Raw genomic sequence first — 72089 nt, 5'->3', positions numbered from 1 at the left:
TGGAAATAAAAGAACCCCTCCTTCCCATATCTTTTGTGAATTCTTATCTTTGTTTTCTACTCATTTACTCATACACTAATGAATGAATGTTGTCTAATTAGTTATTGTTTTTCTTTATTATTGTTTTGTAACCATTTATCTGGTTCTTGTATGATCTAGGACAATCCATTGATCCAATTGCACATGTGTTCAAAGTGTCATCATCAGTATTTATGAGTGTCGTTCAGTGTCGTCGTCGCTTCAGTTCAGATTCGACAGATCAATAGTGTTGATTATGATCAGGATGTTCAGGTAATGTTCGAAGTTATGGTTTCATGGCATTTAGTTAATTGTGTACAAGGATTCAAGTTAAAGTACCTGGTCGAAAACATAGTCTTGTCATCGTCACCACTAGTCAGTTTCAAAGATGTGATGGTTGTCGTTGTGAAATGTTGACAAATGTCACACGGAAACCACAAGGATGTACCAGGGTCGATCGTCTGGTAAAGGCTTCAGTTTCGCCGATGTCGCTATGCAGAGCTGACATAGGTCTTGAACAGTTAAAAGAAATGTCAATCCTAAGCCTAAACCTAAACCCTAACACCTAAGCTATATTTTCATCATTTGTTTACCCTAAAGAATCCTATGCTCATAAATCCTAAATACTAAAGCTATGCATCAAATCCTATACCTAAGTTCCAACCCTAATCTATGCTTTAATCACTAGCCTTTCTAATCCATGTATTAATACATTACATCTATGTATTAAAAATGCATTGAAAAGCATTAAAATCTAAATTCCTAAGCCTAAAATCCCCTCGGCCTATTCAAATGTTTAAACATTACATATTAAACAAATATATATGTTATATAGTCCCTTACCGTTATCCTAGACCATAGCGGGATTGTAAGGGCATGTGACCGCATGTTATCAAACCATTGGAGGTTAACGGACGGTCGGGTGCCTAACCTCGGGCCTTAACCGCGCGGGGTAACCATTATATGTGAGCAGAGCCATCAGTCAAGGGTTAGCCGCGATGGAACCATCAGCCAACTGTCAGCCAACTGTGGCCATGTGAACGTCGGGTTAGCCGCAACTACCAGCCGTCACAAAAAGCGATCAACAGAACTGCCGGTATTCAAATCGTGGATTAAGTTCACCACTCACATGCGCTGTCATCAAGCCTCCGCTAGGTTAAGAAATTGTTAGTGGTTTTTAGGATTTTCTAAAGCTATTTTGGGGTTTTGTTTGTAAAATTGATTTTTAATTAATTCAACGACCATGATAAACCCTAAGGTGGCCAAAACAAACCTATTCAACCCTACATATCAGCTCATACATTCTGAAGATGGGAAATAGAGGTTAGGATGCATTTGCAGGCCTTTAAAAGGCAAATTTGTTCTTTGAAGATAGGAGGAGTGCTTTTCAGATTTTGTATGAAGGTTCTGGAGGGATAGAGGCGATTTTGTTTTTAGTGTTTCGGGAGCATCCAGAGTCGGATTTGGAAACCGTAAGTAGCATTGAAAAGCTAGTTCAGAAAGCTATCTGATGATGGAGGTAAGAATTTCCTGTGTGCTAGTCCAGTTAGACTAAATCACTGTGTAATCGACTTCTTCTTCTCATTCCTAATAAAAATGGTCGCCCAACTTGAAAGCGAACCCGGAGACGTAGTCCATCAGGGACGAACTCCGTAATAAATATTTTTGTCTGGTATATCTGTGTTTTAGACGTTTATACTTCTGTTTTTCATCTTAATCATGGTTTATCAATTGTCGTAAAGTGTTATGTTCAAGCAGTTTTCCTCGATTTCCACACTTTTAGTTAACATTCAAACTCATTAATGGCTAATCAATTCTACATAATTTTTTAGTATATGATCATATTAGATCATATAATTTGGTATCAGAGAAGGTTTTTGTTTGTAGAGTTGCCATTGAATGTTAACTAGGTCTAAGTCGCAACAAGGAGAAGGTATCCTTGAGCAGATCGATCCAGAGATTGGAAAGCGACGAGTCGTTCATAAATCGACCATGTTAGGACTTGATGCAAGTGAAAACACTGAGACTAAGATGAGTGAAGATCAGTTTTAGCAGGCGTTCTTAACTTTGTAGCAGATGTTGGGAGAATTGTACGAAAACAAGAAGACAAGAGATGCAGCTTCTTCTTCAAAGGCATCAAAGAAGGACAATGGTAAAGGGAAGAATGATAAACCTCCTTCACCTCCATCATCTCCATCATCCTCTTCTTCTTCTCCTTCTTCCAGTGCAGAATCTGAAACGGATAAGAAACCTAAGAAATCATCTCCTTTGAAACTTGATGTTAAATTTGAGTTACCTATTTATGATGGTGAAATGAATCCTGAAAAGTTAGATAACTGGATAAAGCAGTTAGAAGTGTATTGTCGCATTCAGAACATTTCTAAAGATAAAACTAAAATTCAATTAGCTACACTTAGAATGGGGGGAAAAACTTTAATCTGGTGGGAAAGAAAAACTCAGCTAGATGTAAAGCATAAAGGAAAAGTCATCTCTTCATGGTCTAAGTTTTTGAAAGCTCTTAGGAAACAATTCTATCCTTTAGAATACATGCAGCAAGTTGTTATTGATTGGAAACATTTGAGGCAAGGTAAAGGGCAAAGTGTTCAGGATTTTACTCAGGAATTCAGAAAAAAAGAATTGGCACTTGGTATTTCATTGGATACACGTGAAACTTTATTAAAATGCATCGACAGTTTACATTCATATTTGCAGCATACTTTATTGATGTTTAATCCTGATGATTTTGACGAGGTGTGTGTTCAGGCCATACATATTGAATCAGGTGGCAGACCATTCAAGTTGTCATCTCAGTCATCCAAAGAGTTGGAAACCAGAGAATCCAGTGATAGTAAGGGGAAGAACATTTTGAAGAGAAAGAAATCAAAAATCGTTCAAAAGGAAAGACCTACTTGTTCTCATTGCCAGAGAAGCGGTCATGATGAATCGAACTGGAAACTTCATCCAGAACTTAAGCCCAAAAAGTTCCTTAAGGTGAAGGATGAAAAGAAGGCCATTGCAGCAGTCCGACAAGATCTAGGTTCATATTCAGGTGATGAAAGGGGGATAATTGCCATGGCTACGAAAGGTAAAACTTCTTATACAAGTTCAAGTTCGAAATCTAATGTATCTTCTTCAAACATAAATCCTTCACATGAGGATAAACGAGTTGAACTCTTCCACATAAGGATAACTTCTAAGCATAAAAATATTGACATAATGTTTGACAGTGGATCGCAAGCAAATTTAATATCTGAACATATAGTTAATCAATGGGGATTGGAGACACAAAATCATCCAAGACCATACCCATTAGGTTGGATTAATAAATAAACTCAGATACATGTCACAAAGTAGTGTCAGTTAACATTTTCAGTTACATCTAAGTACATTGATGAAGTGGATTTAGATGTGGTCCCAGTAGACATATGTGGAGTTGTCTTAGGAAGTCCTTATCTTTATGATAGAGATGCAATGTCTTATAGAAGAGAACATAAATATCACCTGAAGGAGAAGGGGTGGAGTTTATTGTTAGGGCACATAAAGTCAAATCAAACTTGGATTTAATTGTTACAAATCAAGTTAAGCAATTTATTAGTTCAAGTAAATATGTACTCATGGTTATTAATGAACAACATAAGGTTGATTGTTCGAGATGTGAGATTCAGTTTATAGATCAATTGGTCAAGGTGGTTAATTCTTTTTCCAAGAAATCTTATTCATGAACAGGATAAGCAACATGAGATACATTTAATGTCCTATGAACATATTCTTAAAGACAGAATGAATCTCAATTCATTCATTCAACTGAATTCTAGAAACTACATCATCAACAGTGTATTGCAGGGAATGGCACATGTGAGTCTAATCAGAGACTTGTTTCAGATAGTATGTTTATTTTCAGTTTCAGGGGTGCAGGTCAGTATTGGGAAAAGTTAGTTTCGCATTTCTTTAGTATTGCATCATCATTTCATGCTTTAAAAAGTAATGAAGCCTCTTTGCAAGTGGAGAGGAAGTCTATAAGTTTTCATGACAAAGTATTTTCAAAAGCAGATCTAAAGTTTCTTTACCAAGGTTTGAAAACTAATGCATTAACTGAAAGTGTTAGTCAATGGAAATATCAGTTAATAGACATAGTGATTCAATTAAATCAACAATTACTTAGATACTTTCAAAATCAAACTAAGTTGCAGCAGTCTTTACATCATAGCTAGATGAGTTATGGGCAACAAATTCACTTAGTAATCAGTCAACAGGAAAGTAAATCAAGTCAAGTAATTGATACAAAATCAAAATCAAAGGAGTCTTTGAATATTTCCGTTATTCCGGAAAGTAGATTGTTAATACCCATCAAATGTATTGAACAAATTTCTACAAATATTGTTTTCAAAGATGTTTCTAAATCACTAACTCATGGTTCTTCTTGGAAAGAATTCAATTGCCATGTTGATAACAGGTTGTTTGCTCATCGTCGTAAGTTGTTCATACTGCAGATGGAAGAAACAGGTCACCGAATCAAAATGTATCATGGTCAGCATCATCAGGGTCATCATCTACAGGTGATTGATCGAATGCATTGGTACATCGTCAGGTCAATATGGAAAGAGAGGGAGTTATACCCTCATCGACTAATTGTTTAGTCAAAATTTTGTGGTCCAAAAGCTTTCAAGTGGAGAGGAATGATCCAGGAGGATCCATTGATCCAATTGCACAAGTGTTCAAAGTGTCGTCATCAGTATTCATGAGTGTCGTTCAGTGTCATCGTCGCTTCAGTTCAGCTTCGACAGATCGACAGTGTTGGTTATGATCAGGATGTTCAGGTAATGTTCGAAGTTATGGTTTCATGGAATTCAGTTGATTGTGTACAAGGATTCAAGTTAAAGTACCTGGTCGACGACATAGTCTTGTCATCATCACCACCAGTGTCAGTTTCAAATATGTGATGTTCGTTGTCATAAAATGTTGACGAATGTTGCATGGAGACCACAAGGATGTACCAGGTTCGATCGTCTGGTAAAGGCTTTAGTTTTGCCAATGTTGCTATGCAGAGCCGACATGGGTCTTGAACAGTTAAAATAAACGTCAATCATAAGCCTAGACCTAAACCCTAATGGCTAAGCTATCTTTTCATCATTTGTTTACCCTAAAGAATCCTATGCTCATAAATCCTAAATACTAAAGCTATGCATCAAATCCTATACCTAAGTTCCAACCCTAATCTATGCTTTAATCACTAGCCTTTCTAATCCATGTATTAATACATTACATCTATGTATTAAAAATACATTGAAAAGCATTAAAATCTAAAGTTCTAAGCCTAAAATCTCCTTTCGGCCTATTCAAATGTTTAAACATTACATATTAAACAAATATAGATGTTATACAGTCCCTAACCGCTATCCTAGACCACAACGGGACTGTAAGGGCATGTGCCACATGTTATCAAACCGTCGGAGGTTAACGGACAATCAGGCGCCTAACCTCGGGCCTTAACCGTGTGGGGTAACCATTACATGTGAGCAGAGCCAGCAGTCAAGGGTTAGTTGCGGCAGAACCATAAGCCAACTGTCAGCCCACTGTGGCCATGTGAACGTCGGGTTAGCTGCAACCACTAACCGTCACGAAAAGCGGTCAGCAGAACCACCGACATTCAAATCGCGGATTAAGTTCACTGCTCACATGCGTTGTCATCAAGCCTCCACCTAGTTAAGAAACTGTTAGCGGTTTTTTGGGTTTTCTAAAGTTATTTTTGGGTTTTGTTTGTGAAATTGATTTTTAATTAATTCGAAGACCATGATAAACCCTAAGGTGTCCCCTAAGGTGGCCAAAACAAACCTATTCAACCGTACACATCAGCTCATACATTCTGAAGATGGGAAACAGAGGTTAGGATGCATTTGCAAGCCTTTAGAAGGCAGATTTGTTCTTTGAAGACAAGACGAGTGCTTTTCAGCTTCTGTATGCAGGTTTTGGAGGGATAGAGGCGATTTTGTTTTTACTGTTTCAGGAGAATCTGGAGTCGGATTTGGAAACCGTAAGCGGTGTTGGAAAGATGGTTCAGAAAGATATCTGTTGGCGGAGGTCAGAATTTCCTGTGTGCCAGTTCAGTTTGACTAAATCACTGTGTAATTGACTTCTTCTTCTCATTCCTAGTAAAAACGGTCGCCCATCTTGAAAGCAGACCCAAAGACGTAGTCCATAAGGGACGAACTCTGTAATCAATATTGTTGTCCGGTATATCTATGTTTTCATTGTTTATACTTCTATTTTGCATCTTAATCATGGTTTATCAGCTATCGTAAAGTGTTCTGTTCAAGCAGTTTTCCTTGATTTCCGTACTTTCAATTAACATTCAAACTCATTAATGGCTAATCAATTCTACATCAGTTTTTAGTATATGATCATATTAGATCAAGTCACAAGAGACTTGCAAACTAGTGGAATATGTTCACTTTCTTAGCAAAATCCACCATACAGGTTAACAAATCCACTTTTGTTTTCACCTTTCTTGAATTACAAGTTATTTCTCTCTACCAATTTCCATCCTAGAACCCCTTAGAGGCATCTACCAATTCTCAATGGGCTTCAAGTTGATTTATGGGCAAGGAATTAAAGTTTTATAATCATGTAGGAAAATCATGCAAATGTCAAAGAAACATTTGTGTTGGTTATTTAATTCACATTTGCAAAATAGTTGGAACCACAAGACTATCCAAGACTTTCATATGCATATATTTAATTTGTACATTTTTCAATATTTTCCCTTCGATTCATGAGTTGGGTAGTACCTAATAATAATCTACCCCCACTCCTAATATTTTGCAAGTTAGTGTAGAATGATTAGATTAGATTTAATGACTAGTAAAAGAGCCAAATTTCGTTTTGCCACATGGATGACATTTATAACTTTCTAATACATTTTCAATTATTAGCTTAAGACTTAAAGTATTAATCCTATTTTCCAATTATGCCATTTGATTTGCACCCTTGGTGATCTTGGGGGATCATAAAATATTTTAGAACCATTTTCATGTCCCTTAGGATTACAAAAAAAAATCACATAGTTTAATTGGGAGAACCAAATTGTCTCAATATACACATGCTTTCTATTTTACAATGAACAATACCACATAGATTAATTAGTTGGTCAATACAAGGATCATAGGGCATCCACCTATTTAAAATTTCTTAATAATTATGATTGACACACCTATCACCTTGCACACACATCACTTCACACATCAAACTTCTTTTAGGCATTCCTTCCACGGATATGATCTTCCCCTTGCACTCTTTGTTATCTAAGGGAACCAAAAAGTTATGTGGATCCTTAATAGGTTTTCCATCATTCCACACCCTAGGAAAATGAGTTTGGGCCATCTTCCCATCTCATAGCCACTTAAAATTCACTCAAACTTAACACATTAATTTCCCCCATTGTCGGGTTAGAAAATAAATTTTGTACTCTAAGTTAGGACTTTGGGGGTAGGCATCCAAATAATCCACCTAGTCATTTTTCATTAAAACATAGAAGTTGTCCTTATAGGGAACTTTAAATACTCCGTAACTCAATGTAAAAAACCTGATAGTGAGAAGAAAACCGTGATGGCAGTCAGGCCTAGGCCTATGATCTTGCAAACCTCCTTGAATCAAACTCTTGATAGGGGTTTTAGATATGTGGCTAATTCCTAGAAGTTGATATTCTCTATCTTGCATTAGAAAGAGCTATGTTAGTGGTTGCCCATATGGAATCCACCTAATGTGGAAATTGTGGGTAGTAATTGCACCTTGAGGTAATTTTGAATGGTTGCTAAAAGCATTTCCAATCACTTGAGGATGTTCCCAATACCTCTAATTATAATCTCCCTTTCAATGTTGCTAGTTTTCTTTTAGTGGATTCATCTCTACTATTGAAAATTTTGGAAGACTCAATTACTCTATGAGTGGAAGTACATTAGTTCTTTTAGGTGTTGACACATTCTCATATATTTTTACTATTTTTGAAAATTTGATTTATAAAAACAATAGAACTATTAAAGTAAAATAAAAAATAAAAAATTATTTTGTTTTGGTGTATTCTATGATTCACCAATTCAAATACATTTGAAACCCTTCCTCACATCTCATACACATTATTCTAAACTATTAAAACATTCATAACTCATTCTCATTAATTATAAATATAAAACAATAATTAAACCAACATAAATTAAATTAACAATAATAATAAGCATTAACCATACTATAAATGAAATAATAACATAATAATAATAAGCATTAACTATACTAGAAATGAAATAATAACATAATAAATACATGATAAAATAAACATATAATAATAAATAATTTATTCTAAATATATTTTATTTATATCAACATTATTTAAACATTTAAAAAATTTGTATTCATTTCATTTTTATTTAATAAAAAATATCCGAATAATTTTATTTTTAACATATTTAATATTAAAATTCATTCCACACCAAAATATTTTTATAATTATAATTTAGTATATTTGTATGTTAATTAAATATTTCATATATAAAAATATGAAGGAAAATATTGTAGATCTGATGATAAAAGCATAATAACCCCAGGATTACAAATCTTATGATAAAAGCATAACAACCTCCTTTTTGCATGCCAACACAACTCTTTAACGAACATTCCCGATAAAATTATGCATCCCCATCGTTAAAGTTGATTCTTAGGTACCCCAATGTGTATATATATATGAGAATTAGACGTTGATCATTTGAAATACAAATTTCAAATCCTTATAATATCATAAACGAAATGGAATGAACATTCTTTTATAAAAAATATAATCGAGAGAAGTGTTTTAAAGGTTCAAGGCGTGCAATGCTATTCTAACAATGTTTTTCATATAACTGAAAAATATTATTTATGTTAGAATAAGTTTTTCAATTTTTTTTCATAAAAAATGGTATATTTATCTATGGATATTTAGAATATAATATTTTTAAATTTTTGTATTCAAGTTTCTGTGATCCATAATAAATTAAGCAAAGTTTTTTAGTAGAGTTTTTTTTATAGTTTGTCTTTTCATTTAATGGTGATGATGACCACACTTGTTTCGAACCAACAAGTGTGGATCATCATCAGACCAGATGAAAGGCTAGATGAAAAGACAAACCATAGCAAAGACTTAAATAGAAAGCAATGTAGAGACTTGTGTATATTTCTTTTGACTTGTGTATACTTTTGTTTTATTTTGTTTTTTTTCCATTAATTATCTTTAATTTAGTTTATTTTATTTCCATTAATTATTTTTATTTATTAAATGATCTTATCTTGATTAGGTTTTTGTCTTTCTTTTTATAATTTTTGACTTCCCTCTTTCTTTGAAGTTTGACTTTGATTTTTTACTTTGTTAGTTAGTTATTTTTTATTTTTATTTTTTATTATAAATTAATTTAAATATTATCTTTCCAAAAACTAGACATTTAATATAGCCATTACTTATTAATATTTGTTTTAATAAATTAATATCGTAATTTAAATATTATTTCTCAAAAACCATTACTTAATAATATTTGTGTTTAATATATTATTAAATTAATATAATAATTTAAATATTATTGTTCAAATATAGTCATTACTTGAAATTTTGGTCTCTACATTGCTCTCTATTTAAGCCTTTGTTATGATTTGCCTTGTTTTTAATATATTAATAAATTAATATCATAATTTAAATATTATTGTTGAAATATAGCCATTACTTGAAATTTTGGTGTCTACATTGCTCTTTATTTAAGCCTTTGTTATGATCGGCTTCTTTATCTGGTGGTCCTGATAATAAACCACACTTATTGATTCGAAACACATCACCAAAAATATATCTTATATGACTTTTACTGAAAAACATTGTTTAATATTTTTAAATTGTTTATATAATTATAATCTATAATTAAAATTAAAAATGTAAATATAGATATAGATATAAATATAAATAAATTATTTAATATTCATATTTTCAATTATAGTTTATAATGTTTTATTTTTAAATAAAAATCACGCCGGTTATAAAATTTCCACTCATTTAAAACTATAATGTTAGATGAAAGTGTATCAATATATCGAATTATGCAATATAAAATACATTAAACAAAATATATATTCTATTTAAAATATAATTTGTCACCCTTTCTGTAAGGTCTCTGGGTGATTGTGCGACGGGCACCGGGCACGGGCGCACGACGGGCGCACGATGGGCGCGCGACAACCAAGTTTGCGACGAGCTGCGGGAGAGGCGCGACACGATTGCGACCATATGGAGCAGGCGGAAAAATGGCTAAGTGTCATCACGCCTTGAACACATATGTTATGAGGGCGTGTAAAGAGTTTATACGCATGGAACAATGGACAACAACGCATGCACCAAGCCGACATGTTAAACAAAACTTGGGGGCGTTTCATAATCAAAATTAAGTGGTCGGCCTAAGGCTTTACGCATGGATGATATGCGTATAAGTAAGAGGTGGCTGCAACGCATTTCAACCAACTCATCTTCGCTCATCTCATACGCACAGAGGTAAAAGGCTTGCGCAGTTTTGGAGGAGGATACGCATACCTCATGCGTAGGCCAGCCTAAGTGCAAGGTGGAAGTACCTTGGGGTTTGAGGTGCGAAGGTTCAAGTTGCAAGTGCAATTTTATGCAGGATTCGGTAGGAAGGACGAATGACCCAGGTGAGCACTCCTTCTTATGCAAAGGTGCATAAAATGATGTAAAAGGTTGTTCTATGCCTTGTTGTAAAATTATTCTAAGTATTGGCTTGGAGTTTGCCAAGCATTACTTGTGTTGTAATATTGAAGAAGCTATTATAATATATTGTTGGGCAGACTTTCTGGGAGTTGCCCCTCCCTTTGTACTTGCTTATTGTTGATGTTCTCGGTTTATTGTTCATGGTTAATAATTGAGAATGGTCTTCACTAAAGTATAAAGGATAATGCTTTATTCAGTTGCAAAACATAAGCTAAGTATGTTCATGTTGAAGTAGGCGTAGTCCACGGGTGTTAGTATTGTTAAAAAGAAAGCGCTTGGTGGTGCCGCACCTCGCTACAAGCGGTTGGAAGATCACCGCAGGTGTAGGGGCGTGACAGTTGGTATCAGAGCTCGGTTGGAGCTGGTGAAGCAAGTGTGAGAACACTTGGAAGATTGACAATAAGGCATGGCAAGCTTGGAAGCAGGAAGAAGGAAGCTCTTGGTTACCTTGGACAGGTTGAAGAGGTTGAAGCAAGAGAGGCCCCGAATCCGTGAAGAGCTTGAAGCCTTGGAGAAGGATGTTGAGGAAGAGCTTCTTCAACTCGGTTGGACAATGGAGCAAGATGAAGTTGCAGGTTGTGACAACAAGGAAGAGGAAGCCGTGATAATTGAAGATGTTGCAGACATGACTACGATGGAGGATGAACTTGAGGATGATCAAGTTAAGCTAGGATCGTGCAGTTTGCCAAGGCAAGAGGACATCTTACCATGGATGACTATGATGGAACCTTGTATGGAGAAGCAAGGATTGTCGATTGTTGCAGGGCTTGTTGGGGTTACTTGTGACCTTATGATGAGAGGTGCAATGACCCGTGACAACGGTGGAACGTGATGATCGTTGTGGAGGATTGGGTCATGCTTTAGCCACATGGAGAATTGGCTAAGTGCCCGGCATGACTCATGGACAGATTAGAGGGCACACTCTTGGGGTTGGTGATGTTTTGGGTGGACTTCTCATGGCCGAGACCAAGAGATAGTCTTGATGGACACTTTGATGGAGGAGCTGTGATGAAGAGACTCATAACATGATGATGATGAGATGGTTGAGTGACCGAGTTCACTAAACCGAAGATTGAAGACTTGGGTGTGATGGCCGATTGTTGTGATGAGTCTACTTGGTTGGACTACATGGGCAGCTTAGTCATGGACATCAGGTTGGAGACTTGAAGACATGGAGCATGGCAGACCTATGCAAGGACATTGTGTGGAAGCACTTGTAGAGATGTCAAGGGACATCCAAAGAGGAGTGCTAGGGCAGGAATGTTATGCAGGAGGACTTGCCAGTGTGACATGGGGACTTGAGGATGGCACATTGCAGATGATGAAGAGGACTTCATGGACCTGAATGGGGCACATCAAGAGTTGATAAGATTGGAGACTTGAGGATGGCACATTGCAGATGATGAAGAGGACTTCATGGACCTGAATGGGGCACATCAAGAGTTGATAAGATTGGAGACTTGAGGATGGCACATTGCAGATGATGAAGAGGACTTCATGGACCTGAATGGGGCACATCGAGAGTTGATTGAAGACTTGGATGGACTTGTGAGAAGCTATGGAGCATTCCTACTACATGGGGATGAGTTATGGAGCTCATGAGGACATGAGATTGTTGTGACTTTTAGGGACTTCATGTATGGTGGACTTAAAGATCTAATACATTGAGGAGCTGAGGTCAGGTGACTTTGATGCAGTATGGGATGCATACTTTCAAAGTGCATGTATGGGCATGGCTTGGAAGAGTGACTTGATGTAGAGGATCGATAAGAGGCACTTTGAGGTAATGAAGTTACAATGATGATGATGATGCTTTGGTGATACACTTGAGCATGGGTTGAGCCGAGACTCAACGACTTTCTATACATGAGAGCTGATTTGATCGAGGATCATGGGCAGCACATGGATAGGTGAGACAAGTGCATACTTGTTTCTATGAAGACTTGAGGATGGCACATTGCAGATGATGGAGAGGGCTTCATGGACCTGAATGGGGCACATCGAGAGTCGGCTTGATGAGATGATCTCTTCACTTTGGAGGAGACACACACATGGACAACATATTGTAGATGACAGTGGTTCTACATATGTTGCGGTGATGTTTGCCTTATGTGGAGGAGAAAACATCATGGATGATGGTATGTTGTCGAGGACGACAACGATTTCAGGTGGAGGAGAATGTTAGGTCTCCGGGTGATTGTGCGACGGGCACCGGGCATGGGCGCATGACGGGCGCACGATGGGCGCGCGACAACCAAGTTTGCGACGAGCTGCAGGAGAGGCGCGACACGATTGCGACGATATGGAGCAGGCGGAAAAATGGTGAATTGTCATCACGCCTTGAACGCATATGTTATGAGGGCGTGTAAAGAGTTTATACGCATGGAACAATGGACAACAATGCAGGCACCAAGCCGACATGTTAAACAAAACTTGGGGGCGTTTCATAATCAAAATTAAGTGGTCGGCCTAAGGCTTTACGCATGGATGATATGCGTATAAGTAAGAGGTGGCTACAACGCATTTCAACCAACTCATCTTCGCTCATCTCATACGCACAGAGGTAAAAGGCTTGCGCAGTTTTGGAGGAGGATACGCATACCTCATGCGTAGGCCAGCCTAAGTGCGAGGTGGAAGTACCTTGGGGTTTGAGGTGCGAAGGTTCAAGTTGCAAGTGAAATTTTATGCAGGATTCGGTAGGAAGGACGAGCGATGCGGGTGAGCACTCCTTCTTATGCAAAGGTGCATAAAATGATGTAAAAGGCTGTTCTATGCCTTGTTGTAAAATTATTCTAAGTATTGGCTTGGAGTTTGCCAAGCATTACTTGTGTTGTAATATTGAAGAAGCTGTTATAATATATTGTTGGGCAGACTTTCTGGGAGTTGCCCCTCCCTTTGTACTTGCTTATTGTTGATGTTCTCGGTTTATTGTTCATGGTTAATAATTGAGAATGGTCTTCATTAAAGTATAAAGGATAATTCTTTATTCACTTTCAAAACATAAGCTAAGTATGTTCATGTTGAAGTAGGCGTAGTCCACGGGTGTTAGTATTGTTAAAAAGAAAGCGCTCGGTGGTGCCGCACCTCGCTACAAGCGGTTGGAAGATCACCGCAGGTGTAGGGGCGTGACACTTTCTCCATCACCTCTTTTTCTTGATTTCTATAAATGCATTATCAATTCTAAAGTTATTATAATAGAGATGCCACCATTCCTTACATACGATGACACTCATCTCTTTTTAAAGTTGGTTTTTTTTTTAAAGCATCGCATGAATAAACAGATAAATGAATGTTTTGTGTGGCACTGATGAGAATCCTAAGAATTCGTAATTGTCACGCTAATCAATCTTTTCGACATAATTTGTTTTCGCAATGATTAAAGAGAATATAAAATATTTCAATGGATAGAATCATCTCTTTGTATGGGAACCGTCTTCCACTGGTTTTCTTTGGTTGTTTAAATTTAATTATTTAAGGTGTTAATTTTTTATATTAAATTTAATTTTATAAAAGTTAAATTTTTTATTAATGTAAAAGTTTAATTGAAGTTAATATAGAATTATGTTAAATTTTAAGTATGAAATTAAGATGGATTTTTTTATTATATATTGTCTACTTATTATATTTATATTTTAGTTTTTATTGGTTTTAAATTATATTAAAGGTTTAATCTGTATATTGTTCTTAAGTTTTATTATTTTCATATTAAGGTTTAATGTAATCAGGTTTGAAAATATTAACATAGATGAAAATGATATGAACATAACATGAACAAAGATGAAAATTTTACCTTACTAGTGAAATAATGGTCTTTCGTAGTAAATGACACAAAACATAAGCTATAAAATTAATTTGGACCTTGGCAAGCTCCATAGAAGATGCTCCATGTTTACATCTTGTTCATAATCACCTCTCCTATCCCACAACTAGGTTTTGGCTTTATAATAAGCTTATAAGAAGAAATGAAAGATCTTGTAATGAAACTTTAAAACTGGGAACTTGATCTTCCCCAAAATCCTAACATACCTCTGCAACATTTGTCCCTGAGTAATCAAATATGGAAGTGTTCTACATCCATTTAGTTCTCTTCTAATAAAATACCCTGAAAGCATTCTTTGATTGTTGATTTATCCCATAAATGTTAAAATAAGTTAGATGTTTAATCATTTTCCGCGGTTTCCTTGAGAAGTGAACTTTAAAAATAACAATAAAGAAGTTTCTTCATTACTTCTACACGAGATGCAAATTCTTGGATCTACTTTATTTCTGTTTTAAATTCTATCCCAATTTAAAACCTTCTTATTGATAAAATTCCCAAGGAATTGATTGCACTTTGGAGGTTCATTAACTTTCCATAATTATTTTCCGCTAACAATAAAGTTCTTGTATCTCATGTGTTTGTGAAAGAATGTTTCCAATTTTGGTATTATAGAAACCTTTAGTTTTATTATAAACCCTAGAAATTTTGTTATCTTCATCCATGAGTCATGCACGTGCCTTCCTAATATTAGCTAAAAATCCATCCCAATACTAAGCCTTTACCTTAACCTTAACCTTAAGGCTTGAGCTTCAGCTTGTAGCCAACCCTAGCTCCAAACTAAGGTAGGTAGGGCAATATGAAATTTGTTCAATATGCTCCTTTCGTATTTTTTCATTTGAGGAAAATGTGTTCACCACATCCTAGAATCACATTAACACCTACTCTAACTTGAACCACTAAACCAACTTTCCAAATAAGGCCAAGGTAGTGCCAAGAATAATATATTTTCTAATTAAAATATTTCTCCAAAAACTACTAGAACTTTACCAAATAGAATGATGTTCTTAATAGCACAACGAGCATAGTAATTCTTGTATGAACCATACAGATAGAGAGCCACAAATCACACTATCATTATTATAAACATAAGTTCCAATCATTGTATTTTATAAGAAAAAATCATATAATATAACTGTTATCACCCCAAGAAACTCTCCTAGGTTGTAGCTTAGAGATGCTTTAGAACATTACAAATTCAACTTATTGTTGCAAATGGATGAATGGAAGGAAAGATGCTTGTTCAAGCCAGATAACCACTTCTACTATGCTTAACTCCATACATGCGTGAACACCCCCAGAATACAAGGCTTTAGACCACCAATTACTCACAGTTCAAAGATTGGGTGAATATGGAGAATACTGATCACACCAGCAGATGCACAAAAGCTTGGGATGGCTGGCTACAACCAGTAAAGAGGTCTGCAAATCTAATTCCCTAATGTACAGACAGGATGACAGCTCTCTGTCACTAAGTGAAAAGAAACCTGAATAACACATTCATTGATACATGCAAGATTTTAACACAGAGGTAGGATGACAGCTCCTCTAATGCTAAACATCAAGAGTTCAGGAAAACTACATATCAGGCACAACTTAGAACAAAATAGAAATGAAAAGTGAGCAATTAACAGCAAAAGAAGCTTGTATTAGCTGAAAATGAAGACGAAATGCTGCAAGTATCAAAGTAGTTATAGGCTCCAGAAGTTGAACTTTACATCAACTATCAACCCTAATTACATCCTGTTTCTAGGTATATATAGAGTTTCATTACAAAGGCACTTGGCCACTCTAAGTATGGAGGGGTCATAATTGACCACCAACCGCTTTAACTGCCTGATGGAGTCTAAGTGCGATTTCTTGCTGTAGTGGATGAATTTGATCTTCTCAGGTGCTTTGTTGTCCTCTCAGGTGGATGGAGTGTCGTATGGGATGAAGTCCCATAACTGTTAAATGCATTTGCTTGTCCGTGCTCTATCCTTTTCCTTCTTGGCCATACTATCTGTTGAATGTGGTTGTTGAGGAGGAAATGCACCTGGTACTGGTATACTGGTCACCTTCGTCCTTTGGGAGCACAAAATAGTTAAGAGACGCGGACTGCACAACAGGTAGATGAGTAGGAGGAAGGAAAAAGGTCGGTCGTTGGATCAAGATGATAAACGGTGGGGATGGCTTGGCGAGGGATATCGGAAGAAGTGGGAGCGGAATGAGTGTGGGCCATTGGATCTTGGCGGAGATGATCGGATGGCGAAGGGATGATCAGGCGAGTCGCTTTATCGGGCGTGACGGGAGTCGTCGAATCGGGTTTTTGGATCTTGGGCCTTTACATATGGTGACGTGCGATTGCGATCGAATCGCATCACAACATTGCATCGGTGGAAGCTGAGGGGCTCAGCCTTTATACATACCCAGATGCGATTTGTGATCAGATCGCATCGCAATATCGCATCAGCGAAAGCCAAGGAGCGTGGCCTTGAAACATACATGGATGCGATTTGTGATAGCGATTAAACCGAACCTGATAAAGGAATTAATCGTTTTTGGGACTGATGAAGGGAGAATGAGTGATGCAAGAGAAGGAGAAGATGACCATTGTGAGCTTCTTTTTAGTGGAACCAAGCGGACCAAGCTCATTTTTGACCTTCAAAAACTGAAGATATGTAGCGGCACTAACATTGGCTCCTTCTGGGGATGAGATCCTCCCTGTGAGGTCTCAAGAACCGTAGACCACTGCCTTCTACATCAGAACAAGACTAAAAACATTGCCTAGTATTCCATTAGGCATGGAGTCTAATTAAGTCTACACTAAAACCTGTAAAAGAACACATTTACAACATTAAGACTTGAAAACCTTAAACAACCTAAATTTTCAAAAACTGCCCATTTACTGGGCCACCAAAATTGTTTCCCCTTCTCTTGGTCAATATGCATGTCGGTTGATTCATTAAAGACTTGCAAAATCGGGTTGATTTGATCATCTACCTCAAAAAGTTTAGGGCATTTGACCTTATCAGGTAGAGATGGTTTATATTTCACCCCCTCTCTGTATGCTCTCATCCTTGGACGTTCTTTGTGGAAGCTTTTGTACACCTGCTGAATAATAATGGTTGCTATGTACTCGACTATGTCATTTGTGCCTTGCACAATTAATATAAATGGTGAACCAATGTATTCTTGTGTGGGGGACACAAAGACCTCACCTGCTCCTGTAGCTTTCTTAGAACAAACCCCATCCAAGGAGGTGTCCCAAATCTACGCACCTTCTTCCTCTGTGATCTGGCAAACTGCCCTTTCAAGCTGTGTGGAGGCCACCTAGGCAGGCTTCGGAATATCAAGACTGAGATTATTAGTATCAGCCTTGGGCATTGAGTTATGGCTGGCCTCAATGCCTAGGGGGTAACTATGAGGGATTGTCTCTTTAACAGATAGAGGAACATAAGATGATGGGGAACTGACTTCATCCTTTTTTATCACTAGGCTGAGGATAACAGCAGGTTGGTCAAATTGCAGATTTGCATAGTCATTGGAAGCTGGGCTGGCTTTAGGTTCAGGGTCTTCGAGGATGGGTTTCTTGAAGGACTCATTCTTCACTGGTTCAATCAGAGGCATGGGTATTCTTGGCTTCTAAATTTCTGATTGAAAACTTAAAGAAGAAGGGGAACCTTCCAGGCCTCTCACCTCTATGGCTGGGACTTTGAGGATGACAGGATCTGCTGCTGGTTGCTTCTGCTTATAAGCTTGTTGTTCTGCAGATACAACAAAATTATGAGCAGGGCCTTTAAATAATGACTTCTCATAGGCAAATCTAGTTAAGAAGGGGGCACTACCCTTGTCTTCCATACCATGGACCTCATCCTCTTCTTCAAAGTGCTCTTCTTCCATGACTATATCTTGAAAAAGGGTCTTCACCCTTTGGTCTCTGTTTCTTTGCAAACTCTGCAACTGCTCCTTTCTTGAATGCTGCTCAACTCTTAATTTGGAAACTTCAAAGGCCAATGACTCAATCATCCTAGCCATTTTGTCGATCTTGGGATCTGAGGATGATGAGATCTCACCCCTCTGTCTTCTCCTATTAGAGTTACCTTCAAGCCTTTATGCCGCCATGATGTTTGATTCTAATTCCAGGGTTGCATCTTGCATATCAGCCAAAGAAGCACATCTTCTCTCCCTCAGTAGTAAACAGAAACGAGAATCGAAGGCATTGGCATAAGTAAGCTTAGCAGAAGTAGGGGTGGGTTTCACTTCAGCTGGTATTCTGCTGTACATGCGGTTAAATCTCTTGTTGAAATCAGAAAGTAGCTCACCATTTTCCCTCTACAAGTTCCCAAATTCAGTATGATAGTAGAGCAGATCTTTTTTATCCCCCCCAATGCTTCAAAAATACATCATCTAAGGCTTCGATGTCTGCTATTGACCTAGGGGCCAATTCTCTGAACCACTTTCTAGCCTCTCCATCAAGGCTTTGGACAAACACTCTCATCCACACATCGTCCTCACTAATATCTAGGTTATCAGCATAACTATAAAAAGACTCAAGGTGCTCTTCAGCTGTTACTCCCTCTGTACTAGTGAACTTGGGCATATATTTCTAATATTCTCCTGCAGGCATGGCATTCAAAGGAACAAGCAAGACCAAGGGTCCATACCTAGTAGCTATGATTCTTTCCATCTTCGTGGGTGCTTGTTGACCTGCCATGACTGGGATGGGTGGACGGATGCTGGCAAGCTGAATGGTAGGAAGCAATGAAATAGATGTCAGGGACAAAGGAATATGATGGACTGTATGGGAGACTTTCTTTGGGCTGAGACCGAAGGGGAACTAAATGAACAAGGAGCTTTATGAATCTTTGAAGGTATTTCTTCACTAACAATGCTAGGCTCTATATCTTCAAACGGTATATTCTTAGCTATAGGACCCTCTTGCAGAGATGCATAAGATTTTTTAGGCTTACTTTGATGCTCCTTTCTGCGATGTTTTCCTTTTCTTAGCAATCTTCTTAGGGTCAGGCATTGGGTCAGCTGGTGATTTCTAAGGATTTCTTCAGGTATGCCTCACAAACTGAGCCAGAATTGAAATATGGAGTCGCCACTAGGTTGGTCCTCCAGTAGAGTCACCAGATAGATGATTACAACCATAAATGTGTCCAGACTTTATCTATCATCAAAGCGTGGAACTGTGTCATTCTCCCAGGGACACTAAGCTTCAATCTCCTCTCCCCGGCAACGGCACCAATTAATGTTATCACCCCAAGAAACTCTCCTAGGTTGTAGCTCGGAGATGCTCGAGAACATTACAAATTCAACTTATTGTTGCAAATGGATGAATGGAAGGAATGATGCTTGTTCAAGCCAGATAACCACTTCTACTATGCTTAACTCCAGACATGCGTGAACACCCCCAGACTACAAGGCTTTAGACCACCAATTACTCACAGTTCAGAGATTGGGTGAATATGGAGAATACTGACCACACTAGCAGATGCACAAGACCTTGTGATGGCCAGCTGCAACCAGTAAAGAGGTCTGCAAATCTAATTCCCTAATGTACAGACAGGATGACAACTCTCTGTCACTAAGTGAAAAGAAACCTGAATAACACATTCATTGATACATGCAAGATTTTAACACAGAGGTAGGATGACAGCTCTTCTAATGCTAAATATCAAGAGTTCAGGAAAACTGCATATCAAGCACAACCTAGAACATAATAGAAATGGAAAGTGAGCAATTAACAACAAAAGAAGCTTGTATTAGCTGAAAATGAAGACGAGACGCTGCAAGTATCAAAGTAGTTACAGTCTCCAGAAGTTGAACCTTGCATCAAAACATCAACCATCAACCTTGAATACATCCTGTTTCTGGGTATATATAGAGTTTCATTACAAAGGCACTTGGCCACTCTAAGTATGGAGGGGTCATAATCGACCACCAATCGCTTTAATTACCTGATGGAGTCTGAGTGCGATTGCTTGATTTAGTGGATGAATTTGATCTTCTCAGGTGCTCTGCTGTCCTCTCAGGTGGCTAGAGTGTCATATGAGATGAAGTCCCATAACTGTTAAATGCATTTGCCTGTTCGTGCTCTGTCCTTTTCCTTCTTGGCCATATTGTCTGTTGAATGCAGTTGTTGAGCAGGAAATGCACCTGGTACTGGTAGACTGGTCACCTTCGTCCTTCGGGAGCACAGAACAGTTAAGAGACACAGACTGCACAACAGGTGGACGAGTAGGAGGAAGGAGAAGGGTTGGTCATTAGATCAGGAGGATAGACGGTGGAGATGGCTTGGCGAGGGATATTGGAAGAAGCGGGAGCGGAATAAGTGTGGGCCATTGGATCTTGGCGGAGCTGATCGGACGACGGAGGGATGATCAGGCAAGTCACTTTATCGGGTGCGACAGGAGTCGTTGAATTGGGTTTTTGGATCTTGGGCCTTTACGTATGGCAACGTGCGATTGCGATCGAATCGCATCGCAATATCGCATCGGCGGAAGCTGAGGGGCTCAGCCTTTATACATACCCGGATGCGATTTGCGATCAAATCGCATCGTAATATTGCATCGGCGGAAGCTAAGGAGCGCGGCCTTGATACATACACGGATGTGATTTGCGATAGCGATTAAACCGAACCTGATAAAGGAATTAATCGTTTTTGGGACTGATGAAGGGAGAATGAGCGGTGCAAGGGAAGGAGAAGATGACCATTGCGAGCTTCTTTTTAGTGGAACCAAGCGAACCAAGCTCATTTCTGACCTTCAAAAACTGAAGCTATGTAACGACGCTAACAATAACCTATTAATTTAATGGGGTTTCTTAGTTGTACTATGCGTGTTGTTTCTACAATAAAGAGTAAAATATGATGATCCCCGATGGGGGTGTTCTCGCGGTCATCAGTTTCCGACATGATGCATAACCAGAACACATAGTCTAACGAGGTAGAGGAGTTGCCCGGAAAATTATGAAAATTCTGGTCATATTTAGAGAAAATCCAGCAAGGATTTTTGTAAATCCAAGTTATAGTTCTTAAACTTCAAAATTTTAAGTGTCCTAGACGTTTTTGATGGTGTTGAATCCATTTCCACCATCAAAAACATGATTCAAACACTGTCTCTAAAAGATTTTTTGAAATTTTTTTGCCTGGATTCCGACCACTTTTGGCCGTTTGTGTAATTCCTCCACCTTGTTAGATGACTCCTAACTAGAATGAGGATCTCTCCTCGTGTTAGTTTCCCGGCAGAAGTTATAATTGACATGTGGGTAATATGTTTGGTTAACAGGGTGGCAACCCTCGGTGTTAGAGCCTTACTCTACACCTAGCTCTGCATGCCCCTCGTGTGGCAATCCCATGGTTCCCAAACCTTGCTTCACGTACCTAAGTACGATGGAATTGAATGAAAGTAGGTGTGAGGAGATTGTTACGTATACGACAATGTTTTTGGAAACAGAATTCATTTTGTTCGTTCTAAGATGGATCACCCCTCTTATGATGGATTGGTTGCAGATGAATAATTCTGTGACATACAGGAAAATTCGATTTATAAGTTTATCATGCTAAAACATTTTTGGATGGCAGAGTACTGGTTTGTATTGTACACCTGGCTCGCATTTTTGAGTGCTGTTTTTGTTCACCTCATTCATCAAGCTCGAATTCTCATGTCTTTGCCATATTATATATGCATGGTCTTGCTCTCAGGGTGGTGAAAAGATTGTGTTTTGCTTGTTGATAATCATATGCCTATATGGATTCTTGGCCAAGACTTCATAGTCACAGGGGTGGCACATTTGGGGCATCCTCTTTGTAGCACTAACATCTATTCGAATGGGAATCCGTGCCTAATTTTTTCTAATTGGCTCCTCTAGAGGTCAAAAATAAAATTCTCCACTTGGAAGCCAAGGAGTTCAGTGATCGTGAATATTATTATGATTTAGAGATTGGAGGAAGTAGCCTCAAGTGCATTCCTAATCTATGGAAGTATTGTAAGAGAAGACTTCACTACATCCATCCTGTCACTTTGCATCATCAGTTGGAAACTCTACTAAGCATGGTAATTCAATTTAAGCAGGTAGATAACTACATGTTGTTTGCAGGTCAAGAGGACATTAAGAGAATCCTGAGGGAAATTAGGTATATCTTAGATGATATTGTGGGTAGATTGACTCAAGTGGAGCATTTGTGGTCTATGATTCAGATACTAACTCTAATGACCATCAAGAGGTGCATGTAGTCATCAAAGCTCTAGCTCAAACCATTGCTCATGCAAATTCTTCTCCTCATTCACTAGTCGTCATATTGAATTAATAAGTCCACAATGCAAAATATATCAGTGTTCACTGTGGGTTAGAACTTGTTTTTTGTAAGCAATATTATGATGTTTTGTCAATATTTCCATTGGGCTATGGATATGTATCGTTGCATTTCACTTCTGGCATTTTGCATGGCTCAATCAGAGCCTTAAAGAAATTGGAGGATCACAATTCTCTTTGTTGTGGTTTCTAGTCTTCCTGTACTCAACTAGGGTAGCCCCATCTTGTTAATTTTGTCTACTATTAGTTTATGTTGTCTCTGATTATCCCTGGTGGTATGATCTTCGAGGGCACTCTTTTAGATGTATGAATACTTTCCAATGTAACATATTTTGTTATTAATAGAAATCAATAAAAAAAATTGCCAAAAAAAAAAATTAAAATGGAAATAGTAAGTCTATATCAACAAATAATTTCCTTTTTTTTCGTGTTTAAAAGATAAGAATCAAAGTTATAATTTAGCTTTAAAATTCATCCAACAAAATGGTCATCATTTTCCATAAATAAATATAGAACATAGTTACAACCTTGTATTAGTGACAAAAGAATCAAGTTCCCTTAATCTATTAGACAAAGTGGATGTTAAGGGAAATCTATTTAGAAAGGAAGGAAATTGATTCCCTTAATCCATTAAAGTAAAATGAGGTGAAGAGAAATCATGAAATAAAGGTGGGGGACATAAATCTCAATATGAGATTTAGGTGCATAAAGTATCATCAATAATGTAAAAGTATACGAGTAAACTTAAAAGACGCCATTCTTATTCTCATAAAAATTCTAAAATTGGATTGTAATCCTAAGAGTTGTCCAAATCTCTTATGGATTATGTAAGTGATCTCAAATTAAACTGCAACATTTTTTCATTTTTTAAATTAAATAAACTAAACTCACGCAAACAAACATTTCGTTAAGATTCCACTAACGGTGAGAGAACCTAACCCTACTCGCACGCTATGGAAGAAAAGTTTATCGTATTATCCATTTGCCAAAACAATTACCAAGATGACCTGAAATTATTATCTATTTAATGTATTACGAGGGAAATAAAATTTGCGATATCAAAATTGTATTGTTTCATTCAAAAACATATGTATGTGAAAAACCAAAATTTTCATGATCTCGATCTATATATATATATTTTTAGGCTATTTGGGAATAATTTTTTTTTATAGTTTTTTTTAATAAACAAAATTAGTTTTAAGTATTGGAGGTTTTCACAATGCATTATATTAGATATCATTTTTTGGGATTCAACTGTGTTAAGTAAGTCATTCATCTATGACCATTTCCATGAGGTAGCAAGCTAAGTGGGCTTGATTGTAGGGAAAATTCCAAAGTTAAGTGCGCTTGAGCTAGAGGGGATCTGGGATGGGTGACCTCCTAGGAAATCCTTGTTACCGGGTGCAAGCCCCGGAAGTGATGATTGATGCTATGTGATTTATTTCACTAGTTTCAATCCCACTTCTTCACCTGTGTGTGCTAAGTGGACTACTCAAAAATCATTACCGATGCCATGAGTGCTAAGTGGACTATTTAAAAATCATGAGAAACTACCTCTCATGAAAATGGTCATAGATGACTGACTTACTTAACAAAGTTGAATCCCAAAAAATGATATCTAAAATTAACTTTGATAAAAAGTATCTCTTTAATAGTTATCTTCACAGATAAAAGTATGATATTAAATTTTAACCCTAATTTTTCTAGTAAATCATTTTTTCTTTTAACTTTTTCATTTCAATTATTTTAACAATAATATATATGTGTTTCATAACCATGGTTATAAACAAAATAGAATTAAAGAAAAAAAAATTGAAATTAAAAAATAAAATAAAAGAAAGTAAGATTAAAAAAGTTATAATAAAAGGATGTAAGATTAAAATGAGAAATAATTAGTGATATAAAAAGCTAGGACTAAAGAAAATTTATTTGATTGTAAAATAATATAATTTATCTTTATTGGTTCTGAATCAACATTAAATCGTCATTTAATTTATATAACTCTATTAATATGTGAATATAGTATCATATTAATATAGTATCATATGTGTTTGTATGTTATGCATATTTATATCTACCTTTAACATTGACAATTACAAAAATATATTTCTGTTTAGTTTGTTAGTTAAAGCAACAATATTCTTGAAATATTCAACTAATAAAAGTAAAAAAAAATGCAATATTTTTTATTATAAAAATAAAAATCAAAAATATTAAAATTTTGAAAAAATATTATATATGTGTCCAAGTTTTTACGCAAAAACATATAAAAGAAATAACATATATTACACGTTTGTAACATGTACTACATATTTATATATAACAAAAATTGTGTCTATACAACATGAAAAGAAAAAGGTTAAAGTTTTCTTATTCATAGTTATTTAGTATTTTTAAAAATATTACCTCTCAATATCACCTTTCAACCTATCCTCCTTTTTTTTTTCTAATCCACTTTTTGCCTGCAATGCCAACTCTTTAACCAATATTGGCGCTAAAATTCTGCATTCCCATGGTTAAAGTTGCTATCAGACTATGATGATTTGAAATATAAATTTCAAATCTTATATGTTATAAACGATATGTGATAGACTTTTCATATGACCATGAGAATGGGTGGAAAGTGGACGCATACCATGTCTTTTTAATATTATGAAGAGCAATATTAAATTTTATGTTAAAATTCATTTGTCCTTCAATATTATTTTATATTAGTTTAAAATAATTTCTACATGTAAATTGAATATTGAATGTTATATATAAACAAACTTAAATTATATTCAATTTAAATTTATATATAACTTTAAATTTAAATTATTATAAAATTATAAGTAAAAAAAATCTTTATATCATAATATTTATTTACACGATTGATGGATTGATTGATTGATATATATATAAATATTTAAACTATCGATTGATTGATTGATATATATATAAATATTTAAACTTAAATTATTATAAAATTATAGGTAAAGGGGATCTTTATGTTACAATATTTATTTATTTTCAATGGTTGATTCATCTCAAATCACATGAAAATTTCTGTTTAAAATAAAAATGTCGCGATCATTTTAGTTTCAACGAATGCTTAGAAGCTTAGACTATGTCTATTGTCATTGGTTTTGTTTAATATCTTGCACTCTAATGGAGTACTTTTAATAAAGATGGTGGTTTATATGTTAATTTTAATTTTAAAGAGTGTTTAGAAGATTAATCTAGGTAGTGGTGCATATATATATATATATTTTGATCAACGTGTTTGCTTTCTTTTAAAGAATGAAAACATTTTTGGTATTAAGGATATTTGATTTAATAGTATTTTTATATATAAAGATAGTGGTGCATATATATATATATATATATTTGATCAACGTGTTTGCTTTCTTTTAAAGAATGAAAACATTTTTGGTATTAAGGATATTTGATTTAATAGTATTTTTATATCTATTTTAATGTTTAGTTAAATTATTTTGTTAAACTTAAATTTAATTATTTATAATAATACATTCATGATTGATAATAGAGTATTTTTTTTACGTTTGTCGAATTATTTTAGGTCGTAGGCATTAATTTGTTTCCTTGCATCTAAGAAAGACGAGCTCCTAACCAAACAAACAAAGCTTAAAGTCTATTTTGCGACGAAATGGTGATTTCATCCTATCACTAATATCTACTAGATACCCTATACCCCATTATGATAATTAATGATGCTATTAGAAAGAGGTGATGTGGTATTTGAAAGAATCTAACCTTTGACCTCACACATAAAACCTAGATACTAAACCAAGTTACGATTCAACCTCACATCTAGGAGGAAGAGTGTTTTCTCTTTGTCTCTCTTTATATTTGTGTGCATGGATTTTTGATGTGTGTTATAATCAATCACAAGATACTAGGAAATATAGGAAATTATAAGATGTCAATCACGGAAAGAAAGTTTTGGGGTGGATGATAGTTGTATTAAATTTAAATGAATCATTAGGTTCCTAGGTTGGATATCATTCTTAGACAAAAAACTTAAATATTAGTTTTAAAGAAATTAGTGGTACTAGTGTACCACAAAAACATGGGTGATGCATCAACAATAATACAATGTTAGAAGGGTTAATGAGTAGTTCTTGTGAGAGGGCCTTGTGATCCAAAGGAAATATAATGATCCTCTATTGGCCAAGGGTTCTTGAATTAGAATATGTGACATGCGAAATACACTCAAGAGTCACGCATTAGAGATTCACTGTGGGTTCATGCCTAATATTTTATGGATCATTGCTCCTTAGGGAATTGTTTAAATTTTTCTTATCCTCCCCACCATTATGAAGGGATGCTAGAAACTGAGAGTGATATTCCTCAAGTTCTATATTCTAATGAAGCTCATGCCGTGTGTTTGAAAAAAAGTGTGTTCTTCTTTTTCTTTTTGTATCTAGCGGAATTGACAACCATGTTGGTCTCGTACTTGTGTGACATTGGGTGAATTCCACTAGCTACCACTATAACCTAGGTGCCTATGTATGCCCCTTATACAAGCACAACTGAATCAAGGGGGTTTGAACCTATAACCTCCTCGCACATTACACTTCATTTTGATTGCCAATACCAATTGACATGCCCCTTAGGGGATAGTGTTTGACAAGAATATTATACTAGAAGTATTTTTCAAAAATGATGCATGTCAAGTATTTGATGCCTAGCATGTGTTTGGATTTTGTTTTGCTTCTCAAGTGTTGGAAGAATTCCTTGAAAGTTATTTTTGCTACAAATCCTCATACCAAGACTGAAATTAAAATTATGATCACATATTTCTTTTGGAAAAAGTTATGCTTATGGGTGAATTTGAATAGCTTTGTGGTGGATTTAAAGAATAAAATGGATCATAAAGTAGCTACTCATGTTTCCCAATAATTTCTTCCATATGAGTGTAAATAATTGGAGGGTGTCACTTGGCTAGTTGATTATCATATTTACAAATATTTGACTCTTATCTTGGAATTGCAATTGTGTTGATGAGTGGTGGGAATTAGGATTCCTTTTAGGGGTGGTTTCAAAAATGAAGCAACCTCTCTAATTTATTTAAATTTTTTTCATCTACTTATATATTGGAATAGGTTGAAGAGGTTCGAAAAGTGAAAATCACAATATTAGAAGTCACACATATTTAGTCATCATATGAAAATGATTCAATAATTTGTATATTTAATAGGTATTGGAATCCCACATTGGCCTTATTCTAGTGGGTCCACGTGGCATGGACAATGTAATACATGATCTCATTGTGTTCCAGACATGTTTTCTTTTGTTAATTTCTATGACCATGCTAATAACCAATGGGTTTATTATCACCCATAAATCATCCACACATCATTACTAGTGTAGCCTAAAAATGTCTCTAATCCATCAAGATGAAGGTTTCCTAAGGCTATTATTCATCAACCCAAAAAGCAAGAGATTTAATTGAGAAAGCGGGTTTTGTCTAAATGTGTAAACCTACAATTCATATTTTGTGTGGAACCATGCAATTGTTCCTTCGATAAACACAAACATCTATAAATACAACATATCTACATTTAAAAGTGCGGTAAATCTCATTAAATGTGGGTTTTGGAATGTACAAGTTGTGAATTGGAAGGTTATTGGCTCAAGGTAATTTATGAAGGGGAATTTGAGGATCTCCAAGGCTCCATCATATTCATTCCAAATGTGAAATATTAACGACCTTCACTAAATGATGCAACCAGCATGAGAGCCTATAAAATATCTATAAATACTAGTCATGGGGGGCCATTTAAAGATGGAAGAGCATTACAAAGTCATGTTGTCAACATATCTTTGAAATTCATAAGGTTGGTGGAATTCATTTTGCATATTGTGGACCTCCACGATTGGAATTGTCTCTATAAGAGAAGGATAAAGAGAGATTCCATTAGGGAGATTGCGGAAGGCTCACATTGCTAAATATTTATCTTTGTGTCATTGAGAAAAACATTTTGTATTCATTCCATTGGAAATAAAAGAATCCCTCCTTCCCATATCTTTTGTGAATTCTTATTTTTGTTTTCTACTCATTTACTCATACACTAATGAATGAATGTTGTCTAATTAGTTCTTGTTTTCTTTATTATTGTTTTGTAACCATTTATCTAGTTGTTGTAGGTCACGAGAGACTTGCAAATTAGTGGAATATGTTCACTTTCTTAGCAAAATCCACAATACAAGTTAACAAATCCACTTTTGTTTTCACCTTCCTTGAATTACAACTTATTTCTCTCTACCAATTTCCATCCTAGAAACGCTTAGAGGCATCTACGAATGCTCAACAGGCTTCAAGGTGATTTATGGGTGAGGAATTAAAGTTTTCTAATCATGTAGGAAAACCATGCAAATGTTGAAGAAACATTTGTGTTGGTTATTTAATTCACATTTGCAAAATAGTTGGAACCACATGACTATCCAAGATTTTCCTATGCATATATTTAATTTGTTCATTTTTCAATATTTTTGCTTTGATTCATGAGTTGGGTAGTACCTAATAATAATCTACCCCCACTCCTGATATTTTGCAAGTTAGTGTAGAATGATTAGATTAGAGTTAATGACTAGTAAAAGAGCCAAAGTTCTTTTTGCCACATGGATGACATTTATAACTTTCTAATACATTTTCAGTTATTAGACTAAGACTTGAAGTAGTAATCCTATTTTCTAATTATGCCATTCGATTTGCACCCTTGGTGATCTTGGGGGATCATAAAATATTTTAGAACCATTTTCACGTCCCTTAGGATTACAAAAAAAATCACATAGTTTAATTGGGAAAACCAAATTGTATCAATATACACATGCTTTTTATTTTACAATGAACAATACCACATAGATTAATTAGTTGGTCAATACAAGGATCATAGGGCATCCACCTATTTAAAATTTCTTTATAATTATGATTGACACACCTATCACCTTGCACACACATCACTTCACACATCAAACTTCTTTTAGGCATTCCTTACACGGATATGATCTTCCCCTTGCACTCTTTGTTATCTAAGGGAACTAAAAAGTTATGTGGATCCTTAATAGGTTTTCCATCATTCCACACCCTAGGAAAATGAGTTTGGGCCATCTTCCCATCTCATAGCCACTTAAATTTCACTTGGACTTAAAACATTAATTTCCCCCATTGTCGGGTTAGAAAATAATTTTTGTAGTCTAAGTTAGGACTTTTGGGGTAGGCATCCAAATAATCCACCTTAGTCATTTTTCATTAAAACATAGAACTTGTCCTCATAGGGAACTTTAAATACTCTTTAACTCAATGTAAAAAACTTGATGGTGAGAAGAAAACCGTGATGGCGGTGAGGCCTAGGCCTATGATCTTGCAAACCTCCTTGAATCGAACTCTTGATAGGGGTTTTAGGTATGTGGCTAATTCCTAGAAGTTGATATTCTCTATCTTGCATTAGAAAGAGCTATGTTAGTGGTCACCCATATGGAATCCATCTAATGTGGCAATTGTGGGTAGCAACTGCACCTTGAGGTAATTTTGAATGGTTTCTAAAAGCATTTCCAATCACTTGAGGATGTTCCCAATACCTTTAATTATAATGTCCCTTTCAATGTTGCTAGTTTTCTTTTAGTGGATTCATCTCTACTGCTGAAAATTTTGGAAGACTCAATTACTCTATGAGTAGAAGTACATTAGGTCTTCTAGGTGTTGACATATTCTCATATGTTTTTACTATTTTTGAAAATTTGATTTATTAAAACAATAAAACTATTAAATAAAAAATAATTTTCTTTTGCTTTGGTGTATTCTTTGATTCACCAATTCAAATACATTTGAAACCCTTCCTCACATCTCACACTCATTATTCTAAACTATTAAGGCATTCATAAGTCATTTTCATTAACTATAAATATAAAACAATAATGGAACTAATATAAATTAAATTAACAATAATAATAAGCATATACAATAATACAGATGAAATAATAACATAATAAATACATGATAAAATGAACCTATAATAATAAATAATCTATTTTAAATATATTTTGTTTATATCAACTTCATTTTTTAAGCATTTAAAAAATTTATATTCATTTCATTTTTATCTAATAAAAAATATCCCAATAATTTGATCTTTAACATATTCAATATTAAAATTCATTCCACACCCAAATATTTTTATAATCATAACTTAGTATATTTATTTATACATGTATGTTAATTAAATATTTCATATATTAAAATATGAAGGAAATATCGCAGATCTGACGATAAAGGCATAACCAACCCAAGATTACAAACCTTATGATAAAAGTATAACAACCTCCTTTTTGCGTGCCAACACAACTCTTTAACGAATAAAGTGATTCTTAGGAACCCCAATGTGTATATATGTATGAGAATTAGACGTTGATTATTTGAAATACAAATTTCGAATCCTTATAATATCATAAACGAAATGGAATGAACATTCTTTTGTAAAAAATATAATCGAGAGAAGTGTTTTAAATGTTCACGGCGGGCAATGCTATTCTAGGAGCACGGGTGAAAAAGGAACGCGTGCTTTTCAGAGAAGTGAAAAATATTAATTATGTTACAATAAGTTTTTCAATTTTTTTGATAAGTATTTTAAGAAATTGTATATTTATTTAGGGATAAGATTTAGAATATAATATTTTTAAATTTTTGTATTCAAGTTTTTGTTATTCATAATAAATTAAGCAAAGTTTTTTAGTAGAAAGTATATAAGAGAATTTTTGGTGGCCCGTTTCGAATCAATGAGTGTGGTCATCATCACGACTAGATGAAAAAATAAACCATATAAAAGGCTTGTTTCGAACCAACAAGTGTGGGTCATCATGAGGGCAGATGAAAAGGCAAACCATAGCAAAGGCTTAAATAGAAAACAAAACAAACCATAGAAAATGCTTGTTTCGAACCAACAAGTGTGGGTCATCATGATGACAGATGAAAAGACAAACCATAGCAAAGGCTTAAATAGAAAGCAATGTAATTTTATTTATTTTCCATTAATTATTTTTAATTTAGTTTATTTTATTTCTATTAATTATTTTTATTTATTAAATGATCTAGTATCGATTAGGTTCTTGATTTTTCTTATAATTTTTGATTTCTCTCTCTGTTTGGAATTTGACTTTGATTTTTTATTTTGGTTAGTTTTTTTAATAATATTTGATTTTAATAAATTAATTTAAATATTATTTTTCTAATTTTTGACTTTCCTCTTTGTTTAAAGTTGATTTTGATTTTTTTATTTTGGTTGGTTTTTTCTTTTTAATAATATTTGATTTTAATAAATTAATTTAAATGTTATTTTTCAAAAACTAGATGTTTAATATAGCCGTTACTTATTAATATTTGTTTTAATAAATTAATAAACTAATATCATTATTTAAATATTATTTTTCAAAAACTAGAGGTTTAATATGGCGTTACTTAATAATATTTGTTTTTAATATATTAATAAATTAATATCATAATTTAAATACTATTGTTCAAATATAGCCGTTACTTGAAATTTTGGCCTCTACATTGCTCTCTATTTAAGCTTTTGCTATGGTCTGCATCTTTATCTGGTCCTGCCGTTACTTAATAATATTTGTTTTTAATACATTAATAAATTAATATCATAATTTAAATATTATTGTTCAAATATAGCCGTTACTTGAAATTTTGGTCTCTACATTGCTCTTTATTTAAGCCTTTGCTATGGTCTGCCTCTTCATCTGGTCCCAATGATGAACCACACTTGTTGATTTAAAAAATACCAAAGAAAAATTATCTTATATAATTTTTACCAAAAAACTTTGCTTAAAATATTTAAATTGTTTATATAACTATAATCTATATTTAAAAATATAAATATAAATATAAATAATATTAATTAAATTTATGAATAAATAGTGTAATATTCATATTTTCAATTATATTTTATAATATTTTATTTTTCTAAATAAAAATCACTCCTCTTATAAAATTTCCACTCATTTCAAAGTATTTCAAGATATAATGTTTGATGAAAGTGTATCAATATATCGAATTATGCAGATTAAAATACATTAAACAAAATATATATTCTATTTAAAATATAATTTGTCGCCATTTCCCCATCACCTCTTTTTCTTGATTTCTACTCTAAATGCATAATCAATTCTAAAGTTCTTATAATAGAGATGCCACCATTCCTTACATACGATGACACTCACCTCTTTTTAAAGTTTGCTTTTCTTAAAAGCATCGCATGAATAAACAGATAAATGAATGTTTCGTTATTGTCATGCTAATCAATCTTTTCAAAGGGTAGAGTCATCTCTATGTATGGGAACCATTTCCACTGGTTTTCTTCGGTTGTTCAAATTTAATTATTTAAGGTGTTAATTTTTTATATTAAATTTAGTTTATAAAAGTTAAAACTTTTATTAATGTAAAAGTTTAATTGAATATTTAATAATTGAAGTTAATTTAGAATTATGTTAAATTTTTACCATGAAATTAGGATGGAATTTTTATTATATTTGGTCTATTTATTATATTTATATTTGAATTTTTATTGGTCTCAAATCATAAACGTTTAATAGGTATATTGTTCTTAAGTTATATTATTTTCATATTATCGATAATCGTTTAGGATTTTTGTTTTAGAAGAGGTATAATTTTGAATATGAAGAAATTAAATGTTTTAATAGTCAAATTTTATGAGGTCATTTATGAAGCTTTCGCTTTTAATAATAATAGTTTGGAGGGAATGTCTTTTTACAAATATCTTAGAATATATATTCATTATAAGCTCAATTAGAACTATAGTGTTGAAACAAGGATAAATGGAGGACAGAAAGATTTTTATGGGCCTAAAAACAACTATAAATTAACATATCTTATATTGTGGAATAAGAATGTAGTGTTCACTTCTTTATCCTATTATCTTATATTATGTTATTAACCTACCTGTTGAGTGATTGACTCTATGGACAAGGTATGCTTATGCTAGCTAAATACCCACACCTCTTACTTATACATTAGTATTCTATTATTAGTCTTAATATCAATTAATAGTTAAGATTGAATTAATGGTTAATTAAATGATTAACCCTTAATCAATATTAATAAATAATTAATGATATATAATTATTATGATTAAATTTACATTGGATTGATTATGACTTTTACAAATACATTTTGATTTGATTGACCATTAAGTAAATATTATTATTAGATTTAATCAATTTTTATGACCTGACATGCTTGTCTTCCTCGAATTGAATTTTGGATAAAGGAATAGGTGGAGGATGGCATGGGCCATTGTGGGAGGTTGGTATTGATTTGAGGGATAAGTGAAGGAAATTTGAGGGGGACATGAGGATTCTTATGTGGGGCTTTAGGGAAACTTGGAAGGGGAAGCCAGAGGGGGTATGGTACTTGGGATTGGACATGTTTGGTTGTATCACGGAGGTGTATTTTGGTGTTGGACACTAGAGGGGTATTTGCATGGGAATCATAAACACATTAGGACTACAATTTGGACATGGGCTCAAAGATGTAGGTAACCAATGGAGATTTCCTAGGCTAGGAAGCCGGATAGATTTTCCTAGTTAGTAGGGTGGCACATTCAGTTAGGTGGTCCCAATGTGAGCACCACAACCGAGCCACCTCAACTACACATTCTTATTGTGGTTTCATAATATAAAATTCCCACAAATGAATTTTTAATTATGTTGTTGATATGTTGTTGTCAAATATGTGGAATTGTTAAATATGTTGTTTTTTTATGTGCAATGAAATTGTGGAAATTTATTATTGTTGAGGACCCCAAAATGGGTATTTACACATAGTATCAAAGCACCAAGATTTAAAACCTAGGGCCTAAAACCCACCTTCAAACCTGTGCAATAGTCCCAACCTAAAACTTTATCTCATATGCCGAAAAAGAGAAAAACATATCTCAATATTCTTTGACAACTCCTACGCAAAATACATATAAATTTAATACTCTAGATCATCACATTTATTTGGTAGAATTGTTGTTGAGGTTTAGTAACTTACAAAGCCACCACTTTAGTCAATAGGTTGCTTAGTGTAATTTAGCATGTTGTGAGTGCTATCTTGCAACATCGAAGTGGAAGCTCATCTTCATTGCCCCATGAAATGCCAAAATCCCACATCCTAGTGGGTCTTGTTTGGTACTCTAGTTGTTGTAGGCTTACCTTTGAGTATACAAATGCCAAAACTTGTGCCTTTTGTGTGTGTAAGTGATTCCACTTTACTTAATCGATAATATTCAATATAGTTTCTCTAGAATGAAGATGAACTATTCACTTGTATAACAAACAAATCAACACATTGATGAAATAAACATACAATAATAAAATAATCCATTGTACATATATTTTGTGTTTAATTATTTTAATTGTTCAAAATTTTGATAAATCTATAAATAAGATAAATTTATATTAATTTAAATTTAAATTCTTAAATAATTATCTTCTTAACAAATTCATTATTAAGATTCTTTAATATATTTAGTTATACATAATAAAATATTTCACGTAATAAAATATCCCAAAAGGTGCAAATCTTATGATAAAGGCAGAACCACCCAAAGATTCCAAATCTTATTAGTCCTTGCCTCACCGAGGGCTATGGCATCTACCTCATGGTCAAAGTGCATTGATTCTACATTATTTTTCTTTGTATTTGCAATTTTAACCAAAGTTTAGAGAAAATGCTTATTATTTCTATTTTACCATAAATTCAAAAATACTTTTCTAATTTTCTGCAAATCTTATTTCTAATTTTCAAGTCGCTGAGCAAGCTCTGATGGGACATAATTTCCCTGCTAGAGGGCATTTTATGTTCGGTATTTGTCAATGCTTGACAATTCATTTAATTTTTATTTTTATTTTTGTGAGTCATTTTGTTGGTGAGTTCTCTAACACTAACACTATTATGATACTACTCTACCCAATGATGCCATAATTGAAGCGGTTGTAGGTCCTTTACATATGCAAGGGGGAGGTGGGGTGAAACAATCTTCAATTAATATTATTATGTTTCATTGTGTGGATCTTGCTTCTGTGAAGATTTCCTTATGTGGGACTTTTACTACGTAGAGGATGGGGTATGTACAAAAGAATCGGGGTGTACAGGGAACTTTATTCCGCAAGGAAAAAATTATTTTTAAACTCTTTTCCATTTAAAACTTTTACAAATTCAACTATGTGGGAGATAAGTTGGATAAAGATAACATTCTGTGTAGAATGAAGGATGTCTGGAGGATGGGGTATGTTTGGGATAATGGCCCTAGTGGAGGGCATTTTATTTTCGGTATTTGTTAGTTCCTGACAATTCATTTAGAAACAAATAATAATTGAGTGGCCATTCTATTGGTCAGTTCTTTGACATTAACACTGACATTGTTATGCTACTGCCCTGCCTAATGATTCCATAATTGACATGGTTGCAGGTCCTTTACATAGGTGGGGGGAGAGGGGGTTGAAAAAATATCCAATTAATATTATTATGTTTCATTCTGTGGAGCTCCCTTGTGTGAAGCTTTCCTTGTGCAAAGTTTTTACTATGCAAAGGACGGGGTATGTACAAGAGAATGGGGCTACAAATGGAACTTTATTACGTAGGGATGAAATTAATTTTAAACTCTTTTTCATTGAAAACTTTTAAATATTTAGTTGTGAGGGATAACAATTGCATAGAGCTATGAATCTTTGTGGAATGAAGCATGTGTTGAGGGAAGGGTATCTATGGGAGAATGAGGTTGCAAAGGGAACTTTATTCCATAGCCGTTTAATTAATTTAACTATGAACAAACAATTTAATTTGAAATGTAAAAGGCATAACCAGAAAGAGTTGTTTGTAAACTAGAAATAATGAATATTTCACATTTGCATATTATGTATATACACATTTACTTAATATACATATTGATTATGGTAGGTTTCTTTTTTTTTCATTTTTTTTTTAGACTGTAACGGGTAAAGATATTATTGAGCGGCAAACCAGCTGCCGCGTACTGAATCATTACATCAAAGAGGGAATTCGCTCTTTCCACAGTTTTCGAGCCTCAACAAGTCTGAGAGCCTAGTTAATTTTACATTGCTGAATTGGAGTTTGAGAATGGATCGGTCCAAGTAAACTTTTCACTGCCATAACGACGACGCTTCAATTCAGATGACCGGAGTCCACCTGATGCTTGCCCAGATGATGGCTTGTCGATCCAGAATGAGACCTAGATCCAAACCTTAAAATCAACTCGAACCTCTCTGCTGTTTTTGCGATCAATCCCTTACCACCGCTGGCTACCGTTCTTTGAGCCCAACCGTCCAGTTGGATAGCAGCTCGTAAGAATATGATTTTATTGCCTTTCTCAATGACAGAAGGCCCTCCTCGTCTTCTTTGTCGAAACCCGCCACTGCTGAAGATGCTTCTGAATAGAATAGATAAGCTGAATCCTGAAGCACGCTTCTCTGGAGACAGAATCCCTTCCAATCGGAGATTAAGGGATGATGCATATAGACTCATCAGAGTTGACTAGCAGTGATCTTCTGCAATGGATAGAGCCCAGATTGGCTTCCAGGTCAGCTTGACTGTTCAGGTGTCTCAGAATATGAAAAAAGGATATTTTCCGGAATTGGGCCAGAGTTAACCTGATTTTCTTGAATATGGAGACTAATTGAATCTGCGAAGGAGTTGAATTGAGGTTCAATGCTTGGATGATCAGCCTGGAGTCTCCAAAGACCGACAAAGTCAACAGTTTCCTTTTGATAGCCAGATTGAGCCCTTGCCACAGAGCCAGAGCTTTAGCTCTGTTATTAGATTCGATGCCCAGCCCCCAGTGGAACCGAAGTTCAGTTGAACCATCCGGATTCAGAAGAACCCCACCCCCACCTGCAGCTCCGGGGTTGCCTTTAGAGGCCCCGTCAAAGAAAAGGCAGTGTTCCCCCAAAGCAGATCGCCATTTGATAAACTCCTGTTCTTCCAGGCGGATTTCCCAGTTAGCTTGGGAGATAGCAGGAGGTATGGGCTTGGAATCATAGTTTGGAACAAGTTCTTTGAGCCAAATCTCCTCCTCACTGTCCAGAGCTGCTTCATTCCTTAAAGCATGTTTGGTGTCCAAAGTCTCTCCCAGTAATGCTTGGATTTTAATAATAATTTTGCCAGGAGTGCATTTTTCATCCCTGAACAGCCTATTGTTCCTCTCCAACCACAGCTTCCAGCAGGTGAATTTAGGGATCCATATCCAGGCTGTTTTGAGGAGGCATTTTTTAGAAAGATTGAACAGGGACAATTTGGCCCAATTGTGAAGCAGGAAAGGAATGTTACCAGGAAGCTCCACTTTGTCAGCCCCTGACCTCAGGACCCCCCTCCAGACCTCACGGGCAAAGGGGCAAAGTAACAACAGATGGTTAGCCGACTCTTCCTCTGACACACACAAAGGGCATCTGGAAGGCCCTTCCATTCCACGTTTTCTCAGAATATCTCTGGTGAGAATGTTGTTATGAGCTAATGTCCAGCAGAAGAAGTCAATTTTGGGAAGCGAAGGAAAGGCCCAAATAAATCTCCATTGAGTAGGATCAGGGGGGACATTAGTAGTAGCTGTTATACTTTTGTATCCTTCAGAAACTGTGTAGCTGCCAGAGATGGAGCCCCACCCTCTTTTGTCCTTAACTGTTGCTTTAATTGGAGATTTTCCTTGAAGTTTATCTAAGAGAAGCGAAGCTTCAATCTGCAGCCTTTGGGGAATCTCTCCCAAGTACCAGCTATCCCACCGTCTTCCATTATCATTTGTCCAATTTGAAATGTCCCACAGGGTGTTCAGGTTGTTGGATTGTAGCCAGTTTTTAATGTTTGTCAGGCCTTCAACATGATTCAGAGGCTGTTCACCAAGGATTGGATCATCCCAGATTCTGATTTTTTTCCCATTACCTGGTATCCAGTAAAGGTTGTGACTGAAATGTTCCATAGCAGAAAGACAGAGTTTGAAAATCGGAGAACCTTTAATGATTTTTGGAGGCTGGTCCAAACACCTCAGCCGCTGTCCTTTGAAGTATTTCTTCCACAGCACTCTCTTACTCCAGCTCGCCTTTCCAGCAACAATATTCCATAGAATTTTGGTGCCCAGGGAGAGATTCTGGGCACCCAGATCTCTTAATTGAAGACCTCCTTCCAGCATTGGTTTTTTAATAGTGTCCCATTTAACTAAATGGAGTCTTTTTTCATTATTTCCCCCCCCTTCCCATAGGAATCTTCTCAGCAGACTGTCCATTTTACTGATGAAGGTTTTGGGAGCAAGCAGAATGGAATGTTGATAAAGAGGCATACTTGTGAGAACGGATTTCATCAGGACAACCTTCCCCGCATTGTTCAGCCAAGTGGCTCCCCAAGCTTGAATTCTTAATTTTAGTTTGTCAAGCAGGGGCATCCAATGAGCAACTTTGGGAGTGGATTTGAAGATTGGTATCCCCAGATATTTTAGAAACTCCCAGGTCTGAATTCCTTTCATCTCTAAGAGCCTGGCAATATCAGCCAGTTCCTTGACCGAGCAGTTCCAGCCATAGATAGTGCTTTTTCGATAGTTTATCTTGCTGCCCGAGACCTCCTTGTAGATGTCCAACTCCTTCTTAAAGGATCTTGCAGAATTTATGCTCGCTCCTCCAAGCAACAGAGTATCATCGGCAAATTGGGCATGGTTAATGTCTTTAACATTGGAAGCCATTCTGAGTCCTGGCAGAGTCTGGATTTGTTGACAGCTATCAAGTTGGAAGCTAAGCACAGAGGCTTGAATAGCGTAGAGGAGCGGGGACAGCGGGCAACCTTGTCTTAAGCCCCTTGATGCGTTGAAGAACTTTGTTGAGCGGCCATTAACCAGCGGCGCAATCCAAGGGGAGCCGATGCAGGCTTTCACCCAATTTATGAAGGTTATAGAGAAGCCCAATTTCTTCATAACAACATAGAGGAAATCATGTTTCACCCTGTCAAAGGCATTTGCTAGATCAAGCTTTATCACCATTCCTTTCTCTTTTCGATGGCAACTTGAATGAACTGCTTCTTGCACCAGCACAATATTGTCCAAAATCTTTCTCCCCTTGATGAAACCTCCTTGATTTTCCGGAATGATATCTGGCAAAACATTCTTGAGACGGTTGGCTATTGTTTTGGTGATCAGTTTATAGCTGGTGTTACACAGTGAAATGGGCCGATATCTACCAAAATCAGCAGCTCCTTTCTCTTTTGGGATCAGGGCCAAGAAGGCCGAGTTGGTGCTGCCTCCGATCTTGGAACAAGATTGAGATTTCCTAAGCATTCTCAAAAGATCTTTATTGATAGTAGACCAGCAAGTTTGAAAAAATCTGGCATTGAACCCATCAGGCCCAGGAGCTTTATCTGGCTCCATGCCGTCCAAAGCCTTCTTGAGCTCATCCATGCTGATCGGAGCCGTCAGCATAGCGTTAACAGATTCATGAACACGATGAGGGATTAGGTCAAAGGGGTAGGCTTGGAAGTCTAAAGGAGGGTTTTCAGGAGCCGTATAAAGCTCTTTGAAGAATGTGAAAGCAGCACTTTTGATGCCTTCAAAATCTTTGACCACTGTATCTTGGGATCGAATTTCTGAAATAGATTTAAATTGCTTGCGAGCTTCGGCTTGCTTGTGGAAGAAACTGGTATTCTTGTCGCCGGCCTGCAACCATAAGTTTCTGGATTTTTGTCTCCAGTACTCCTCTTCTTCCCTACTGTCTCTATGGAGAGTTTTTTGCAGCTCAACTTCTCTTTGAATCAGATTTTGAGATATAACAGACTTCTCCATTGCAGATTGATGGGCAGCAAGGTTTTCTAAGGATTCTTTTCTCTTGGCAGTGGGTGTTTTCAGAGTTTTAGCCCACTCCTTGAGTCTTCTTTTAAGGCCCCTCAGCTTTTCTTCCCACACATAGAAAGGAGATCCCAGGATCTACCGATTCCAAGCTTCAGAAACCACTTCATGGAAACCATCTTGTTGAATCCACAAGGGACTGAATCTAAAAGGTATTGGGCCAAGGTTTCCATCAAGGGAGAGCTCGAGACTAATAGGTTTATGATCAGAAGTGCAATTTGGGAGGATTTTAGACGAGGCTGTTAGACCACATGAAAGGAAAGAGGATTGGACAAGGAATCTGTCCAGACGAGCAGCTATGTGGTTGGGCCCTAATCTTTTGTTGGTCCAGGTATATTTTCCAACAGAAGGCTTGATATCCTCAAGATCCCAATCTAGCATTACGTCTTCCACCCATTCTCTAGCTGGATCCCTTACTGGGGAACCCCCCTTTTTCTCATCAATGGTAAGAGTGACATTCAGATCACCTGCAATAATGATATTTCCTGGCTTGTGCAATAAAAGAAAGGACTGAAGCGAGTCCCAACAAATTTTTTTCTCCACTGGAAGGACCAGAGCATAAATATTAAACATACTTACTTGTTGCCCAGAATCTTTGTGGAGGAGCTGGATGAAAATCCAATGAGAGCAGTTTTCTTCTTGAATCAATTCATATTTTGAGCTGTCCCAGAAGGAGGCAAGCCCACCAGAGGCTCCCCTAGCGCTGACAGCTCTTCCGGGACCTTTGTGCCAGAATGTCTTACTAGTTTGGAGGAGCGGATTATCCTCCATCTTTGTCTCCTGGATGAGAAGGATTTCAGGCGAATGTATCCTAACAATGTCTTTCAGGGCTTCTTCTTTCAGTCTGCTGCCTAACCCTCTGCAGTTCCAGGAGACGTACTTCATTATTTACTGCCTTGGGAGGTGGTGGCTCCTTTTGGAGCCCTGCTCTACTTGCGCCCGGATCTGGTGTTCATCATTCCTTTTAGAGTTTTCTGGGAGCCTTGAAGGACATCCAGATAAGTTTTCTCCTCTCTCTGTTTCTTCTTGGATTTTCGACCCCTAGTCGATTTGATAGGAGTGATTTGTGATCCATCTGATTCGGTGTCTCTCTCTTCTGACTCTTCCCCTGAGTCAGAGGCTGGACTGATGTGCTCCTCATTACCTTCGGTTCCCCTTTGATCAGCAGCTGCTAGAGGATCCGGTGAGTTTTCTACGGTTTCTTTCAGTTTATTCGAGTGGTCTTCAGTTTCTTCCTGATTCTCTGTTACATTCACCTTTTCAACTGAAGGGGGGCCTTCTTTTGTGATTGGTTTGGTCTGATTTTGTCTGTTCAGTAGCCTTTGAGACTACCTTGCCCTTTTTTATCTCTTTCCATCCTTCTTCTTCCACCTTGTCCCTTGATGGGGCTTTAGGGCAGTTTCGTTGAAAATGACCATGCTCATGATAGATTCTGCACTTGAAGGGCAATTGCTCGTAGTCCAGTTTCTTGAAGTGATGCCATTCTCCAACTGTAATTTTAATGGCTTCCGACATACCAGCTTCCAAGTCAACTTCCATGCAGATTCTTGCGCAGGTGTATTGGCCCCTACTGTAAGCTTTGTCAATGAATCGACCCAGCCCGTTTCCAATTTTTTGAAGGGATTGGTAGATCCAACAGTGGATCGGAAGGTAGGGCAGCCGGACCCAAACAGGGACCTCCTTTGGTACATTGACTGAAGGGTCGAAATCAGGGGTCCATTTGTTCAAGAAAAGGCCTTGATTTCCCATGAAATACAGACCATTTCTGAACACCAGGTCACGGTCTTCCTTGGTAGTGAATTCGAAGATAAAAAATCATCTGCCGACAGCATAACAAATCACGCTGTTCGTCAGCAAAGGCCTCCAATTTCGTTGAACCCATTCATCTGTCGATTTTGTTGATGGACAACGACCCATAAATTGCCCGACCAATCCTCTGTCAGCCAAGGCAAGAGCTATTTTGATTGGTTGTTCTTCAGGCAGAGCAATCTCTGGTATTTCTTCAAGCTTTTTGATAAACGTTGGGACTTCAGGATTTGGGCGTTTTTTCCCTTTCTGAGACAGGAGATTTCTGAATGCGGTTGCAGCAGAGAATGGAGGGGGGGGAGAGGCCTCTCCGCCCCCTGGAGCACCCATGGCGGCGGCTCAACACGCTGCGTTTCTTGACCTAATCGTAGTTTGAAAACGCACGCGCGCAACAAAAAAATTTCTTTTTTTTTTCATTTTATACAATAAAAGTTTTGATTTTTCTTTCATACTCTGCACAATGAAAATGTGCACTGTACTTCGACACCGAATACAATTAAAATGTTTATCCTTAATGCGGTAAAAACATTAATTAAGCAACGTTCGATTTGCAACATTTAGTGCAAAGAGCTATGTCATTTGTTGAGTGCATTGAACATGATTTATAACGAAATTATATCTTAATACCTAAAATATATTATTATCTAGCTGATTAAGATATATATATAAAGTAGGAACATTTTACAACTGCGAATGTAAAAATATATCATACACAATTTCTCTGCATACCCTTTCTCCTGCACATCATTTCTCCTTCCTTCGCATATTAAAAAAATAGTCTATGTTATCCATTGTTACGAAACATTGCTAATCCATAAGGATGTGTGGAGGATGGGTTATGTGCGAGAGAATGTGTGCACATGTGAATTTAATTTTAAACTCTTTTCCATTTAAAGCTTTTACATATGTAGTTGTACGTGTGTTATAGACATTTTTGTGCCTTACAACATAGAGCATGAAATGTCAATAATCTAAGGGATCCAAAGTCCCTAAACATGTTGTTCCTACCCCTAGAGGAACAAGGTCAGCAAACCACAGCACTTCAGATTAGTTCTCCACTGAAAAACACTCAAAAACAGGTCAATTTTGGATCAAAGCAGCTGCTCCACTAAGCATCTACGCTGAATGTCAAAAGCTCTATGGTGTACCTGCGCTGCATAGCAAGTGCAACAAAGGCTACCTGCGCTGGGCGTACTTTGACATGTGGAGGAATCTTTTCTCAACGTGCCAGTGCCCAGGAAGCTTCCAAAATGACACTTGGATCAGAAGATTCGCCTAATGATGAGTTAAGAGCTTCTAAAACTCCAAGTGGAAGGTAGAAACTCCGAGTGGACTCAAGGACTGAAGAACAACTGGAGTTGAAGAGGACAACAAGTCACACATCAAGCTGACTTATCTTCACTCCAAAACTCTATATAAGGATCTCATCCCATGGGATCTGGAGGCCGGAATTTAGTGCAAAGAATTGTTGTTGGTTTACAGTTGTGAGTATTGGGTGATTACTTGAGGGAGGTGAAGAGGAGATTTCTTTCCATCGGGAAGGTGATGCTGGATTGGACCTCTCACGGTTGTATCACCGCCTGAACCTTACTTCCTTATATTAATAAAGCATTTGAGGTTCTTCTATTCGCATGTGTTTCAATGGTGTATTGTCTTACTTGCGTATTTGATTTATGCTAATCCTTGAATCAATTATGAATGCATGCTTCTTGTAGTTTCCTTTTCTTGTCTTGTTCGCAGGATCTCGTGTAGCTGGGCCCATGAGAAGACTTGGAGCTGGGAGCAAGCGGCAAATAGAGGAGATTGCATCGACCATTTGCACAAGACATCGGTAAGTGGATCTCTTCCTTTCGTCTCTTGCATGTCATAAAGAAGTAACTTTAGATAGCTTTGCTTCAGCTGTTGCTAAGGAACTATCACCCTTAGAGTGGGATAGGGTCATTCCGTGTTGGATACTTTTCCCCACAACAGACTGGCGACTCCACTGGGGATCGTGTCTTTTTGGTAGCTTGTGTTTCTTGCTATTCATTTCTTAAACAAAGGGAGTACCGAATCGAACTGCATTCGAGTCCTTCGAATGCAAAGTAGAGGGCAGCTACTCTAGCCCAGTGCTGGGCATGTTTATGATTTGAAGAGCTGGTCCACAAGGACTCTTTTTAGCTCTTTGTGATAGTGTTCATCTTCCTTTAATCATCCTCTAGTGTATACTTGACTGATAGCCTCTGATTTGGCCAAAAACCATTGATTTTTGAGCAAACTGTGACCCGGAATCTGAGAGAGACGAGAGTTGTCTCTTCAGTGCAGCTGCAGCAAAGGCTACCTGCGCTGCAACGCAGGTCCCGAAGGGGCTACCTGCGCTGCATGTCAGATTGACAGTGCAGCACCTATGCTGATCCAGTTTTGCCTTGTGCAACTGGGATTCCCCACTGTCTGTTGCCCAGTTTTCAATATTGTTTTTGCAGCCTGTTGTCAACCTGTATACCCAGCTGAAACTACCTTTCTTTGCCTTCATTCCGCCTCAGTTGTATGAAGAAACCGTGATTGTTCTTATTGTATTTCTTGCTTTCATTCACAGTTTCCCGTAGCGAAAGTGAACTAATCTTGCTATGACCTCTTGGATCTAGACCTGTGAGAAAGTGTCGTTGTGATTCTAAGAGCTAGTTTATTGTTGTTCATAGCTGCTTGAGCATTTGCTTTCGTTATGTGGTTCGAATTTCAGTATTTCTTGTGTTGAAACGAGTGAATCTTAAGGTGTTCTTTTGATTATTGGACAAAAACTTGTTTGCTTTCGCTTGAAATTGAATTCGAAATTATACAACAGCTTTCTTTTTGTAATACATCAACATTAAGGAAGAAGAAAAGAAATACTTGCATTGTGCATGTGCATTTTAACAGTTTGCATGTCGATTTAGGAAAGTGCATCAGTGTGTGCTCTATGATCTGTTTGAAAAGATGATGTCTTTCTTTTCCTTCAGTAGTTAAGATTTTCATAAGTTGAAAGAATTGAAAAAGCTTGCTTATCATTCTTAGACTGCATTTAGGAGTTGTATCATACATCACGTGGTGATCCATAAAGGCAAACTGCTAAGCAAGATCAACCTAAAACGAACTGAATTTACATAACAACGCTTTGAAACATAACGAAACACAGTAGAGGTCTAGGTAGAGACGTGAACCGGTGTCGTTAAACATAGTGACTGACGATCTCTACGAAGGTGGGTGATTCCTCCTGAGGGACGATAGCACTAATACGGACTTGTGCCCCCGCGTACCGTCGCGTATATTGGGGGACCCCTATAGGAACAAAGCCTTTATCCATAGGAAGCCGTGTCGGCCGCCCTACTGATCGCGATGCAGTGAACACAGCATTCACGAAGATCGACCACTCGTACCGTAAAACGTATTCTGTGGTTTCGCGAAAGGTTTGGCACACCCTCTGCCTAGAACTCCAGAGTAGTTTCTTTTGGCCTTTTTCAAACTATATAACTGAAAAAGTCCATCCGAGCATTTGTCACTTCGGGCTCGTTAATACATCGAAGGAGACTAGAGTCATCTTTAGCTTTTTCTCGACTCTTAAAAAGTGAAAAAGCAAGTTGTGTTTAAAGCGTCGTCATATAAAATTCATTTTAAATGGAACATAATCACCTCCTATTCCTACGTTGATCTTCGAAGTTAGTCTTTTGGCATCGTAAGTTCTTGTAGAATCGCTAAGAAATCTTTTGGATAGACTTGATATGTCTGAACAACCGTCGACATCTAGGACTGTGTCGTCTGACACAGCAGCAGCAGAGCCTCCTGCTGCTACTCCAACGATGTTCGCTGGTATACCATCTGTCTCGGCAAATTGTTAACAACAAGTTGGAGTCCAATCAGGGACGACAATATGGTTAGTTCCTTTTTCTTCATCCGGATTATCATATGGTACTTCTTATGTTGAAACTCAACAAATTGATCCAATGTGTCTTCAAAGGCCAATTTACCCTTTAAGTACTGGATTTCCACCATGTGGAGGGCAGTATGCTCTTTCATTGTTCCCTCCTAGAGAACAACCATATGAGAGTTTACAACAGGATTCAGGTCAAACTGGAATTACATCCAGCGGTTGGGTACCAATACTGCCTCAACGATCAGGAGTTGCATATTCAATGCAACCAGTACACCCTGTGTCGAATATTCCCACCACACCTGCTATGGCGAATGCGTCGCAAGTACAAGCTCTACCTGTTGTAATACAACAACCTCTTGTCTCAGTAGCTCAATCACAATCTCAGGGTAGTGCCTCCTTATCTGGAGCGACTCAGGCTCAAACAAGTACTGTGACTCCTCATCTTGGTCAATCATCCAGTATTGGTCAACAGCAAATGGTCCAACAACCAGAGCTGGCTCAATCTCAACAACCGCCATTCCAGCAATCATATCAAGGACCTGAGCAACAAGTCTTTGTAAGTAATGGGCAACCATGCTATAATGGTTATACCCATCAACCTTGTCAGAGTTGTCAGCATTATGCTGGTCTGCAAAGACCCATTGCTCAGGCGATACCATCTTATCCTGGATATGCTTCGCCTAACCTGAACCAACAGTTGCCCTTTGTAGCAGCTCTAGAATTACCAGATCTAAACCGGCTGACGAATGATCCAATTGCTTATGCCCCTTGGTGGCCAGCAATTCCGCATAAACTTCCATCGGACATTCCTAAATTCAATGGAAATCCAGGTGAAGACCCGTCGAATCACGTCATGACTTTTCATCTGTGGTGTTCATCGAACACTCTAAACGATGATTCGATAAGACTTCGCCTCTTCCAGAGGACATTGACAGGTCCAGCGGCTAAATGGTACATTGAATTGCCAAGAGCCTCTTTCGACAATTTCAGCTCCTTGGCCACGACTTTCTTAACCCATTTTCAATTACCAATCAGGTATGAAACAGGAACCAAAATACTGACCAACTTCAAACAAACGACAACTACTCACATATCTGATCATATACATGAGTGGCGTCGTCGTCGTAGGATGGTGAAAACTTACGTTCCCGATCAGCTGTTAGCTGAATGGTTTATAAAGTCGTTACTTCCGGCTATAACGAAAGATGTGGCCAAGGGAGGAGTCGTAACAGAGGAGCAAGTCATTGCTTGCGCTCAATATTTAGACTTAGTATATACTCAGTCTGGCACGCTCTACGACAAAATACCTGACGCCCCTAGACCTGAATTTTCAATTCCTCCCCCTCCTAAATCGAATACTGACTCTCACGCCAGTAATGGCGTGACTGGCAAACGAAAAATTTCTAGTCAAAATGCAAATGAGGAACTTCTTGCCTCAGAAGTAAATTCCATGTCAACCGACAAGGGCAAACAACTGAAGCAACCGGGGGGCAAGAAGAAAAAGAAAAGGAAAGGGAAACCCCCGACAGGGTGTCATATATGCGATGAGGATCATTGGACGAAAGATTGTCCACATATAGCTGAAGTTAAGAAGCTCTTTAAGAGTTCGAAAACCCCAGCAATATTGACTGATCCGTTTCCTAACCCAGGCCAAAATCTGGTTGCTAATCGAAATGCTTCCCGATCCCAAGTGCTCATGTTGTCCACCTCAAAGCAGCAGAATAATGCTTTGACAAGGAATAAAGATTACAGGAATCCAAAGCAGTTGAAAAACAAGGCAAATAAACAACCTAGTAGTTCAACAACAACTTTGACCAAAGTCGTGCCACCCATCATTCCTGAACCAATGATAAAGTCGCCAAAGGGAGTAGTACACAAATCGACATTTAATCCTCGTGCAAAAATAGCACAGAATTATAATATAGTAGAGGACCTGGCCCAATCGCCGTCCGCTATGTCGACACTTGAGGTACCGCAAAATTTCCCCTCCCAAGAGCAAGCTTTACTATCAGCGATAAGTGGGATTGGCCCAATGGATTCCAATCTTGTGGCCTTTGATCATAAAGGATATGACCCTCAGTCACCAGCTCAACTAGCTTTCCTTATTCAAGTGAAAGCCCTCAACAAAACTGTTCATCGAACAATTATTGATGAGGGGGCATCTACATGTCTTATGTCGATGAGTTGCTGGAAAAATTTAGGCTCACCACCCTTGTCAAAATCATCAACGACATTAAAAGCATTTGATGGACGATCATACACTCCATACGGGATTTTAAGTAACTTGCAACTTGAACTGGGGGGCAAAACAGTAGAAGTTGATGTTGAAGTAATCGATGGAAATCTCGATTACAACATCCTACTGGGAAGGCCCTAGATATACGCCATGGCCACAGTTGTGTCGACCTACTTCAGGAAGATTGCATTTCCCTTTCAAGGAGGAATTACAGTCGTCGACCAACAAACATTTCTCCCCAACAGTTCACAAGTTACGGGAAGCATTACAATGATCCATGAAAGTAATCAATCTCTCCAAAATATTGGAGTAGGTCTCCTAAAAGACCCTGCCTTAATGGGTACTTTTGCCCTACCACCTGCAAATAATCTGGCGGAAGTAGCCACAGTGGAAACCTACAATATGAAATCTTCTATATCTAATGGATTCGGAAGATTCCTAAACATTTTGTCAGCATGGATCATCGCCCTAATGGAAATATTGTAAATACAGTGGGCCCCGAGGACGGTTCTTATCTCGTGTCAACCTCGTTAAAAAATGAAACAAGGAGTCAAGAGGATAGTTCTTTTACTGTGTCAACCTCATTAAAAAATGAAACAAATCCCCTTTTCAAAATTCAAAGGTAAACCTTCATTCCAACCACCAAGTTGAATGCAATGAAGCTTGGGGTGCACCCTCCTTTGACATGCGTTATTATGATGCTGGGGGCATGCAAAATAAACGAGCAGTTTTGGCATAGTTCATGCTCGTTAAAAAATAAATGCAAAACCGAGCAGTTTTAACGCGGACTTCATGCTCGTTAAAAAATAAACATAAGCATGTGAGCAAGCTTCCCCCCAGAGTTCAAGCTCATCCAGAAAAAATGAACTGGTAAATAACCATTTGAGACCGTAAATTCATCAGCCATAAAAGCCTTGGTCGTGTTTGTGCATCGTCACCTCCACTTTTCATTTGGCCAATCATTCGCATCCACTTGATTGTTTACCTATTTTGAGGAACAGCTGCGAAGAGTGATCCCACCTAGCCATCCTTGTAATACTGCCGTGATTGGAAAATTCCAACCTGTACCTGGAATTTGCTGCTATCCCTGTTTATCACTCGTTCCTCAAAATACGAGTCTTCTTTGAGCTCTTTTCACTGACTCGTAAAAAATGAAAAGTTTGCCGAGTTTTGGCCTTCCAGCTCGTTAAAAGGACCGAAAGAGCTATCCCTCCTCTAGATTTTAATCTTTTTTGGACCTGAGGGATTATTGCACAAAAAGATCGAGCGCTTGTCTAGTTCGGCTCGATAAAGCTATCGAACATTCATCCCTTCTGTATTGTTTTATACTTTTTCGGACTTAAGGGATTAGATGACGAAAAAGGGCCTTTGGAGTTAACTTTATGTACCTTTTTAGACTCTCTAAAAATGAAAAGGACCGAGTTGCCTTTGTCGCTAGACTCGTTAAATACATTAAATAGCGACAAACTTGTCTTTAGACGAGAACGAGTTTCCCTATCGCTAGGCTCGTTAAAACATAACGATGGGCTTGCCCGAAGGGCAGGTTATAGAACAAGCATATGTTATCCTCCTCAAGCTTGACAAAAATAAAGAGGTACTGGTCAGAAATGACTGGGGAAAAATTGGGAGAACCTCAAAGCTTAATGGTAGCAAGTCGCTCTTGAACATGACACTTTTTGCCTCCGTAAATATCGGGTTGGGTTATTATCATTCACCGGTCCCTTCACCATGGTCTCGCCATACCATCCATACATGGGGTAATGCTACCGATCCATCACATCAGTGTCGTTATATGTTCAGGAGATGTCATTCAGAAAGTGTCAACTGGGTCCCATCCACTACCATACATCATCTTTCATCCTTCCATGACCGCCACCCTGAATCATATTTCACAGATCGTTTTCACCATCATCACTAGCTCCGTTCCGTGTCACTGATGTGGGATTCATTAAGGCCCTCCTTTGACGGATCACTTCTTGTCGACATCAGCTCATTATCCAAGAAGTTGATCTAGGAACACCCCCTCAGTACTTTGAAGCTTGCATGCCTCAATGGCAAGTTTCTCACTTCCGACGATAGGTATACATTAATGACCTTCGACGAGGAGACTTTGCGTGGTGTTCGACGTCAGATCCTATATTCACGCCACGTGAATTGTGCTGCAGTACCTTGAGGGTCATCATCATTATCGGTGATTCCTCTCGCGCTTGTTAACAGTTTACATTATTGACTGGTAATCAAGCGATGTCTTTCCATGTTCGACTTCAAGAAATTCTCACATGGATCGACTTGTACTAGAGTGAAGATCGGATAAGTTTGAAGACCTCGGATCTAGTTTCATCCATCCGGGCTGCGATATATATTCAGGAGATAAAAACATAGACATGTGCAGCAGATGATCATCCTACTAAAAGGATGATAATTAAAAGCAGAGAATTATCAATCTATTATCAGACGATCGTCTGTTTATGTACAACAAATGTATTTATAAAGCTGAGCATGGGAAATGCCCGCATCAGCTAGATCATGAAAAGAAAGTATGAAAAGATAATGTATTGTATTGTATTTTGTTACAGGACACCTCCCGACGATTGAATGAACTTCGGATCCTCCTAATAAAGCATTTCACCCGATAAACGACCTCATACTTTAGGGGGCAACTGTTATAGACATTTTTGTGCCTTACAGCATAGAGCATGAAATGTCAATAATCTAAGGGATCCAAAGTCCCTAAACATGTTGTTCCTACCCCTAGAGGAACAAGGTCAACAAACCACAACACTTCAAATCAGTTCTCCACTGAAAAACACTCAAAAACAGGTCAATTTTGGATCAAAGCAGCTGCTCCACTAAGCATCTCCGCTGAATGTCAAAAGCTCTATGGTGTACCTGCGCTGCATAGCAAGTGCAACAAAGGCTACCTGCGTTGGGCGTACTTTGACATGTGGAGGAATCTTTTCTCAACGTGCCAGTGCCCAGGAAGCTTCCAAATTGACACTTGGATCAGAAGATTCGCCTAATGATGAGTTAAGAGCTTCTAAAACTCCAAGTGGAAGGTAGAAACTCCGAGTGGACTCAACGACTGAAGAACAACTGGAGTTGAAGAGGACAACAAGTCACACATCAAGCTGACTTATCTTCACTCCAAAACTCTATATAACGATCTCATCCCATGGGATCTGGAGGCCGGAATTTAGTGCAAAGAATTGTTGTTGGTTTACAGTTGTGAGTATTGGGTGATTGCTTGAGGGAGGTGAAGAGGAGATTTCTTTCCATCGGGAAGGTGATGCTGGATTGGACCTCTCACGGTTGTATCACCGCCTGAACCTTACTTCCTTATATTAATAAAGCATTTGAGGTTCTTCTATTCGCATGTGTTTCAATGGTGTATTGTCTTACTTGCGTATTTGATTTATGCTAATCCTTGAATCAATTATGAATGCATGCTTCTTGTAGTTTCCTTTTCTTGTCTTGTTCGCAGGATCTCGTGTAGCTGGGCCCGTGAGAAGACTTGGAGCTGGGAGCAAGCGGCAAATAGAGGAGATTGGATCGACCATTTGTGCAAGACATCGGTAAGTGGATCTCTTCCTTTCGTCTCTTGCATGTCATAAAGAAGTAACTTTAGATAGCTTTGCTTCAGCTGTTGCTAAGGAACTATCACCCTTAGAGTGGGATAGGGTCATTCCGTGTTGGATACTTTTCCCCACAACAACGTGAGATTAGTTGCATAGAGATGTGAATTTATGTGGAATGAAGGATGTGTGGAGGATGGGGTGTGTGTGGGAGAATTGGGGGGAGGGGCATTCCATCAGTTAATATCGTGACACTAACAAGAAGACAACTATTTTTAGTGCATTTATATTTTATTATTTCATTTTAGGTTGTTTTCCATTTAACACTTTTACATATTTAATTATGTGGGAGAACAATTGCATAAAGGTGTTAATTTGTGTAGAATTAAAGATGTGCAAAGGACAGGGTATGTTCAAGAGAACTAGGGTGCAAATGGAACTTCTTTGTGAGGCATGAAATTAATTTTAGACTCTTTTACATTTAAAACTTTTATAGATTTAGCTATGTGGGAGAGAAGTTTATTTTAATTAGGCAAATAAAGTTTATTCATAATGTAATAGGCACAATTACAAAGAGTAGTTTGTAAACTAGAAATAATGAATATTTCACATTTTCCTTGCTAGTGACTATAGCATTTGTTGTGACATCAAAATGCATTGAATCAATATTATTTGAGTGTAAAAAAAATTTCATCTGCAATGTTACAATTTTTTAGATAAATTTTGCATCATCGAATTTCCTCGCTAAATCAACACATTGAAAAGTCATTAGCAAAATAGGATTTGAATATTTTCTATCTACAAAATCGAATTTGTGAACCCTTTCAATGGGAAGAGCCTATGCATTATCACTCTTCTCTTTAACAATAACCATTAGCGTGTTGATATTCTCAAAATACGATAGAATTTGCTAACATAATTCATCTTGAAGTATATTGAAACTGATGGAATTCTCAAATACAGAATAAAAATCATGAACTAGAACTCGTTGACCATGCTATTATTAAACCAAATATTAATGAAATTGCATAATTTATGGCATCATTGGGAAAATAGGTGTAGTGTTTCTTCATTTAGTTCTCTAACACTTACAACAAGAAAAGAATTTATAGTGATTTTTTCTCTTATTATTTCATTTTAAGCTCTTTTCATTGAAAGCTTTTACATATCTAGTTGTGTGGGAGAACAGTTGAATAGAGATGTGAATCCGTGAGGAATGAAAGATGTGCAGAGAATGGGGTATGTGCAGGAGAATGAGGGTGTAGAGGGTACTTTGTTCTACAAACATGAAACTAATTCAACTTGGAATGAAGACTTTAATTCACAAAGGAACATGTAGGCATTATAAGGATGGTCAGTTTTAGACTAGAAAATAACAAGTTCTTGCTATTGAGGGTTTCTGAATACTATGTGCATTTTTTATGTCAAATTTTTGGATTAAATAGTTATTAGTATTTCCTTTTAAATAAGAAACATTAATTTACACCAACAACTTTACTAAAAACTCTTAATCACTAATATGAAAAAACATCCTTTTTGATATTCTTCAAAACTTTTCATTAACAACAAAGTCTCAATTCTATAAAACTTACATTCATTGAATCAATACGATGGAATATCTAAAAAGAAAACATGGCAAAGAGTTTTTTTCTTCAAACCAAAGTTGGTGTAGAATTAAGCAACACCAAACTTGAGATGATTTTGCCTTTATGGAATATATGTGCTCCTTTCTTCTGCACAGTCTTATGCAATAATACTATCAAAAATTTAAAAAAAAATCGGCCTCAAATAGGCTCCGAACATAAAATTGTAGTTCTTTTTGAGCCACTTGGTCCTTTTTCTATCACTGTGGGTTAAAAAAAAATTGTCCTTACTCAGGTTGATTGAGTTGTATGTCTGTTGCTGACCTTTTCCTACTTTGTGCCACTCCACCTTCTCATTTCATTGGTAGGGATTGGCATGACTTCGACTTCTTCACCTTCTTCATGATACCTAGAGGGTTTATGTAAAGAGTGGACTTTTGTACCCACCAAGGTAGGGGCTCTTGACCAGGACTCTTCATGCAACCCCTGTATGCATGGTGATCAAACTTTGATCCACTGCTACATCCCCCTATTGTAGGTACTGCTCGGGATTGCAGGGCCCTCCCATAATCCATGTCAAGTTAACTTACGTGGCATAGTTGTGACCTGCCATGTAAGCCATCCTCCTTAGTGGAAAGGGTCCTCTCTTTTGTATGCCACCTAGCGTTATTGGGCCACAATCGACAGATGAATTCCCTTATTTACCTTCTGCCATTTTTGGATCTCTTGATACTATCTCTTTTTCAATAACCACATCATACTAGATTGAAAAACAATATAGGCTCTTCCTCACTAAACACTCTTCGTTATTACCATTCGTTTAACTTATCTCTCTCTTAATGTGTAGCTTCATCAATTGTTCGTGCCATTATTTTTTGACCCTTATTGTCACAATCACATAATGTTCTACTCTGTTGAACTTTCAGAGACTCTGAAATTTCCTCTATTGCTTCTTTTGTTAACTTTCTCCCTTTGTTGGTGTTTTATAACTCTCATAGACTCACAACACTTGCTTCTTACCATAAACAATTATTACGCTGGCTTCATCATTACTACTTAGAAATATAGATCACTACACTTTTGTGTGGAACATGTGTGAAATATTTTTCAATTCAGTTTGAAAGCATGGCATACATGTGGCATGTCTCTAATTGATACCAATTCCTTATAGAATTATTCTCTTTCGATCATACCATCCTGATACCCAATGGGTTGAAAGAGTGGTTCTCATGCTCTTTTCTGTGCCAAATATTATTCGGGGATAATATCAACTGCTTTCTTTCAATTCAATTGTCATTACCATACCAAGGATGGTAATTCCTTCATCTTCACACACAGTTCCTGTCACATTGTTTAGTGTCACCCTAACTCTTTCCTAAGCTATCAAATTTTTGTATGTCATCAATATTGCATCCAAGAGATTGGGATGATAAAAAATATAGATCACAGTTTTATCTTTGATACAAATATTTCGTAACATGTTTTAGAGGAAAAATAGTAGCAGGTGGTGATTTCTAGGAAAACGAGTCAGTTCACATGTCCCATGCAGCTTCATTCCATATAACTCATTTCTCATATCTATAGGAACTTTGACTGAACGATTATGTATTTTGAATAGCAGAATGTGAAATTTTTTCTCTTTGTGAAATGTTTCTGAATACTATGTGCATTTGTGATTTCACATTTGTGGATTAAATAATCATTATCATTATGAAATATTAAATTAAGTGTCTTTTTAATGCATGTGAACAATTAGTGTAGTTTGGGAGAATAGATGTGCAGAGCAAGGAATAGAAACTTTAATTCATATAGACTATTCTAGAGACAAGGTGAGCTACATTTCTTTATCCATCTATCTATCGATGGTAGACAATCCATCTATGGATATGTCATAAATCCTTCATTATGATGCCTTTCCCATGAATGAAACAAATTGAAAACACTCACGTTGATAATTATCATGAGTAGAAGAGTGGTAGCTATCGCTGCGCAGTCCTGGAGTGGTCGAACTATAGGATTGCGGAGGTGTGAAGGAAGCATAATGAAAGCTTCCTCTAAATTTTCTGCACCTTCACAAAAACATGTCAATCTGATTGAACCAGAATGCAATTTATATTTTTGTGATAATAGTCAGCTTAGCAAATTCATGTTGGGAAGTGAGCCACTTGGTTATTCCCACTACAATTTTGTATTCCTTAGGCCATGGCATGCATGTTGATCTTTTGAAATTGAAGAGATAGTCATCAAAACTATCATTTTCCATTAAATAAGAAACTAGAAGTTGTTCGCTAATCTGTGTGGGGGAAAAAAAAACCTCTGCATTTCATAAAATGTATTAAAAAATATTCATTCCTCTACAATTCTAAGACATATTGTTGGGTGGCCACGTGTGCAAAATGCGGTCATCTGGATAAAATCTATGTTCTTGAGATAAGGGAAGGCGGAGAAGCATTTCATACAACAAAAGTTTTGATTCCACTATTGCAATCCACATAATGAAAAAGTTGATTGCATATATTAGGATTAATATATGCGAAGATTGCAAATTATTGAACATGCATGGCAAGAAAATTTTGATTTGCAGCATTTAGTGCAAATAACTATGCCATTTGTCAAGTGCATTGAATGTGGCCTTGAAGGTAACATGCATTTCATAAACAATGACTTAGGTGCTTCTAGCAATATGCTTCATATTCTTTTTGATCTAGAGGAAAACAATTTAGGAATTGGTGAATTTTAATGAGATGAAGAAAATCAAAGATGCATCATCTCAGAGAATTAAAAGACTAGTGAAAATTATTTATGGTTGTGAAAACATAGAGAATCAAAGATTTGGCGTACTTCAAAATAGCTTCTTTCGTTGATACATTGTGCAGAGTGATGAATATTAAGTGTATTTGATAATTTAGAAATTAGTATTGTGTGGAAGGGAGTTGAGCTAGAGAAATGTGCGGAGGGAGAATGCATGTGGTGGTGTGGAAATTTACAGAGGAAAGATTGTGTTTTTTATTACGCACACTTGTTCTCTGATGCAAACCGCAAATCAAAACAACTAATTTTTATGAAGCTTTTGTAACGTAATTTTAATAAGTAACCCGTCTGTAGTTTCATTTTTTTGGTGTTCATAATTCATTTTTTGGACATGCATGTTCTGAACGCATATTCAAATAGTTCTCGATAGGGCTTGTTACAAACGGTTTTTCCCAAAGTTGTCAGAATCGATAGTGAAGAGTTTTGCTTTGAGTATTGTGCATTTTTCTTGTTAGCATAAGAATCATGCACATAAGATTTTTTTAAAACAGGGATAGATTTTACAATAGCTATATTAGGTACATTGTTGTTCATTTATTTTGTGATTCTAAATCTCATTCCTTCATAAATGTTTTACATGAATTGATGTGGATATACATATGCTATTAATGTGTGTATTTTCTATTATCTTATGGATTTATTGTGTGTAGCTATATCATGTTGTTTGTTTTCTTATAAAATTTTTTTTTATGTTTTTTCTTATTGTGGAGCAATAGCTCACAGTGAATTTAGAACATGTTTGAAGTATAATTTCTAAAGCATCAATGGAGAAGCGTTTGTTTTCTATAAAAAGATATTGTACATATGTAATTCTAAGGAAACATATAGCCTATTTCATTTGAACAATTTTGCATATGTTTTAGGAGATTCCCTATTCAATATTATGCGATCTCTATTTCATTTTAGATATAGATCAACAGAGTTACGTGAAGGAACGATAGAACATTTCAAGAATTGTTTAAACATGAACGGAACGTTGAAGCAATATTATCTTATAAACATGAATTGAATATAAGTGCATTGATACAGATGCATGGTATAAATAGCCTAAATGTTTACTTGGAAAGGATGGAAAATTCAACATCAAATTCTATGGATACAGAAGAATGAGGACTTTCGGGGGCATATTTTGTATACATTTGTTATTGAATTGGAATTTTATTTCAAAATTATGAAAATAAATTTACGTCATATATTTTTCCATGAATAAAATCCAAATGCCATACATTATGAACCACTTTAGTGTAAGAAAAATGGTTCAATAAGAACATAGATGGATGTAGATAGAGGAAACCATGAGGAGACAAATGTTTAAGAGATTTTCTCGGTTCAAGAGTATTTGCGGGGAAATTTGTTTTAAAAAATATTTCAATTGAAGGAGAATGAATATGACGGTCCCTAATTATCCTACATAATTTCATAGAATTTTTGCAATGCAATCATGCATAATGATTCATTTGCATTAAACTACATAGAAAAATACATGAACTAAGATAAAATTATGCAATTTCGTGGAATAGTATATTGGAAGGGATGCATTATACATTAACAATGTCACATGAAAAATGGAAGATAGACAATGGACTTTTTGTTTATAATTGGATAAAATATATATTGAATATAACTATATACATATGTTTTGTTGATATGTTGGTTGTTGTATTTCATGTGTTTGAGAAAGAAGCAACAATATTCCATGTTGTGAAATTTGGATGGAGTGTAGTTCATTTGCATTATGAACCTCTGAAAGAGATAGTACTAGAGAAAAACATACACTTTGTATTGAAGCAGTTAACGAAGAGAAACATATAGAGTAATCCAATAAAAACATAGCAAGGTTAATGCAAGCGGGTTGAAAACATGAACATAGATGAAAATGACATAGAGATTATCATTTCAAATAAGAGATCATGGCTAACATTGCATCAACTCAAAAAAAATATAAGAAACAAAGACATTTTCAAAACAAGTCCTGTTAGAAAACTATGCAAGCCATTAAATTATAGCTTTAAAAACATCAACATAAATGAAGATACTATGAAACTTAATACAAATCTGATCAATGTAAATAAGAGACCACGTTTCTCATTACATCAACTCAAAAAATACATAATAAACAATAATTTTATCGAAATAAGTGTAATTAGAAGACGATCAAAGTGGCCAAAATCAACACAAAATCCAATATTTCGAAATAAACATAAATAATCGTTGCAGATGTTCAATTATACATTTGAAACGATGGTTGAGCAATAATATTTTAAGATAATACAAGATGTTCATATTTATGATTGTGTGATATGAAATCAAACTCGGTTTAAGAGATATGTCATAGAAAAACAATTAAGCAATGTGTCCAAAGATAAGTTTTTATGCAAAAAAATGCAAAAAAACATTAGAAAATGAAAATATGATCAATTTTGAGTCTTTGACTTTGGCAAGGATTCTTTTTCCCGTGTTCTTGTTTAGAATCGGGTTTTTTGTACAATATGTAATTTTTCTTTTGCATTAATGAAATAGAAGGATCTGCGCTTGCTTCAGCGAAAAAAAAGAAAATATGATCAATTTTGCAGTTCCAAAGTGAATTAAGCGTAATATACGAATTTCCATAGTGAAATAAATTTATGAATTAGAAGAGATACTAATATCAGTAAGATTACCATTTTTGCAAATATGGGAACTTGGATAGTGTTTTAGAATACCATGGTTGGCATTGACTGGTGGACTAATCAATGTAGTTGCTGACACATCTCAAATTCAAATTGCACTTCCTCATGATGTAAATGAATATAGTACATTTGTTATGGAAATTAAAATACGTTTAGTGTTTAAAAGCATATTTTCTATTGGGCGAATACATGTTCATAAAGTAATGTAGCCATTGAGACTATAGTGTAAAACTCCACTTTGTAGAGTAGAGAATGTCAGAATAAAGGAAGGCTGGAAATAAGTCTTTAATAAAAACAAGGATGCATATGCATGTGAGACAGATACAGAAAGCAATGATAATGATCACTATGATCAAGGCTCTGTGTTGGGCAAAGAAATATTATATTTGGATCAAGGAAATCTCAAAATCATCTATATAACATAGTCATGACAAGAGTTAAAAGGTGTATTCACTTTCATTCAAATTTTGATACATATAGAAATTTGTTTCAAAGTGGAGATGGGACATCTTCCTCCTGCTCTAAATGGTCTATGGCTCTTGTTAAAAGGCTAAGTGGTATTGGGATCTGGAGATTTATTATTTTCTGACATCGGCCTTAAAAATTTTCCTCTAGGTGTCCCATGCACCTTATTATGTGTCTTGAAATATTTCCTCTCATCTACAAAATGAAGCATAAGAATTTAATTCATATTTGGTGGGAGCGACTGGAATTCAATATGGCTATGGAGCTTCTTTCTTTGAGAATTGGGCTGGAGTTAATTTCATCACCCTGCACTTTCAATCATCAGTCTATTCATCATCCTCTAGAGGATTTTGGGCTCATGGTAGTGTTTCAGTCTCAATTATATAATAGATTCTGTGGAACTCGAAAAAACTCTTTAGAAGCCTTACATTGTTGGTCTTGGGGTGTGGGTTAAGCTTACTGGTTCTTTTTCAAGTCATGTTCAATGGTCCTTTCCTGAAATGGAAAAACCTCATTGTTCCATAGAGTCTTGATGTTGGTTCATTGTTTATTAAATTTTTGGATTTGGTTGAGGTGTTGTGAGGGTTTCTAGGAAACAACAAGATGACATGGATGAGATACAATGCTAGTCTTCACAATCAACAGTTTGGGCTGGGTCTTTCTCACCAATGCACTATTTGTTGATCAATTTGGCCCTTCAACCATGAGTGAATATTCTCCTCATATTCAACTTTCTCTCTCAATTACCAGGCATACAAAACAAACATTTACATATGACAAACATTTGCCACAAGACTACATAGGAAATTGATGCATACAACACTACACAGAACATTTATGGAACGCTACATAAGACACAAACAACTTTACATCATAGTGCTTGAGAGAGAAACAAAACCCATGCTTAACCTATATATTCAACATAGAAAACAATTTTTCAGGTTACATAAAATTACTCAATCGGATACTGCCTTTCCCTAGTTAACGAGTTGAATAAATAGAGAGATAAACAAACAAATTCAAGGGGACAAAAAATTATCCTCTCCATGAATAATCCACCTAGATTGCCCCGCTTTTGTTATCGATCACATCCTCTTCGTTCTTGAATTTCCTCCTCTCATTCTTGATTCTTCAGGTCGGCCCTTCTCATTCTTCGTTCATCATGCATGCGAGTATATATGACTAGGGAATTCCTGAGTTTTATGCTTTCTTCTTTGGACCATTGTGTTTAAATTTATCTATAACCAATGTTTTAATTACTATTCATTAAAGAAATATTTTAATTTCCATTCATTAAAACATCTTTTCACTCAGTTGTAATTTATGATATTGTTGTAGTTTTTTTTACCTGCGTTTTCGAGTTCTCTGGGTGGGTGTGCATAACAGTGATTCCGTGAGAGTTTGTTGAAAATGCAACAAGATGATGGAGCTTAGTGGAAAGGAGTCGCCTTCACTAAGTGGGCCCACAGGCTATTTTTGGCGCAAAGTCTATTTTTAGACATATGGATCATGGTCTATGAGTAGCAGGACGATGTTTATGGATGATTGGTCATGTTGGGAAAAATAGATGGACTTCTATTTTTGGTTCACATCAGAGTGATCAGAGTCTATTTTTAGACTGCCAGGCTAAAAATAGAAACAGTCAAATATTATTAGCCCTTAGTAATATTTGGACTCTAAACATTATCTTATTCTCTTGGAGCACTTTAGTTCGAGCTACGGATGTGGCACATGTAGCTGAGAGAAGGAATCACATGGTTTCTTACGTGTTAGTTGAGCTATTGCATGGAGCAATTTATTTAGAACTCATGCATGTGAGTTCTGTGGAGTTGGATGTGGAGTTGATGGAGTTGTGTTCAGTTTGACTTAGTTGAACTAGTTGTATTTAGTCTAACTAAAGAATACACTAGTGATGAGTTGTGTGAATTGATTTTTAATTAATTCACTAATTATTAACTCATAAAGTAACTGAAGAATACATCAGTTAACTCAGTGCATGGACAGTTCAACAGAGACAGGTGTTAGAGGTAAGTGAAAGGGTGAGTTGTGACTATCAATTGTGCATGAGATTTGCACAAGCATGGATTGAGTATGCCAATGAGGATTGTGTAGTATATGCCCAGTGAAATAGCTTGTGCTCACGTGATTTTCAGTGTGGGTGATTTTCACTTGGTATTGTGCAATAGAGGCAGGCAAAGTAGCGGAGGAGATTTGAACCTATGACTTGTTCAGATCTGAGCTAGTTTTGTGTGTAACAGGTGGAGATAGTGTTGGATACTTGAGAGGAGTATTGTACTATGTAATGTTACATGTTCTCAATCATTAATATACAGATAGTGTGGGGTTTTCAGCTATAAGCTTTCCCCAGGTTACATACTGTGTTAATGTGTGCATGCGATTGATGTTTCATTGTTTTTGATGCTGCTAAATTGATGATCAACATAGAGGAGATTATGTATTGTGCATGTATTCCGCAATAGTGTATAATAGAGATAATCTCTGTGAATAAGTGTCATATTATTCAAAATTTCTACATGGTATCAGGGTAGAGTTGATCATCAGATCTATTATTTAGAAAGTGTTTACATTTTATTTCTTCAGGCAGAGTCTGTAATCGGGCCAGGTAGCCTCTGGATTCATCCTTCCTTGGAAGGTGAGATATCCGGTAAAAGCCCATACAGTCAATCTCTGTATGAGAAATACTTTGTTCTCATGAATTCTAGATCAGAGGCGGTTGAGTTTGGAGTTGGTGGAATTCGAATTTGCAGCAGTGTTTTCTTGGTGTCAAAGTTGAAATGTATTTCAACGGATTGCGACTGGAGTATGCTCTTGAGGGCAGCTCGAATTATATTGCATGGAAAGACAGGATGGAGGCGGTGTTAGATGATAATGGGTTGAAGGAGTTCATAGAGGCTAAGGTCCCAAAGCCTACTGATGCTCTTGAAGCTGTGGTTTGGCAAAAGAAGATAGCAAAGTGTCGAAGGATTCTGTTGGAGGGCGTGAAGGATCACATTGTGTCCAGCCTGCATGGAAAGGCTTCTCCATACTTTATGTGGAAAGCGTTGACATATTTATTCCAAAGTAGGAGCGACCAAAGGAAGTTGGCGCTCAAGGATAAACTCAAAAACATTATGTGTGAGAATGGAGACAGTATGCCCAGGTATCTCAAGAAGTTCACCCAATGCTAGGATGAGCTGGGAAGTGTGGGGGTGACTGTCGATGATGAGGACTTGGTGAGCTTGGCTCTCCTTGGTCTTCTGAAGAGTTGGCATTCCTATCAGGACTCTATCAATGGTCGGGAGAAATTTCCAGGATGGGAGACACTTTGGTCGGATCTTGTGCAAGAGGAGATCAGACGGAGCACCAGAGACAGTTCTTCATCCATGCATGATGAGGAGAACTGTGCCTTAGCAAGTAAGGTGAAGAAGTAGAAGGTGAAGGGTTATCTTTCTGAATCCAGTTCTTCCAATAATGGGAAGAAGGTTGACAAGTCGAAGGTGAGATGCTTTCGTTGTCATGAGTTGGGCCATTATGCTACTAATTGCCCAAAGAAGAAATCCAAGAAGGGATCCAGGGAAGGATCTGAAGGTGAGGCACTTGCTTCACAGTTTGAGTTGGATTTCACACTCTTCGCATGCATGGTTTCATCCATGGTGGGAAGTGGTTGGTTTCTTGACAGTGGAGCTTCTTTCCACATGACTGGTGACAAGAGTTTGTTTAGTACTTTGGAGGAGAATGATCTCCAGATACTCATATCAATGGGTAATGATGAGAAGTATAGTGTCTCAGCTGTAGGCACGGTTATTCTTCAGAGGGAGCATGGAGATCTCCTTACCTTGACCGATGTCAAGTATGTACCAGGACTGAAGAGAAACTTGGTGTCGATCGCGATGCTGGAAGACAGAGGCTATGATGTAGTGTTTAGTAAGGGAAAGGTTTTCCTTAGACACATCATCACTAGACAGGTGAAACAGATTGGTTCACGGGTCAAGAATCTGTATGCTCTTGAGGTTCAAGATGCATGCAAAGCCTTGAGTAGCAAGGCAACTGATGGAGACTTGGTGGTTGAGAGGGAGCGTATATTACCTCTCAACATGCAGAGCGAGAAGAAGTCTCAGACAATTGTGGAGGAGCCACGATTGGTGAAACAACTTCAGGAGGTTATGGAGCAGCCACAAAAAGGGAAGCTGAGAGGAGATCGAGTAGAGACATCTACTCATACAGAGACCTCCAGTAGGGGGAAACTTCGAGCTAGGTGGGCTGAGGGATCACATGCAGCCATACCTCCAGGTAGGAGGTGGGGTGATGTGGATTGATCATCCCAAGGAGGAGGGGCAGGATCCTTGAGGTACCCAACATCTTGGATGAGACCTTGCTACGGGAGCCCCGATGTGGAGTAGCAGGAACTGGCTGATTGGGTAGAGACAGATGCGGATGGAGCGGCAGAGAGAGCGATAATGTAGGGAATCCCAGGACAGTGCATAGCTAGCAGGCTGCAACAATGCAAGAGGCACAAGTGTTTTGCACAGTGCTAGGTGGCACAGAGAGGTGTGCAATGGTGAGAGATGCATGGAGATGTTGCAGTAGCACAGATGTCAGAGAGGGAGCACTTTTTAGCAGTAGGTAGAGCTTCAGCATCAGAGTATGTTCCTAGCCCAACAGAGTGGTCAGTTGGGAGTGTTTTTGTTCCAAGTGTTGTTGGAGCAAGTGGACCGGGCAAATGTGTTGCATGAAGAACATTCTAGAGGTGCGGGATAGGGGTTGTTGATAATCCATATCTTGTTGAGAGGGAGTGTTTAAAATGCAACAAGATGATGGAGCTTAGTGGAAAGGAGTCTCCTTCACTAAGTGGGCCCGCAAGCTATTTTTGGCGCAAAGTCTATTTTTAGACATATGGATCATGGTCTATGAGTAGCAGGATGCTGTTTTATGGATGATTGATCATGTTGGTAAAAATAGATGGACTTCTATTTTTGGTTCACAACGGAGTGATCAGAGTCTATTTTTAGACTGCCAGGCTAAAAATAGAAACAGTCAAATATTATTAGCCCTTGGTAATATTTGGACTCTAAACATTATCTTATTCTCTTAGAGCACTTAAGTTCGAGCTACGGATGTGGCACATGTAGCTGACAAAAGGAATTACGTGGTTTCTTATGTGTTAGTTGAGCTATCGCATGGAGGACTTCAGCTAGAACTCATGCATGTGAGTTCTGTGGAGTTGGATGTGGAGTTGATGGAGTTGTGTTCAGTTTGACTTAGTTGAACTAGTTGTATTTAGTCTAACTAAAGAATACACTAGTGATGAGTTGTGTGAATTGATTTTTAATTAATTCACTAATTATTAACTCATAAAGTAACTGAAGAATACATCAGTTAACTCAGTGCATGGACAGTTCAACAGAGACAGGTGTTAGAGGTAAGTGAAAGGGTGAGTTGTGACTATCAGTTGTGCATGAGATTTGCACAAGCATGGATTGAGTATTCCAATGAGGATTGCGCAATATATGCCCAATGAAATAGCCTGTGCTCATGTGATTTTCAGTGTGGGTGATTTTCACTTGGTATTGTGCAATAGAGGCAGGCAAAGCAGCGGAGGAGATTTGAACCTGTGACTTGTTCGGATCTGAGCTAGTTTTGTGTGTAACAGGTGGAGATGGTGCTGGATACTTGAGAGGAGTATTGTACTATGTAATATTACATGTTCTCAATCATTAATATACAGATAGTGTGGGGTTTTTGGCTGTAAGCTTTCCCCGGGTTACATACTGTGTTAATGTGTGCATGCGATTGATGTTTCATTGTTTTTTATGCTGCTAAATTGATGATCAACGTAGAGGAGATTATGTATTGTGCATGTATTCTGCAATAGTGTATAATCGGGATAATCTCTGTGAATAAGTGTCATATTATTCAAAATTTCTACAGAGTTAATGTTAATGGTGCAAAGGCTAGTCTGTGTTATTGACTGGAATATATTAATAATAATAATCGATAATATAATAATAAATTAATAAAAATTAACACAATCATAATTGGAAAGTTTTAATTTATTTAAAATTTATATAGTATTTTTAAATATATATATATTAAAAAAATTTCAAGTAAAGAGTATATTAAGACAATAAATCCATGTAGAATGAGAATCATTTGGAACCCTTTAAGTAGAAGTGGATGTATTAGATTTCTTTTCAACATAATTTATAACACAGTATTGGAATAAATGGAACCTGTCAAGTTGCTTTGGCTTTAGTGAATCGTGATTTCGCATCTTCACAAGTTTCCTTCACTAATCATGCTACCAATTTTCAAATTTCACTATCTCATATCATAGATGAATGAAGAATGAGAGGGGCGCGCTTAATGTAAAAAGAATGAGAGGGATCGGGGATCATTATATACTCCAACCCATGATGAATGAAGAATGAGAGGGGCGAGCCTGATGAATCAAGAATGAGAGGAGGAAATTCACGAACGAAGAGGAGGTGATCGAAAACATCAGTAGGGTGATCTAAGTGGATTATTCATGGAGAGGGTAATTTTCTGTTCCCTTGAATTTGATTTTATATCTCTCTGTTTATTCAACTTGTTAACCAGGGAAAGGCAACAGCTGATTGAGTAATTTTATGTAACCTGACAAATCCTTTTCTCTGTTGAATCTACAGGTTAAGCATGGGTGTTATTTCTCCCTCAAACACTATGATATAAAGTTGTCTTTGTCTTATGGAGTGCTCCATAAATTTTCTGTGTAGTGTTGTATGCATCAATGTCCTGTGTAGTCTTCTGGTAAATGTTTGTCATGTGTAAATGTTTGTTTTGTGTGCCTTGTAATTGAGAGAGAAAGTTGAAGCTGAGGAGAATATTCGCTAGTGGTTGAAGGGTCAACTTGATCAACAAATAATGCAATTATGAGAAATACCCATCCCTTTATATTGATTATGAAGACTAGCATTGTATCTCATCCATGTCATTTTGTTGCTTCCTAGAAACACTCACAACACCTCAACCAAATCCAAAAATTTAATAAACAATGAACCAACATCAAGGCTCTCTGGAAGACAATGAGGTTCTGCCATTTCAGGAAAGGACCACTGAACATGACTTGCAAAAGAACCAATAAGCTTAACCCACACCCCAAGACTAGCAAGGTAAGGCTTCCAAAGATTTTTTTGGAGTTCCACATAATCTATTATATAATTGAGACTGAAACACTACCATGAACCAAAAATCCTCTAGAGGATGATGAATAGTCTGATGATTGAAAGTGCAGGGTGATGAAATTAGCTCCAACCCAGTTCTCAAAGAAAGAAGCTCCATAGCCATATTGAATTCAAGTCGCTCCCACCAAATATGAATTAAATTCTTCTGCTTGATTTTGTAGATGAGGGGAAATATTTCAAGATACATAATAAGGTGCATGGGACACCTAGAGGAAATGTTTTAAGGCCGACGTCAGAAAAATAATAAATCTTGAGACCCCAATACCACTTAGCCTTTTAACAATAGCCATATACCATTTAGAGCAGGAGGAATATGCCCCATCCCCACTTTGAAACAAATTTGCATATGTATCAAAATTTGAATGAAAGTGAATATGCCTTTTGACTCTTGCCATGACTATGGTATATAGATGATTTTGAAATTTCCTTGATCCAAATATAATTGATCATGTTCACCCACACAGTGTGTCAGTTTCATGATTGATTTTTAAGTCTTCATTGTAATGGGTCAAGTTCACCTCCACTGTGTGTCAATTTGATGGTTGGTTTTTAAATTTTCATTGCAATGTGTTGTCTTAGGCTAAAATTTTAAAATAACTATACTTTTAGCATTTAAAAAGGAAATTACTCTTGGTATGATGACGCTTTCATTCAAGTATTTATTTTTAAAGTTTTTTTTAGTCATATAATATTTCCATAATGCCATGGTGAAATATGTTGAAAACCTAATGTTATTTGTAGTCATGGTATTTGGTTTTAATTCCATTGTTAAAAAATTTCAAAATTTTAAGGTTGTTCCGAGTCATGATATTTTATCTTTAATGTTATGATTGAAGACAATTATAAGTATGTTAACTTTAACATGATGCCTAAATATTATTGGAATTTTAAGGGTTTTCAAAGATGTGATATTTTATCCTTAATGTCGTGCCTGAAAATTGTTGGAATTTTAAGGTTTTTCAGTCATAATATTTTATCTTTAACGCCATGGCCCGAAATTCTTGGATTTTTCAGGCTTTTGGTAGACGTGATCTTTTATCTTTAACACCATACTTGAAATTTTTTGGAATTTTAAGGTTTTATGAGTCATGATATTTTATCTTTAACGTCATTTCTAAAAACATGTTTAAAATTTACCCCAAAAAAATGGTTTTCCAACATTAACACCTTTTATTTTTAGGGTTCTTTTCATGTTTTTTGCACACAAAAAATTGATTTTTACTGTTATTTAAAAAAAAAAAGGTTGAAAATTTACCCCGAAAAAAAAATAAAAAAAATAAAAAATAAAAAAATCATTGTTCCAACATCAACACTTTTCGTTTTCGACTCGTTTTTTCATGTTTTTTTGGGGTTTTTTTGGCTAGAGTTCTCGTTTTGAGGTCACAATTCTCATTTGGTTGGTAACTTTGTTAATTACACTATGGACCCAAGTGGGAGATGCATGGTAGTGGCTCCTATAAGATGAATGTGTGAGAAGATGCGAGTAGAGACCAATAATCAAATAATGTAGAGGGGGGAGAATGTCACAGATGATGGGGTAGAGAGCAGTGTAAAGGGAAATCTCATCAAGAAGGAAATCCAATCTAATTTTATAGTGATACATGGTCCTAAGATTTTGAGAAGGGTCGATTGTAATATATAAAGGAAAGTTCACAAAATATTTGTCAAAGGTCACATCATGGGTGATATTAGGATCTTGCGCCTAATAAACATTTCATGGAGAATCGAGGGTGTGTAATTCACCATTTCATAGTTTCGACCAAGGGGAGAGTAATAAAGGATCACGTGGATCCTCCCAAGACAAATCAAAGATTGGGATGTCTTCCTTGAGGTTGGAATCGAAGGCATAGACACAAGAATGAGTGGCAGGTGGAGATAAGGTAGCAAGTCCAACATCATGGGGAGAACTTGATCAAATTATTGATGGGTAAATGGGTCCATCATGATCATATAAAGAAGGAGGAAAATCAAGTTCAACATATTGGGAATAACTCAACTCAAAATTAAACAGTGTCATTTCACTATACATGTTAAGGCACTCTATAGAGGGGTTAATCCAAGGATCAACAAACCTGTTAGAATCATATTCAATGAAGGGAGAAGAAACTTTGACATCATGTGAAGAAATTGAGTCATGTTCAAAAGACACCATCTCACCAAATGCACTGACATATCTAAGAGAAAAATCTATCCAAGGACTAGTAAAACCATTGAAGTCGTATGATACATAGGTGATCATATTGATGGCATTGGTTTGATTTGAAAATTTAGGTAGAAGAAGAGGGAACGCGTCCATCAAGGAGGAGTCTTTGTACATTCTTGCTCCAATACTCTCATCAAGGTACTGGAATCACATATAAAGGGAATTGACTGACTATCATGAAATTGAAGATATGGCTTGCGAAAGTTTAATTGGTCGATAGTGACTATCCTACCCTCATCGCGGAACATCACGATGCAGAAAATTGAAGAAATGGTGGTGGTCATAATATAGAACCAAATTCACCCAAGTAGAAGGTTATAATCTAACAGTGCAGCGTTGACTTTGACCTCAACCAGAATCATTTTTCTCCCCAACTCAATAAATAAAGCTAAAAAAATCACTTCAGGATGGAAGGAGTGGCCCATGAAAGGCCTTCAATGTTTCTCTACTTGAAGACAATGTCAAAGAACTAAGAGGTTTCCAACACTTAATTGACATGATACAAGTTGATGCCCCCTCATTAGAGACCATCCTATGAACGCATTGTCTGAAAACATGGACCATTATCTAGATATTCAGATGATGTGGAAGATGAGGTTTTCAAAATGATGGATCGAAGGTCATTATATTCAAACATGAGTGATCCACCCCACTCATAGCAAACAAAATACCATTGCATTGTGTTGGGAAACTTTGCAACACTTCTAATGATGGAAAATTAACTAAACTAAGAGGGGAGGGGGGAGGGTGGGTTAATCACTTTAGTTCATTCATGGATAATAAACTTATTTTCTCTTAACTAACTAATTGAACTGTTAAATGAACATCATACACCATATGTACAACATATTTAATTACAAACATCATGTAACCATGTAAACCAGAACATAAAATTATGATACAAAAGCATCACATATGGACACCAGACATAAGTGGAAACCCACAAAGGGAGAAAACCATGATTTTTTATTATTTTGATGCAAAGGAAAGCTCATATTCCCTTATTACAACTTATTTTTTGTAGGATCCAACCTATAGGAGGCTACTACCTCACTATTTATGCAAGCTACAACTTGCGAGGAAGCTCCAACTCCCATAAGTTTTTTGCCTGATACAACCCATAGGAGCCTCCTTCCTCAACTGGTTTCAACCTGTTATGTTATGAAACCAACTCACAAAAAGATAGAAAAGATAGATGAACACCTTGGAAATAAGCTTCTTCGAGGGGGAAACCTCCTTTACATTACACACATGAACAATTCTTAGATGATTCAAATGAAAAAACCTCCTTTCTATATATAGGAGTCTACGGGGTCACAATATAACCAAGCCGACCTAACAATAATATTATAAAGCCACAAAAATAACAATAGAGGGATTCTATGGGGCACAATAATAACAATATGGGGACAATAGGGGCGCAATAATAACAATAAGGGATACAACGACAATAGTAATGGGGTGATAACTAATATTATAGGGACCTAACATGCCCCTCTCCTTCAAAAAAGTGTTGTCCTCAACACTTGAGTAATTTTGGATGCTTCTGTATAAAAATCTCATCCTCCCATGTGGAATCTTCCACGGGTAAGTTCTTCCACTTGATGAGATACTCTGAAATTGATCTATTTCGTAGTTGTCGAGTCCCTGTTTCTCTGACTGCTTTAGGTTCCAATATGATTTTTCCTTCCTCATCAATTTCTGGCAATATTGTCTAAAATCGAAGCTTGCCACCTATAGCCTTCTTTAAGCATGAAACATGGAAAAGTGGGTGCACTCGAGAAGCTGCAGGAAGCTCCAATTTGTATGCCATAGTACCTATATTTCGCAACACCTTGTATGGACCATAATACTTTGGTGATAATTTGTTATCCTTTTTAGCTTGCTTGAGGGACATTTGTTTATATGGTTGTAGCCGTAGGAATACCCAATCACCTACATCAAAACTTCTTTCGCTGCGAGATGTTGATCTGCCTGTTGTTTCATTCTATTCTGTGCCAAGGTGAGGTTATCCTTTAAGAGTTGGAGAACTTGTTGTTGATGCTCGATGTGATCTTCCACTGCTTAAACCTTAGAATTTTCTCTTAAATATCATGTGATGGATGGCTGATGATATCCATAAAGTGCCATTACAGTATGGAAGGAAGTGTTATACCACCTTTCAGCTAGAGGCAACCATTTGACCCATTGTGTTTGTTTATCAGATACAACACAATGAAGATATCCTTCCAAACATTTGTTTACTATCTCAGTTTGCCCATCAGATTGAGGATGATAAGATGAGCTATGAGCTAATTGAGTAACAAGGCAAGAAAATAGTTTTGTCCAAATTTTTTTAGTGAAAATGGGATCTCTGTCACTTACAATAATCTTTGGGTTTCCATGTAGCTTTTGAATTGTTTCCATAAATGCAGTAGAAACTGTACTCGCTTTAAATGGATGAGATAATGCACAAAAGTGTGCATACTTGGTAATTTTTTCCACTACCACCATGATAACACTCTTTCCTTCGGACATGGGTAAACTTGTGATAAAATCCATTGAAACCTCCTCCTAATGTTGGCTTAGAATGGATAAAGGTTGTAATAGCCCTTGAGTCTTTAATTGTTTCAACTTTATTTTGTTGGCAAACCAAAAATTCCACCATAAACTTTTGAATATCTGATTTAAGGCCATCCCAAAAAAAATTCCTTCTTAACCCTGTAGTAGGTTTTTAGAAATCTTGAGTGCCCTCCTAAGGGAGAGGTGTGAAATTCCCTAAGAATATTTTGTTTGAGTTGGGAATTCTTACATAAGTATACCTGATCCTTATACCATAA

General features: G+C 36.6%; 2 protein-coding genes across 2 annotated transcripts; both read right to left on the bottom strand.

The window, feature by feature from the left end:
- Positions 1-37113: 37113 nt before the first annotated feature.
- LOC149213802 (uncharacterized) lies at positions 37114-40756 on the bottom strand. The gene is made up of 2 exons (XM_089389157.1): positions 37599-40756; positions 37114-37378 (listed from the first exon to the last, which is right to left on the bottom strand). Exons 1-2 carry the CDS (start codon positions 40754-40756, stop codon positions 37114-37116), a joined length of 3423 nt encoding a protein of 1140 aa, XP_089245283.1.
- A 141-nt stretch (positions 40757-40897) lies between these two features.
- LOC149213801 (uncharacterized) lies at positions 40898-41704 on the bottom strand. The gene has a single exon (XM_089389156.1). It carries the CDS (start codon positions 41702-41704, stop codon positions 40898-40900), a length of 807 nt encoding a protein of 268 aa, XP_089245282.1.
- Between the last annotated feature and the right edge of the window lie 30385 nt (positions 41705-72089).

Source organism: Pinus tabuliformis, chromosome 1_1 (genome assembly GCF_031772625.1).
Source record: "Pinus tabuliformis cultivar Carrire ecotype Pingquan chromosome 1_1, CPIR1, whole genome shotgun sequence".
NCBI lineage: Eukaryota > Viridiplantae > Streptophyta > Pinopsida > Pinales > Pinaceae > Pinus > Pinus tabuliformis.
The sequence above is the reverse complement of the archived record's forward strand: the minus strand, read 5'-3'. Positions and strand labels throughout refer to the sequence as shown.

Coding starts and splice junctions, on each gene's coding strand:
- LOC149213802 (XM_089389157.1), bottom strand. CDS start 40,756: ATGGAGAAGTCTGTTATATCTCAAAATCTGATTCAAAGAGAAGTTGAG. Junction 37,379..37,598: donor TCCATATTCAAGAAAATCAG/GTTAACTCTGGC, acceptor TATTCTATTCAG/AAGCATCTTCAGCAGTGGCG.
- LOC149213801 (XM_089389156.1), bottom strand. CDS start 41,704: ATGAAGTACGTCTCCTGGAACTGCAGAGGGTTAGGCAGCAGACTGAAA.